The following is a 72,089-nucleotide window of genomic DNA, read 5'->3' as shown; positions in this document are numbered from 1 at the left end:
GGCAACGCCGCACCTTTCCATGGCATCGTGCTAGGGAAACGCACGCGACCCCTCGGGCGCATCGATCTTCCCGTCTGCTTTGGCACCCCCTCCAACTACCGCAAGAAGGTCCTTACCTTCGAGGTGGTCGGGTTCAGGGGAACCTACCACGCCATCCTAGGGCGGCCGTGCTACGCCAACTTCATGGCAGTCCCTAACTATACCTACCTAAAGCTCAAGATGCTAGGCCCCAGCGGTATTATCATGATTGAGTCCACGTACGAACATGCATACGACTGCGATGTCGAGTGCATCGAGTACGCCGAGGCTCTCATGGAGGCTGAGACCCTCATCGCCAACCTTGACCAACTCAGTGGCGAGGCCCCTGACTCCAAGCGTCGTGCAGGGACGTTCGAGCCCACGAAGGCCATCAAGCTCGTCCCAGTCGACCCCGCCTACCCCGACGACCGGGCACTGAGGATCAGCGCCACCCTCAACATCAAATAGGAGGCCGTGCTCGTCGACTTCCTCCGTGCGAATGCCGACATGTTCGCATGGAGTCCCTCGGACATGCCGGGCATATTGAGGGAGGTCGCCGAGCATGCCTTGGACATCTGAGCCGGCTCTAGACCAGTGAAGCAACGCCTACGCCAATTCAATGAGGAAAAGCGTAGGGCCATCGGCGAGGAGGTGCAGAAACTCTTGGCGGCCGGGTTCATCAAGGAAGTGTCCCACCCAGAGTGGTTGGCCAACCCCGTGTTAGTTAGGAAGAAAAATGGGAAATGGAGGATGTGTGTAGACTATACCGGTTTGAATAAAGCCTGTCCAAAAGTCCCCTTTCCATTACCCCGAATCGATCAAATCGTTGACTCCACCGCGGGGTGCGAGACCCTGTCTTTCCTTGATGCGTATTCTAGTTACCATCAAATCAAGATGAAAGAGTCTGACCAGCTTGCAACTTCTTTCATCACCCCATTCGGCATGTACTGCTACGTGACTATGCCTTTCGGCCTTAGAAATGCGGGAGCCACGTACCAGCGGTGCATGACCTAGGTCTTTGGCAACCACATTGGGCGAACTGTCGAGGCCTATGTGGACGACATTGTGGTCAAGTCCAGAAAGGCTGAAAATCTCGTCAACGACTTGAAGATAGCCTTCAAATGCCTTAGAGAGAAGGGCATCAAGCTCAATCCTGAGAAGTGTGTGTTCAGGGTTCCCCGAGGCATGCTCTTGGGATTCATAGTCTCAGAGCGCGGCATCGAAGCCAACCCAGAGAAGGTCTCAGCCGTAACCAGCATACGACCAATCAGAGACCTCAAGGGAGTGCAGAGGGTCATGGGATGCCTTGCGGCCCTGAGCCGCTTCATCTCGCACCTCGGCGAAAAGGGCTTGCCTCTGTATCGCCTCTTGAGAAAATCTGAACGCTTTTTCTGGACCCCCGAAGCCGAAGAAGGCCTCGCCAAGCTTAAAGCATTGCTCACTAATCCTCCTATCCTAGTACCCCCGGCCAGGGACGAGCCCTCTTACTCTACGTCGCTGCAACGACCCAAGTGGTCAGCGCAACCGTAGTAGTAGAAAGGCAGGAAGAGGGGCATGCTTTGCCCACCCAACGACCTGTTTACTTCATCAGCGAAGTGCTCTCCAAGACCAAAACGCGCTACCCCCACATCCAGAAGCTAGTCTACGCCATAGTCCTAGCCCGGCGCAAGCTGCGTCACTACTTCAAGTCCCACCCAGTGACCGTGGTATCATCTTTTCCCTTGGGAGAGATAGTCCATAACCGGGAAGCCTCAGGCAGGATAGCCAAGTGGGCCGTCGAGCTTATGGGGGAAGCCTTGACTTTTGCGCCTCGGAAAGCGATTAAGTCTTAGGTCTTGGCCGATTTTGTGGCTGAGTGGACCGACACCCAATTACCACCTGCTCAAGTCTAGACAGAATGCTGGACCATGTACTTCGATGGGTCTCTGATGAAGACCGGGGCAGGCGCGGGTCTCCTCTTCGTCTTGCCCCTCGGAGTACACATGCGCTACATGGTGTGGCTCCACTTCGCCGCCTCCAACAACATGGCCGAGTACGAGGCCCTCATCAACGGCTTGCAAGTCGCCATCGAACTTGGGGTGCACCGTCTTGACGTCCGCGGTGAATCGTAGCTCATCGTCGATCAAGTCATGAAGGAGTCAAACTGCCTCGACCCCAAAATGGAGGCTTACTGCAAGTTGGTACGTTGCCTAGAAGACAAGTTCGACGGTCTCAAACTAAACCACATCGCGCAGAAGTACAACGAGCCCACTGACGAACTGGCAAAGATGGCCTCGGCACGGGCTCCGGTCCCCCCGAACGTCTTTGCCAGGGACCTCCACAAACCTTCCATTGACTACACCTTGGTAGCAGAGGAGGGCCCACCTATCGAACCCACGACAGGGCTCGACGCCCCCTCTGTTGCCGAGACTCTCTCGACCAAGCCCGAGGTCATGGAAGTCAACACTGAGCCCCCCCAAACCGACCAGGATACGGACTGGCGAATTCCGTTCCTTGACTGGCTCGATCGGGGGGAGCTTCCTAGCGATAGGATCGAAGGCCGGCGGCTTACACGCCGAGCCAAGACTTACGTCCTCTGTAATGACGAGTTGTACAGGCGAAGTCCCTCCGGTGTCCTCCAACGATGCATCACCGCCGAAGCAGGCCGAGCCCTACTTTGGGACTTGCACGCAGGGGCCTACGGGCACCATGTGGCGCCCCGGACGCTCATGGGGAACGCTTTCCGCCAAGGGTTCTACTGGCCGACGGCGGTCGCCGACGCCACCGAGCTAGTACGCTCCTACGAAGGATGCCAATACTATGCTCGGCAGACACATCTCCCGGCCCTGGCCCTCCAAACCATCCCCATCACGTGGCCGTTCGCCGTATGGGGGCTCGACATGGTCGGGCCTCTGCAAAAGGCCCCCAGGGGCTACACCCATCTACTGGTATCAATTGACAAGTTCTCCAAATGGATCGAGGCTCGTCCGATCAACTGAATCAAATCTGAGCAAGCAGTGCTGTTCTTCACTGACATTATTCATAGATTCGGGGTCCCTAACACCATCATCACCGACAACGGGACATAGTTCACCAGCAAAAAATTCTTGACGTTTTGCGATGACCACCACATCCATGTGGCCTGGTCAGCCGTAGGACACCCAAGGACCAACAGCTAAGTAGAACGTGCCAACGACATGATCCTGCAAGGCCTCAAGCTAAGAATTTACAACTGGTTGAAGAAGTTTGGCAAGAAATGGCTTACCGAACTCCCATCGGTCATCTGGAGCTTAAGGAACACCCCAAGCCAAGCCACGGGGTTCACGCCTTTCTTCCTGGTCTATGGGGCCGAGGCCATCCTCCCCACTGACTTGGAATATGGTTCCCCAAGGCTACAGGCCTATAACGAATGAAGCAACCGCACCACCCGAGAGGACGCCCTCGACCAACTGGAGGAAGCCCGAGACGTCGCGCTGCTGCACTCGGCTAAATACTAGCAGACCCTACGGCGCTATCAGGCCCAGCGCATCCGAGGCCGAGACTTGAAGGTAGGTGACCTGGTGTTGAGGCTAGCATAGAGCAACAAGGGCCGCCACAAGCTAACCCCGCCATGGGAAGGACCGTACATCATCGCCCAAGTACCGAAGCCCGAGACCTACAAGCTAGCCAACGAGAAGGGCAAAATCTTCACCAACGCTTGGAACATAGAACAGCTACGTCGCTTTTATCCTTAAAATTGCAAGCATTGTATATATTGTTTCTCGGAATACAATTGAAACCTATTTTTAGTTGTTCTAAATTCTTGAGAAGTTCCCCGAGCCTATCGTTGGTCTCGGCAATACGATGACATTATAAGGGAGACTCGGCTCTGCCTCCGCAGAACCAAATCTCCCTCGGGGGCTAGGGGGGATTCCCCCTAAAGTCCCACGCGCTATTTTTTAGTCGTCTTTCGAAAAAATTCCTACGCCAAACCCTCTAGCACGCTCTGACGAATCGGTTACGGAAAACCCAAGGACTAAAAGCCCGACTTAGGGCCAGAAGGCCGGTTGAGTCGCGAGACAGCCTAAGCCTCCGGGCTACGGTGCTCCCTCACCACCTTTCTCCCAGGGGACGGCTTAGGCTCCACAGAGGTTTTTTTGCAAAGAAATCAGATCAGAGACAACAAGAGGGCAGAGGCTCAGAAATACAAGACAAATGATTAAAGAAACACGAGTACTTTAAAAAGAAAGGCCTCGACAGCCACAAGCGTTACGATGCAAATCTAATCCCTACTCTATTTACATGGCCACTTGGGCCTAGGTCAAGGCTCAGCACCTCCGGCATCAGCAGACGGTGGGGGAGGGACCACCTCCTCTTCAAACAACGTTGCCAGCGCGGTGCCAGGGCCTTCCGCTGCCTCCAACAGCTTTGTCGCCACCTCATCGGCATCATCAGGCAAGACGTAGCCGTCGCTGATGGCTTGAAGGTCAACACCAACGTAGTGCGAGGCGATGACGGCCAGTGCGCGCTTGACGCCCATGTGCAGCGCCCCTCAGAGCCGCTCATGCACCTGACCGCTCAGCGCAATCAGACGGCTCCCAAGGGAGCTGCCTAACTGAACCCCCTCGACCGCCAGGGCGTCACAGGCAGCATGGGTGGCACTCTTCAGCGCCTCGTGCTCCCCGATCTCGGTCTCGAGCACCGTCTGCACCGCGCTGGAAGCCTCTGCCGCCCAGGTAACCTCTGCCTCTGGCTCTGCACCACAAAAAAACGGAATGGGGTTGAGCAAGAGAAAAAACAAGCTAGCTAGGGATGGAAACCTATGGAACTCACCCTTGGCCTTAAGCTCCCAGTGTTGGGCCTCGACCCAAAAGGCCTCGGCTTTCTCCTTCATGCGCTGAGCCTTGACCCGAGAAGCCTCGGCCGCCCTGGAAGCTTCACTCCCCAGCTCTGCGTCACACAAGGAAGTTAGGGAACGAACATAAGGAGAAGAAAATAAAACAAGGGGACTAGGACTCACCCTCGGCCATCCCCCTCCAAACCACAACCTCGGTTCGCGAGGCCTCAGCTGCTGCAAGAGCCTCATCCAAAGCACCTTTCGTCGGCTGGTGCGCATTCTGTTTTGCCCCTAGCTACCCAGCAAGAGCCGTGGCTGAGGCCGTAGCTTCAATGGCTCGAGCCCTGAAGGCATCCCGATCACTGGCCGCGCGAGTGAGCTCCTCCTCCAACTCCTTGACTCGCGCCACCAGAGGGGTGAGCTGCTCCTGGGCCGTGGCCGCCTCGACCTTCGCATCGGCACAACGAAGGCGGAGGTCCTCCACCTCTGCGCTCCGCGCCGACAGGAGCTCGTTGGCACCGGCAAGAAGGCCCTTCTGCCGCTGAAGTTGGTCCTAGACATCCCTCTCTCGGTGGAGGAAGACCGACTTCCTAAGAGATCGGGTCTTGAGCTCCTAGGGGAAATAGAACAGGGGTCAATCCCCGCAAAGAAAACTCAGAAAAAGACCACTGCATGGGAAAAGAAAGCACGAACCTAGGCAACCCCAGGCAAATCGTTGGCCACCATGGACAGCGCCGTCCATAGAGACCGCTCCGCCACCTGGCGGTACTACTCGAACATGTCCCAACGACCGCCCTCGGCCGCGTCCTCGAGAGCAAATAGAGGCTCTGCCTCAGGATCGTCCCGGGTTTGCCACAGGACACGCGGGTGGTTCCACCCACGGGGCTCGGGCCGCACCCGCGCGAGGGCCGAGCTTCCCTCGCCCGAGGTTGGAGCCGGCTGGTCCACGACACCGGCCACCTTGGCGCCGGCCATCTCCTGCGCCCAGGAAGTATCGTCAGAAGAGATCGGAAGAACTTCCACCTCCCGGGCGCTCTCCCGCAACGGCGGCGGGCCTTCAACCAAGGGTGCCGCCAAGGCCTCCGCCGCCTTCATCTCCACTTCCTAGGCCGGCAGCCCCGCCACGATCACGTTAGCGTCGGTGGTCCCAGGGGCTCTAGCCTCTGCTATCGTGGCCTCGGTGGTCCCGGGGAGTCCGGCCTCCGCCATCGTGGCATCGGCGGCCTCGGGGGCTCCGGCCTCCGCCATCGTGGCCTCGGCGGTTGCGAGGGCTCCGGTGCCCACCGCAGCGGCCTCGATGGTCCTGGGCGCCACAGCCTCCATCGCCCCAGCCTGTGAAACCTCGGGGACCTCTGTCCCGGTGGCCTCGGCGGCCAAGGGAACCTTGGCCGCATCTGACCCATGGGCCTCGCCATCGCAGGACGGAGGCGCTACCTCCCCCTCCTGCGTCAGGGCCGCCTCAGCAGCCCCTCCTTGAGTGGCCGGCTCCTTCGGATCGACCCTCGCCGATGCCGCGCCACATTGCAGGGAGGCCTACGCCTCCGCCACCCAGTGGGCGGTGGAGCCGGGGTTAACCTTGAGCGCTTTAAGGGGCGCCAAGATAGGCACCTCCGCAGGTCGCTTCTGGCTAAGGACAAAACGTTCGTAGGGTCAGCACAAGACAAAAGAACGAACGGAAGGCACTACGACCCCACCAAAAATACACCTACCTCGAGCGGGGCGGCAACCGCTTCGCAACGGCGACCCTTGTCCACAAGGGCGGTGGCGGCAGCAGAGGCATGGCCTCCGTGTCCATCGGCGCCGGTTGGTCCTCAATGGACCCCGGCGCCCCCTCGGTCCTCTGTGGGGGGAGTTGTGTCACCTCCGCCGCCACTTGCTGCACCGCCGCCGCCGAGCCCACCGAGTTGATGGCGCGTTTGCCCAATGCCCGTGCCTCGGGCGTGTCGGCCTTGGCCCTAGAGCGGGCAATTGCCGACCCCGGGTCTGCTCCTCCTCCTCCTCCTCCTGGGAGCGCTGGGCTGCTGGCCGATGCCCCGGGCACCGTCTCCCCTACGTCAGGGAGATGGTCTAGGGGACCCTACCCCATCTCGCCCTTATCATCCCCATCTGAGGCCTCCATCGACAGCGACGGCGACAGGGATTCCTCCAATGGGAGGCCATCCTTCCTTTGTTGACGACAGCGCTTGTCTAGTTCCTCGCGCACGAGGATCTTCTTCGTGCACTTCGCTACCTTGGCGTCCTTCCTCTTTTTCTGCGCCTCGGCGTGCGCCCGGTTGATCGCCCGCCGCCTCGCGCCTCGGGAATGGGCGGCGGAGAGGCGCGCACGTCCCTCATCCCCTACAGGAACGGCAAACGCGCATAAGGGAATAAGAAGTAAGCAGAAATGGAGGAGGCTCGGGGGCTACAGCGACGCGCGACTTACCAGTGAGAGGAACCCCCGCGACGGGCGCATCACGATGGGGGTCAGGTTGCCGCCCCTCGGCTTCACCTCCACTGTCTCCCCCACCCGATGAAGAATCTCCTCGTCGGAAGGGGCGGTGGAGGACATCCGGATGCCCTGATTGGGCTCACCCGGCCTCATCTCGAACAGTCGCCGCCGCCGAGCCATCAGCGGTAGCACCCTCCGGCGGTGGAAGGCAGCCATGACCGTGGCCACAGTAAGGCCATGGCCCTGCAACCTCTCTAGCCCCTCCAGAAGCGGCTGCAGCTTGGGCTGGTCGTCCCTCGGGACGCCGTACTTCCACCTCTCCGGGCAGCTCCCCACAATCCGCCCAGTGTAGGGGGGAAGTCCTCCGTCGTCGTTGCGAAGGTAGAACCAGCTCGTGTACCATCGGCAATTGGATGATGCGAGCTGGGCCAGGATGTAGAGGTGCTGGCGGTCCTGGCACACTTGGAGAGTGCAGCCGCCGGCCCTCATCGCTTTCCTTGTGCCCGACATGCCCGTCGGCTTAGTGGTGTGCCCCGCCCGGAAGAGATGGAGCCACAACTCCCAATGGGGAGCAATCCCCAAGTACCCCTCGCAGATGGCAACGAAGATGGCCGCCTGTGCAATCGAGTTGGGGTTGAAGTTGTGGAGCTCCACGCCGTAGTAGTGCGGGAGCGCCCACATGAACCGATCCACCGGGACGCCGAGGCCGTGCTCGTGAAAGGAGACGAAGCTCACGACGTAGCCGTTGCGAGGCCTCGGCTTTGGCTCGCCGTACGGAGTGATCCACTCCGGCCTGTTGGGGTCCGTCACCGGACGAAGGAGTCTGCCATCGATGAGCGACTCGAGCGTCTCCACGGTAACGTCGGAAGGATCCCAAGGGTCCACCTCGATGACAACGATGTCGCTAGCCATGAGTGCGGTGGAGGGATTGGAAGCGGTGGTGAGTTTTTCTCTCTCTCACACTCTCTCGCTCTTTCTCACTTTCTCCCTGGCTCGCTCTTCCCCCTTCTTCTTCCCGGCACCCGCTGCTCTAGCGATGGCTCAATGGAGGCAGAGCTAACGCAGGCAAGGTAAGGTGAGGAGGGGCGAGACTCTTTGAGTATTTATGCAGGAGGAAGGCGAAACGGACGGGCGATGAAATCGGGGAAGTTTCCCCTGGTTCCACCACGGTTAACCCCGATCTAATTTTACCGCCCACACGCCCGCCTTTTTTTCATTAATTGCGGGAACAGTTATGTCCCATCCACCACGTCGCGCCCGACTACTGCGGCAGCAGGCGTCGTTCCGTCTCCCCAGAAAACCACCTCAAAAGGCACACCAGCCGTTGCCGAACCGATGGGGAAGATATCCCCCCACCATATTCCTTTCAGATGAAGGAACCGGGATCTGAGCCTATTATGGTCCAGGGGTTCGAAGGCTGGGCCCCTAGAGGTTTTGACAGCCGCCCCAAGACAATAGAGTCAGGGATGACCGTGGGCGAGCCCATACGGGGCTGAGTGTAACAGAACCAACCAAATCATAAGAACGTAAGTACAAAAACAATCACCGAAGCGATCAAATTCCTATACTTAAGCTCCCATAATCCCGGTAGTCTGGAAATCACGAAGGATTTCAACCAACTCTCGACATACAAACCAAGATCGTAGTGATTCAACACAACACATCATCCGTTACAACATTTCATAATAAGCATTTGGATTACATCCATCAGGGTTTAAATAGAATATTACAAACCAAGTTTGAGTGTGCGGAAGCAACATAGTTTGGTACAAAACATCATAGTTTTCAATTACATTGCCAAGTCTGAGTCATGTCCCACAAAAGAATTATCAGGTATGAGAACTAGTAGAGACCACGCCCAATGGTCTAGTCTTCATCCCCAGCTGGGAGAAGGCAGTACTTATAGCAACCAAAGTAGAACTGGTCATCTGCAACAGGTGGGAGATAAACCCTAAGTACGAGAAGGTACTCAGCTAGACTTACCTGTCAAAACCAGAAATAAAAGACACCAAGGGTCATGCAAGGCTTATGAGGTGGGCTAGCTTGACACAGTTGCATAAAAGAGCTTATGATTATAGTAACCAATTTAAACTTAGCATCAAGCTTAACATCATTTACCTGTCCACTAGATTAGCACCTGTACTAGAGCATTCACTTATTAGGAGCAAACAATATTAACCATAGCAGGTATAATAAGGCTGTCATCATCATATCATCAATTCTGAACCATTATGTTATTTAGTGTATCTACATTGGAGATAAGCCCGTCAAGTTCTCACTAACCGGGAGAGACGGCGACTCAAATCGAATTACAACTCAGCTGAGGGGGTATTCCTAACTCTCACCCTAGCATACTTAGCAAGGGTAGCCGTGGGTCACCTTTGGAACAACTCAGGAACCAAATTCGCGGGTTCGATCAGCGCCAGCACTCTCAGGGATTACCCTTCTGCCAGGACGATCAGGACTTTTAAATCACCTGCCCTTGGACTCACGCCTACGGCTCCCTTCCGAGGTGCACTTTATACTTATCGACTCCCGGCCTGAGGTGAGCCACTCGGCTTCGCGGTCGGTCTTCGGACACGGCTAACTAAAAGAGAGGCATGCGTTCAACATGAACAGGAAAGGCTCCAAGAATCAGTCCTTAAGCGACACAGATGGAGTCACTACAAACCGGCAAGCCTCCGTCCGGTCTTCATTTCAAATTACCACGATAGCAAATATAGCCAACCGTGCCACATGTATATTCCTATATCTCGCAGGTGACAGGAAATCACCCGACTTCTACCGCGTTTAAGCAGGGCTAAGCACTACACGAGCCTGAGCTACATAGGATTCCGGGTAACAATATCTGGACAAGGATTGGATAACCAATGCAGCAAGTGTTTGCATCCAACACCTAAACTTAATGCAACAATATATGTAACAATAATACTGTAACTGCATTTCGAAAATTAGGAGGCTTAATATGCTACGGGGCTTGCCTTTCACAAAGTTGCAAGGACGGTGGTCCGGGCACTCAACGGCGACCTCGTCTGGCACTTCTCCTGAAGGCTGCACCTCCTGAACCTCCGGTGTCGGCTGCTGCTGCTCGCTCAGTTCCTCGAATTCCAGCAGTGTTACTCCCTCCGGTACACCTATTGCATGCCGATGCACGAGATAAATATCATGGATGCATAAGGAATGACATGATGCTCATGATGAATGAATCACAGTAAGTGTTTACGAAAGCATCATTGGACACTCGTTTACCGAGTACAATAGCTCTATTCAAATCACTTTAAGCATGTATCTAACTTAACTTAAAGAACAAGACCAACTTACCTAACTTGCATAACCTAAGATAAAGATGCTCATCTTCGGTTAAAGGCCTAACACCTAGGAACATTACCATAACTTAGAAATAGTAAAGGTATACATAATTTAACATTTAAAGTTTCATATGCATACAAGTAGTCCCTTAATTCAATCACAACAAGAGTTATACAAATCCAAATGACTTGTATGAGGACATTCTGGAAAGCTTATGAAATTTTCTACAAATCAATGGTAAACAGCAAAGCGTGATTCTTATGTTAACCAAATCAATTTCCAGTAAACCTAGAATCTGTCCAGAAATGACAGGGTTACTATCTTAATTATTTAATGATGATGCAAAAGCATAATTTGACCAAGCCAAGTTAACCAACATTTTTTTGCATACTAGAAAAACACTAGAAAGTATAGTGCCAACTTCTAAATAAATTATTTAATATCCTTTTCTAATTTATTTAGTTAATTAGGTAATTAAAGCAATATATAGTAAAACTATTCACAAAAATCTATAAAAATTACAGTAGCTATCTCATGCTTCACATAGACTACCATAAAAATTTCAAAGCCATTGAACAAGCAGAACTTGCTGTATCCCAAAATAACAAGTGGCATGTCCATTTTTAGCATAATTAGGAAACCCTAATGAAAAGTGTCAAGCAACAGATTTCACATTTTTCCTAGCATCATTCTAGCATAAGAACCTTACTCACCAAATTTTACCTATACTGGATCTATATAAAAATTATGAAAATTCACACAAGATCCATCCATTGATAAAAAGAAATTCTATCACTCAAAAACTATACATGCACTGGCTCTGAAATTTTAACCAGAGATTCTACTAAGCAATAATAGATTACCCACAAAATTTCATCATTTTTGGACCACAGAAACTCAAGATAAAATTCAAACAAGTTTGCATGTATCCAAAAACACATTTCAAAGTCTTATTTAATTTATCCAGAATTTCTAAAACATGTGCTCATATAATATTTTTATTAAATACTAGACATGACCAGGAACTTAACAAAATTGGAACCATAACATTTGGATCTACCAAACTTGAGTTACACATTTTTGAATCTATACCCAAAACTATAAAAAACAATTAAACAAAACAAAAATGGAAAAACCTACACAGCTACTGGGCCAGCCCAAGGAAATGGCGGCCCATGAGCAACGCTGGCGCGGCCCAGACAACGGCGCGGCCCATGCTGGGCTCCCGCCTCAGCCGCGGTGACTGACAGGAGGGGCCCGCGCGTCAGCGAGACAGTCAGGGGAAAGGAGCGGACGGCGGCGTAGTTCATCGCCGGTGGCTTCTCCAGCGAAGGCAACGGTGCTACTACGGTCAACTCACTCGTGCGCATCTATTGGTGCCCTCAATCGCTTCTATGGCCGCGGCTATTGGGTTGGCGACAAGCACGGCGGAGCATGGCCGCGGCATGTCCGGCTCCGGCGAAGGCTATGGCGCTACGTCTCGAACGTGAGGCTCTACGAGCTTCAGCAGTGCACCTAGGATCTAGCGCGAGGCAGAGGAGGGGATGGGAGGGTCATGGTGGCGGTTGTCCGCATGGAGCAACAACGCCGGCAAGAATAGCCATGGCGGCGGTGGGACGAAGCTGTGATTTTTCCCTTACCATGGCGCAATCGGACTGACGGTGGGGTGGAGAAGGTAGAGGAGACCACGGCGAGGCTACTGACGGACTGGGCAACCCGTTTTTGCGGTGGCAAGCACGCACGACGATGGCGACGCGTGGTCGATAATGGCGGACGACTGCTGTGGCTTGGCACAGCGCGCGGGGAAGGAGAAAGGAAAAGCAAATGGCGCGGTGAGTGCGTCGGGCAGGCGCGCGGGGTGCTCTTGTCATGACCAGCAGCGCCAGGAGGCACACGGCGCGTGGCAGCATGCTCAGGTGACCGGCGACGCATGGCACACATGTGTCGCGCGTTTTCTAAAATTGGTCAGTCACTGTAGCATCCATTCAGACGAAGAAAACCGACTGACAGCGTTATTTCAACGTGTCAACACGGCTAATCTACTGCACCTTTGCAAAAATGGTGTATATGAAAAATGTAGGTCTACCATCCATCTACAATTTCTCTTCAAGGACCATTCCCTAATTCACCATGGATCAGCAGTTACATGAAGCCAAAGTGAGCTTGATGCAACTGAAAATGTAACTACGACTTAGAATATTTTCTAAGTGTGAAATCAACATGAAATACTGATTTGTAGGCCATGTTTGACCATGTTCCACACATTTTCATGAGTTGGCCATAAAACAACTTTTGTTCCTTGACAAATTAGCTACAACTTTGGTAAAGAGTGCATAGCCATGGAAAGTCTCTAAGTTGGACTTTTGAATCAGTCAAACAGTGACACTCCAAGGGTCAATTCAAGTCAAACCTCCACTTGAGGGCATTTTGGTCATTTTGATCTACATGAACAATGTCCCAACAAGTAACCTAAGTATAGTTAAGGTGTAATAGACCATGATCAACCACTTTACCAATTGTTATACCACTTCTAAAGATCACATGTGATAAAGAAATTAAAACAAGCAATTCATTCATATGTTTCAATTCCATGTTTCACATGTTTCATGACCTTGTGGTTATTTTATATGTGTCACATTTCTACCATGTTGCCATGTTTCATGGTATAAGAAACTCAGGTTGCATTCACATGTTACACCATTACTATTCACAACACTCAAGTATGAAACATACATAATTGGAAAATGTTGCATATGCATGTTTCAGTAACAAAGGCATGATGAGATAGATGATGCACATGTTTATGAAATGAAATGCAATTAGTGGAAGCCAAACACCTAGGGTGTTACAGCCTTTCCCCCTTAGAAAAATCTCGTCCTGAGATTTGGAAAGCGTACCAATCAGTATAGAAAGCTGGATAGTTTTCCTTTAAATAATCTTCCCGCTCCCAGGTTGCATCCTGTTCACTATGATTACTCCAAACTACCTTGTATAACTTAACCGCTCGTGTACGAGTCACTCTTTCTTGAGTATCCAGGACTTGCATGGGCTTCTCCTCATAAGAAAGGTCAGATTTCAAGTTGACTTTTCTTGTCGCTATTCTTTCCTCGGAATACGAAGACACTTCTTCAGCTGAGACACATGGAATACCAGGAATATAGCTCCCATTTCATGGGGTAGATCGAGCTTATATGCTACTCTTCCACTTTTCTCGATAATGCGGTAAGGTCCAACATATCGAGGTCCACTTTTCTTTGGGTTCCACCCAGTTCAAAGGAGTTCTACACTTGTGGCCATAAAGAGCTTCAAAAGGAGCCATTTTGATACTCTCTTGATAACTGTTGTTATAAGAGAATTCAGCGAGAGGTAACCAGTCCTCCCAAGAGCCTTTGCAAGATATAAGACAAGCTCTAAGCATGTCCTCAAGAATTTGATTAACACGCTCTGTCTGTCCTGATGTTTGCGGATGGTAGGCAGAACTGCAGATTAAATGAGTGCCAAGATTCTGATGTAAGCACTCCCAAAAGCGAGCTGTGAATTACGGTCCTCTATCAAAAACAATGGATTTGGGTACACCATGGAGACGTACCACTTGTTGAAAATAAATCTCAGCATAATTGTGAGGGTGATAGGCAGACTTGACCAGAATAAAGTGAGCAGATTTAGTTAGATGATCTACGATAACCCAGATGGAATCACAACCCTTTTTGGTAGTGGGTAATCCAACAATAAAATCCATGCTAATTTCTTCCCACTTCCAGCCAGGAATAGAGAGTGGCTGCAATAATCCGGGGGCCTTATGTGAATAGCCTTGACTCTGCAACAGTTATCACACCTTGCCACGTAAGCTACGATTTCTTTCTTCATCTTGGTCCACCAATAATACAGCTTGAGATCTTGATACATTTTACTGCTACCAGGATGGATGGACAATTTAGAAGAATGGGCTTCAGCCATAATTTGATTTCTAAGTTCTTTGTCTTTGGGTACCACAAGCCTATCATTAAACCAGAGAATTCCTTTGTCATCGACCCTAAAGTGCTTGGTCTCTTTCTCTTTCATCTTCCGCTTGATGTGAAACACACCCACATCAGTCTTCTGGAGTTCGATAATTCGACTTCTAAGAGAGCAATCCACAGTGATATTGTGGAGTACCACGGGATGAAGGAGGTGTGCCAGATGAAAGTCTTCACTAACTAAGGAATTACAATGGGCCTTTCTGCTTAAGGCATCAGCAACCACATTTGCCTTACCAGGATGGTAGTGAACTCAAAGGTTGTAGTCTTTGATTAATTCTAACCATCGTCGTTGACGCATGTTCAACTCGGGTTGAGTAAAGATGTACTTGAGGCTTTTATGGTCAGTATAGATGTTGCACACATTACCCAGCAAGTAATGTCTCCAAATCTTCAGGGCATGAACAACTGCGGCTAGCTCTAAGTCATGGGTAGGATAGTTGACTTCATGCTTTCGAAGCTAGCGCGAAGCATAAGCAATTACTCGGCCCTCCTGCATAAGAACACACCCCAAACCGGTGCCACATGCGTCATAGTAGACATCAAAAGGCTTCTCGATGTCAGGTTGTGCCAATACAGGAGCAGAGGTTAGTAAGGTCCACAAAGTGTGGAAAGCCTCTTCACACTTCGGAGTCCACACAAACTTCTCATCTTTTTGAAGTAGTCGAGTCATGGGCTTGGCGATTTTTGAGAAATCCAGGATAAAGCGACGATAATAGCCAGCCAATCCCAGGAAACTTCGGACTTCTGTGACCGTAGTAGGTGCCTTCCACTCAAGGACTTCTTGCACCTTAGTAGGGTCAACTAAAATTCCATCACCAGATAACACATGACCTAGAAAAGGTATCTTGTTCAACCAGAATTCGCACTTGCTGAACTTAGCATAAAGCTGGTTGTCACGCAACCGAGTTAGAACAATTCTCAGATGTTCAGCATGCTCTTCTTCATTCTGAGAATATACCAGGATATCATCGATGAACACGATGACAAACTTGTCCAATTCCGACATGAATACAGAATTCATCGGGTACATAAAGTGTGCCGGAGCATTGGTCAACCCAAAGGACATGACGAGGTATTCGAACAAGCCATAACGAGTAGAGAAAGTTGTCTTAGGTATATCTTCAGGACGAATTTTGATCTGATGGTAGCCAGACCTCAAATCGATCTTAGAGAATACCTTAGCTTTGGAGAGCTGATCAAATAGAATATCAATGCGAGGAAGAGGGTATTTGTTCTTGATAGTCACAGCATTAAGGGGGTGATAATTCACGCACATGCGCAGAGACTCATCCTTCTTCTTCACGAATATAGCCGGACAACCCCAAGGAGAAGAACTAGGCCGAATCAAACCTTTCTTCAATAGCTCATTCAACTGACTCTTCAGCTCAGCCAACTCATTGAGCAGCATTCTATAGGGCCTTCGAGAAATAGGAGCCGTACCCGGAATGAGTTCTATCTTGAATTCAACATCACGGTCCGGAGGTAATCTAGGCAAGTCATCAGGGAAGACATCTGGAAACTCATAGACAATTGGTAGATCCTCAATGGCTTTGGCTAGGGTAGCATTGGCCATATTGTGGATAGAGATATCACGAGGTAACTACACTAGAAAACCCTTCTAATCCACAGGATCCCTCAACATTACAACACGGGTTGATGTATCGATCAACACTCCATTCCCGCTCATCCACTTCATTCCTAGGATTACATCGATTCCTACCCCCGGTAGAACTACAAGATCTGTAAGGAACTCTCGATCCCTAATCTCAATCTTTACATCTTTAACTACTTGGTTAGTCAGGATATTATTTCTAGCAGCACTAATACAATAACCACCCTTGACAATTGTAATCACATTCATATTATGCTCAGATGCAAAAGTAGAACTCATAAAGGAGTGCGAAGCACCCGAATCAAAGAGCACAACTACAGGGTGATCATTAACAAGGAACTTACCAGCGGTGACCACTTCACCAGCAGGAATTTCCTCCATAGTAGTGTAGTGAACACGCCCCTGACGGACGTTTCCTTGAGCATTCTGCTTGGAAGGATAGGGACACTTATTAGCCCAATGACCAGGCTGGTTACAGTTCCAGCATGGCCTGTTTGCTGGTGGTGCATTGGAGCTGCCCTGCCCAGAGGTATTCTTTGGCAAGGAAATTGTGTACCCCTTACGGAAACCAGTTTTAGCTTGATTCTTTTTCTGAGGTGGGTGGTACCGGACATTAACATTGGGTGGACGATACTGGGTCATGGATACCATCGGAGCCTTAGACTGAGAAGCACTAGCCTCAAAGTTTCTTTTACGGTTCTTGGAAGCAGCATATATCTTGTCATTGTTCTCCTGGGTTAGGGTGTCACTGATAAACTCATTGAAGGTGACACACTTGCAGTTACCCACAGACTTCATCAGTTTAGGGGAAAGTTCCCTCTTGAAGCTAGCTATTCTCTTGGCATTAGTATCGACGAACTCAGGAGCATACCTCGCCAGGTTGTTTTATGCCTAGAGGTATTCATTAAGACTCTTGTTGCCTTGGGTTAGCTTCATAAACTCGGTATGCTTAATGGCCATGAGACCAGGAGGGATAAAGTGTCCCCTGAAGGCTGCCTAGAACTAGTTCCAAATGATCTCAACGTTAGCAGGGAAGGTGGTCCTATGATGGGTCCACCAGATGCCTACAGGGCCTTGGAGCTGGTGTCCTGCATACGAAGCCTTCATTCCTTCAGTCAAACGGAGCAATCCAAACCTTTGCTCTATCGTGCTCAACCATTCATCAGCTTGTAATGGTTCTTCTGCCTCACAAAAGATAGGAGGCTTTGTGTCCATGAAGTCCTTAAAGCTGCTGTACTGGTTCGGCTCGGGTCCCTGGCGGACATGCCGATCCTCATGGTTAGCCATCTGGCTTATAGCCTCAGCTAGCATGCGCTGACTTTCCACGACCGTCTACATTAGCTCAGCAGGTGTGGGCGGTGGAGGAGGTGGTTGTTCCTCATCTCCCATGCTACGACCGCGACGAAGGTTATAAGCCATCTGCAAAATGTATAGCCAATGAGCACTGATGATGTGGAAACTTTTGTAGATGAATTGTATAATTATGCCAAACTGAGTCCGTTGGAGAGAATACATTTATATAATCAACAGAGGCACAATCATTCATCACAATCACACAACTCATCAAGCGTGTCAATTGACACATAAATGCGATGAATTTACCCAACAATCGAGATCCATAGACCGCAAAGACGAATTTCATCAACAGCTCACATACGTGGAGCATAATACGTTCGATAGGTTACCTCCAAGCCATAGAGGTTCCAAACTTACATCAAGGGTAACATAGGGTTCGATATTACATCCCAACGATTAACTTGATGCAAAGCTACTCGTTCATGCATGAGGATCAACAAAAGACTAGCTCTAGCGCATTAGCTAAGTAGTAAGCTAAACTACGCATCGTCCTCGGAGTCAGTGTCGAAGATCTCTCCTCCATCTTCATCACTAGCAGGCTCTAACTCCTCATCTTCCTCCTCATCAGGTGGAACGTCCTCATGTCCATTGACCTCCATGTCATCATCACCTTCAGCCATGATGACACCAGAGCCCATCTCATCCTCATTGTCATTCTCAACATTAGGGGGCAGGAGAGGGTGAAGTTGATTGTGTAATAGGTGAACCTCCTCATGGAGATTGTCATTGTACTCCTCGGCAACTGCCAACTGCTGCTCTAGCTCCATCTGTCGCGCTCTCAACACATTCTCTTCGTGCCAGGCTTCATTCCATTGGTTCATCACGTGAATCAACATGCATTCACAGTTGCGGTGAGCAACTGTCAACCTCTGAACCTCAAGGGTCTCTTGGTCCCTTTCCTGTGTTACTTGCTCCAAACGGTGCTGAGCCACATTCCTCTCAGCAGTCACCCGAGCCAGCTCTGCCCTCAGCCTTTCTGCCTTAGTAGGCTCAGGACGGGGCTCGCAAGGAGCTAAACGGTGATGAGGCACCCTGCCTCCAGTGGACTTGCGAGCAGTGCGTTTCGTGCGCACCATCTGTAGTAAAAAGTTGCAATGTAAGGGGAGAATCATTTAAGGGATATGAAATTTAATTAGTCGGGACAATCAAATTTTAAGGGAGGGAATAATGCAAGAAATGCCATGTATGCTTGAACATGATGCATGCACAATCCGTACGTCCTCACAAACCTAGAACAATTTAAAGGCTAGCGAAATATACGGTGGCATACATACGTTCTCTCATATACGATAGCTAGTCGATCTACAACGAGACGTTGTTAGTGTACCTGCAGAAAATTTCATTTCAGTCCAATAATTTCCCAAAAAGCATAGAAAACAAGCAGTAAACTAAATACTTTCATACATGCATCCCCTAATGCATATACTCTAGTATCACAGCTACCCGTCAGAGATACCCACATTTAAGTACTCTCATAGATACATGATCGAACATGTAAGTATGCGAGCAACCACAACTACTCTCCCCTAGACCGATGGTTGGACGGTCATGCTCTCACAACTCCCACTTACCAGAGCGTAGAGGTATTTTGATCCATACATTACCACCCAAGCGGATGGCATCCATACAATAGCACGCCGTATGGACGACGAAACAGAAACAAGCAGGAACCCCCAAGTTAGTACTTTAATAAGCCACCTAAGAGTCCTTATTTGGGCATAAGGGATATGACCACTGGCAACACTTAGTATTTGATTTAGGATTTTCACAAATACTTTTGTTTTAAATACACAAATGACATGTTTAGTGTCGAATCTTGCTCTGATACTAGCTGTAACAGAACCGACCAAATCATAAGAACGTAAGTACAAAAACAATCACCGAAGCGATCAAATTCCTGTACTTAAGCTCCCATAATCCCGGTAGTCCGAAAATCACGAAGGATTTCAACCAACTCTCGACATACAAACCAAGATCGTAGTGATTCAACACAACACATCATCCGTTACAACATTTCATAATAAGCATTCGGATTACATCCATCAGAGTTTAAATAGAATATTACAAACCAAGTTTGAGTGTGCGAAAGCAACATAGTTTGGTACAAAAACATCATAGTTTTCAATTACATTGCCAAGTCTGAGTCATGTCCCACAAAAGAATTATCAGGTACGAGAACTAGTAGAGACCGCGCCCAACGGTCTAGTCTTCATCCCCAGCTGGGAGAAGGCAGTACTTACAGCAACCAAAGTAGAACTGGTCATCTGCAACAGGTGGGAGATAAACCCTGAGTACGAGAAGGTACTCAGCTAGACTTACCCGTCAAAACCAGAAATAAAAGACACCAAGGGTCATGCAAGGCTTATGAGGTGGGCTAGCTTGACACAGTTGCATAAAAGAGCTTATGATTATAGTAACCAATTTAAACTTAGCATCAAGCTTAACATCATTTACCTATCCACTAGATTAGCACCTGTACTAGAGCACTCACTTATTAGGAGCAAACAATATTAACCATAGCAGGTATAATAAGGCTGTCATCATCATATCATTAATTCTAAACCATTATGTTATTTAGTGTATCTACATTGGAGATAAGCCCATCAAGTTCTCACTAACCGGGAGAGATGGCGACTCGAATCGAATTACAACTCAGCTGAGGGGGTATTCCTAACTCTCACCCTGGCATACTTAGCAAGGGTAGCCGTGGGTCACCTTTGGAACAACTCAGGAACCAAATTCGCGGGTTCGATCAGCGCCAGCACTCTCAGGGATTACCCTTCTGCCAGGACAATTAGGACTTTTAAATCACCTGCCCTTGGACTCACGCCTATGGCTCCCTTCCGAGGCACACTTTATACTTATCGACACCCGGCCTAAGGTGAGCTACTCGGCTTCACGGTCGGTCTTCGGACACGGCCAACTAAGAGAGAGGCATGCATTCAACATGAACAGGAAAGGCTCCAAGAATCAGTCCTTAAGCGACACAGACGGAGTCACTGCAAACCGGCAAGCCTCCGTCCGGTCTTCATTTCAAATTAAGACTGGTTCTTTTCCACGATAGCAAATATAGCCAACAGTGCCACATGTATATTCCTATATCTCGCAGGTGATAGGAAATCACCCGACTTCTACCGCGTTTAAGCAGGGCTAAGCACTACATGAGCCTGAGCTACATAGGATTCCGAGTAACAATATCTGGACAAGGATTGGATAACCAATGTAGCAAGTGTTTGCATCCAACACATAAACTTAATGCAACAATATATGTAACAATAATACTGTAACTGCATTTCGGAAATTAGGAGGCTTAATATGCTCCGGGGCTTGCCTTTCACAAAGTTGCAAGGATGGTGGTCCGGGCACTCAACGGTGACCTCATCTGGCACTTCTCCTGAAGGCTGCACCTCCTGAACCTCCGGTGTCGGCTGCTGCTGCTCGCTCGGTTCCTCGAATTCTAGCAGTGTTACTCCCTCCGATACACCTATTGCATGCCGATGCACGAGATAAATATCATGGATGCATAAGGAATGACATGATGCTCATGATGAATGAATCACAGTAAGTGTTTATGAAAGCATCACTGGACACTCGTTTACCGAGTACAATAGCTCTATTCAAATCACTTTAAGCATGTATCTAACTTAACTTAAAGAACAAGATCAACTTACCTAACTTGCATAACCTAAGATAAAGATGCTCATCTTCGATTAAAGGCCTAACATCTAGGAACATTACCACAACTTAGAAATAGTTAAGGTATACATAATTTAACATTTAAAGTTTCATATGCATACAAGTAGTCCCTTAATTCAATCACAACAAGAGTTATACAAATCCAAATGACTTGTATGAGGACATTCTGGAAAGCTTATGAAATTTTCTACAAATCAATGGTAAACAGCAAAGCGTGATTCTTACGTTAACCAAATCAATTTCTAGTAAACCTAGAATCTATCCAGAAATAACAGGGTTACTATCTTAATTATTTAATGATGATGCAAAAGCATAATTTGACCAAGCCAAGTTAACCAACATTTTTTTGCATACTAGAAAAACACTAGAAAGTATAGTGCCAACTTCTAAATAAATTATTTAATATCCTTTTCTAATTTATTTAGTTAATTAGGTGATTAAAGCAATATATAGTAAAACTATTCATAAAAATCTACAAAAATTACAGTAGCTATCTCATGCTTTACATAGACTACCATAAAAATTTCAAAGCCATTGAACAAGCAGAACTTGCTGTATCCCAAAATAACAAGTGGCATGTCCATTTTTAGCATAATTAGGAAACCCTAATGAAAAGTGTCAAGCAAAAGATTTCACATTTTTCCTAGCATCATTCTAGCATAAGAACCTTACTCACCAAATTTTACCTATACTGGATCTATAGAAAAATTATGAAAATTCACACAAGATCCATCCATTGATAAAAAGAAATTCTATAACTCAAAAACTATACATGCACTAGCTCTGAAATTTTAACCAGAGATTCTACTAAGCAATAATAGATTACCCACAAAATTTCATCATTTTTGGACCACAAAACTCAAGATAAAATTCAAACAAGTTTGCATGTATCCAAAAACACATTTCAAAGTCCTATTTAATTTATCCAGAATTTCTAAAACATGTGCTCATATAATATTTTTATTAAATACTAGACATGACCAGGAACTTAACAAAATTGGAACCATAACATTTGGATCTACCAAACTTGAGTTACACATTTTTGAATCTATACCCAAAACTGTGAAAAACAATTAAACAAAACAAAAATGGAAAAACCTACACAGCTACTGGGCCAGCCCAAGGAAACGGCGGCCCACGAGCAACGCTGGCGCGGCCCAGACAATGGCGTGGCCCACGCTGGGCTCCCGCCTCAGCCGCGGCGACTGACGGGAGGGGCCCACGCGTCAGCGAGACAGTCAGGGGAAAGGAGCGGACGGCGGCGTAGTTCGTCACCGGTGGCTTCTCCGGTGAAGGCAACGGTGCTACTACGGTCAACTCACTCGTGCGCATCTATTGGTGCCCTCAATCGCTTCTATGGCCGCGGCTACAGGGTTGGCGACAAGCACGGTGGAGCACGGCCGTGGCATGTCCGGCTCCGGCGAAGGCTACGACGCTACGTCTCAAACGTGAGGCTCTACGAGCTTTAGCAGTGCACCTAGGATCTAGCGTGAGGTAGAGGAGGGGATGGGAGGGTCACGGTGGCAGTTGTCCATGTGGAGCAACAACACCGGCGAGAACAGCCATGGCGGCGGTGGGACGAAGCTGCGATTTTTCCCTTACCACGGCGCAATCGGACCGACGGTGGGGTGGAGAAGGTAGAGGAGACCACGGCGAGGCTACTGATGGACTGGGCAACCTGTTTTTGTGGTGGCGAGCATGCACGATGACGGCGACACGCGGTCGGTAATGGTGGACGGCTGCTGTGGCTTGGCGCAGCGCGCGGGGAAGGAGAAAGGAAAAGCAAATGGCGCGGCGAGTGCGTCGGGCAGGCGCGCGGGGTGCTCTTGTCACGGCCAGCAGCGCCAGGAGGCACGCAGCGCGTGGCAGCATGCTCAGGCGACCGGCGACACACGGCACACACGCGTCGGGTGTTTTCTGAAATTGGTCAGTCACTGTAGCATCCATTCAGACGAAGAAAACCGACTGACAGCGTTATTTCAACGTGTCAACACGGCTAATCTACTGCACCTTTGCAAAAATGGTGTATATGAAAAATGTAGGTCTACCATCCATCTACAATTTCTCTTCAAGGACCATTCCCTAATTCGCCATGGATCAGTAGTTACATGAAGCCAAAGTGAGCTTGATGCAACTGAAAATGTAACTACGACTTAGAATATTTTCTAAGTGTGAAATCAACATGAAATACTGATTTGTAGGCCATGTTTGACCATGTTCCACACATTTTCATGAGTTGGCCATAAAACAACTTTTGTTCCTTGACAAATTAGCTACAACTTTGGTAAAGAGTGCACAGCCATGCAAAGTCTCTAAGTTGGACTTTTGAATCAGTCAAACAGTGACACTCCAAGGGTCAATTCAAGTCAAACCTCCACTTGAGGGCATTTTGGTCATTTTGATCTACATGAACAATGTCCCAACAAGTAACCTAAGTATAGTTAAGGTGTAATAGACCATGATCAACCACTTTACCAATTGTTATACCACTTCTAAAGATCACATGTGATAAAGAAATTAAAACAAGCAATCCATTCATATGTTTCAATTCCATGTTTCACATGTTTCATGACCTTGTGGTTATTTTATACGTGTCACATTTCTACCATGTTGCCATGTTTCATGGTATAAGAAACTCAGGTTGCATTCACATGTTACACCATTACTATTCACAACACTCAAGTATGAAACATACACAATTGGAAAATGTTGCATATGCATGTTTCAGTAACAAAGGCATGATGAGATAGATGATGCACATGTTTATGAAATGAAATGCAATTAGTGGAAGCCAAACACCTAGGGTGTTATAGCCTTCCCCCCCTTAGAAAAATCTCGTCCCGAGATTTGGAAAGTGTACCAATCAGTATAGAAAGCTGGATAGTTTTCCTTTAAATAATCTTCCCGCTCCCAGGTTGCATCCCGTTCACTATGATTACTCCAAACTACCTTGTATAACTTAACCACTCGTGTACGAGTCACTCTTTCTTGAGTATCCAGGACTTGCATGGGCTTCTCCTCATAAGAAAGATCAGATTTAGAGTTGACTTTTCTTGTCGTTATTCTTTCCTCGGGAATACGAAGACACTTCTTCAGCTAAGACACATGGAATACCGGGAATATAGCTCCCATTTCACGGGGTAGATAGAGCTTATATGCTACTCTTCCACTTTTCTCGATAATGCGGTAAGGTCCAACATATCGAGGCTCAAGCTTCCTTTTAATTCCAAAATGCTTGACTCCTTTCATAGGGGATACCTTCAGATAAACATGATCACCTACTTCAAACTCAATAGGTTTTCTTCTCTTGTCAGCATAGCTCTTTTGTCTAGCCTGTGCGGCAGTCATATTCTTCTGTATAGTTCGGACTTGCTCTTCGGCTTCTTTTACAAAATCAATACCATAAAATCTTCTTTCTCTGGGTTCCACCTAGTTCAAAGGAGTTCTACACTTGCAGCCATAAAGAGCTTCAAAAGGAGCCATTTTGATACTCTCTTGATAACTGTTGTTATAAGAGAATTCAGCGAAAGGTAACCAGTCCTCCCAAGAGCCTTTGCAAGAGATAAGACAAGCTCTAAGCATGTCCTCAAGAATTTGATTAACACGCTCTGTCTGTCCTGATGTTTGCAGATGGTAGGCAGAACTGCGGATTAAATGAGTGCCAAGATTCTGATGTAAGCACTCCCAAAAGCGAGCCGTGAATTGTGGTCCTCTATCAGAAACAATGGATTTGGGTACACCATGGAGACGTACCACTTGTTGAAAATAAATCTCAGCATAATTGTGAGGGTGATAGGCAGACTTGACCAGAATAAAGTGAGCAGATTTAGTTAGACGATCTACGATAACCCAGATGGAATCACAACTCTTTTTGGTAGTGGGTAATCCAACAATAAAATCCATGCTAATTTCTTCCCACTTCTAGCCAGGAATAGAGAGTGGCTGCAATAATCTGGGCCTTATGTGAATAGCCTTGACTTTACAACAGTTATCATACCTTGCCACGTAAGCTGCGATTTCTTTCTTCATCTTGGTCCACCAATAATACAGCTTGAGATCTTGATACATTTTACTGCTACTAGGATGGATGGACAATTTAGAAGAATGGGCTTCAGCCATAATTTGATTTCTAAGTTCTTTGTCTTTGGGTACCACAAGCCTATCATTAAACTAGAGAATTCCTTTGTCATCGACCTTAAAGTGCTTGGTCTCTTTCTCTTTCATCTTCCGCTTGATGTGAAACACACCCACATCAGTCTTCTGGAGTTCGATAATTCGACTTCTAAGAGAGCAATCCACAGTGATATTGTGGAGTACCACAGGATGAAGGAGGTGTGCCAGATGAAAGTCTTCACTAACTAAGGAATTGCAATGGGCCTTTCTGCTTAAGGCATCAGCAACCACATTTGCCTTACCAGGATGGTAGTGAACTTGAAGGTTGTAGTCTTTGATTAATTCTAATCATCATCGTTGATGCATGTTCAACTCGGGTTGAGTAAAGATGTACTTGAGGCTTTTATGGTCAGTATAGATGTTGCACACATTACCCAGCAAGTAATGTCTCCAAATCTTCAGGGCATGAACAACTATGGCTAGCTCTAAGTCATGGGTAGGATAGTTGACTTCATGCTTTCGAAGCTGGCGCGAAGCATAAGCAATTACTCGGCCCTCCTGCATAAGAACACACCCCAAACCGGTGCCACATGTGTCATAGTAGACATCAAAAGGCTTCTCGATGTCAGGTTGTGCCAATACAGGAGCAGAGGTTAGTAAGGTCCGCAAAGTGTGGAAAGCCTCTTCACACTTTGGAGTCCACACAAACTTCTCATCTTTTTGAAGTAGTCGAGTCATGGGCTTGGTGATTTTTGAGAAATCTAGGATAAAGTGACGATAATAGCCAGCCAATCCCAGGAAACTTCGGACTTCTGTGACCGTAGTAGGTGCCTTCCACTCAAGGACTTCTTGCACCTTAGTAGGGTCAACCGAAATTCCATCACCAGATAACACATGACCTAGAAAAGGTATCTTGTTCAACCAGAATTCACACTTGCTGAACTTAGCATAAAGCTGGTTGTCACGCAACCGAGTTAGAACAATTCTCAGATGTTCAGCATGCTCTTCTTCATTCTGAGAATATACCAGGATATCATCAATGAACATGACAACAAACTTGTCCAATTTTGGCATGAATACAGAATTCATCAGGTACATAAAGTGTGCCGGAGCATTGGTCAACCCAAAGGACATGACGAGGTATTCGAACAAGCCATAACGAGTAGAGAAAGCTGTCTTAGGTATATCTTCAGGACGAATTTTGATTTGATGGTAGCCAGACCTCAAATCGATCTTGGAGAATACCTTAACTTTGGAGAGCTGATCAAACAGAATATCGATGCGAGGAAGAGGATATTTATTCTTGATAGTCACAGCATTAAGGGGGCGATAATCCACGCACATGCGTAGAGACTCGTCCTTCTTCTTCACGAATATAGCCGGACAACCCCAAGGAGAAGAACTATCGCAGAACCGACCAATTTATAAGAATACAAGTACAATGGCAATCCGCAAGCGGTCGCACTGTCATACTTGAACCCATATAAACCCGGTAGTCCGTCGAGTACCGCGACGGGTCTCGATAAACGATTTACAACAACCAAGATCGTACAGGATTCAACATACATGCCACATATTACATAAAGTTCACAGATACTTTTCATCATCAGAGTACGAATAAAAAGTTATTACAAACCGAGTTTGATAATTAAAGCGGAAGCAAATAAGTTCGAAGATAAGTTTCCAACGTAGTTTGATACAGTGCCAAACCAGATCACGGTCCACAAAAGCAAAGATAGGAATTACTAAAGAAGCCTGCCCAAGGCTTACTCCTCATCCACAGCAGGATAGAAGCAACTCTTGTAATAACCATGGTACACAGTGCCATCTGCAACAATGGGAAAATAAACCCTGAGTACGAGAAGGTACTCAGCTAGACTTACCCGTCATGAACCAGAAATAAAATGACTCCAAGGATCATGCAAGGCTGTATAAGTGGACGTAACTTGACAACATTTTGCGTAAAAGGCAATTATCAGTTGTACAATTATGATTCCTTTATCAAGTTAATTATAACTATCCATTTCTAGATTTGCAACTATCCTGTGCCAAACATGTGGTATATCATTTAGAAGCATACAATAGTAACCATAGCAGGTATTGTAATTCCATATTCATCTGAACCATCATGTTTCATAATATAGCTGCTACGATGTTGGGACTAGTCAAGTTTCTCACTATCCGGGAGAGACGGCGATTCGAATCGATTTCAACCAGCTGGGAATTTATTCCTAACACAAACCCAGGTCTACCAGCCACGATAGCCTTAGGTCACCTTTGATACAACTCAGGTACACATTTCGCGGGTCCGTACCGTGCCGCACAATCTGGAACACCAGATGCTAGGATGCTCAGGCCAAACCTGCCCTTAGGCTTAGTCTGATCGTTCCCCGGAAGGAGCGCACAACAGAACGGTTCCCGACCTGAGTTGAATTACTCGGCTTTGCGGTCGGAACGAGTTATCCGGCCAGCTAAGTGAGAGGCATGCGTTCAATCTTGTCAGAAGCGCCAACAACGGTACGGTCCTTAATCGACACAGACGGGGATAAGTCCACACCCAAGACCTCCATGCCTTGTTGCTTCCCTATCGACTTCTCGTCCGGTCTCAATTTACTTTTACCTCATGGTTCTGTTCCACGATAGCAGATATAGCCAACCGTGCTGCGGTATCCACCTATATCTCGCAGGTGACAGGACATCACCCGACTTCTACCGGTCTAAGCATGGCTAAGCATATATATTCGATCCTGGACCTATACCGGTTAAAGGGATAATATCTGGACAAGGAATGTACATGCATCAAGTGGTTTCATTCAACTCTTATAACCTAATGCATCAATCATAAATACGTAAGTAAACATTTGTAAATTACTGGGAGACTTATAATGCTCCGAGGCTTGCCTCGCAGAAAGGAAGTAGGGCGATGGTCAGGACACTCCGGAAGCTCTTCAGGGTTCTGCTCCACGCCTTCGGGAGCTGCGGCTTGCGGATCCTCCTGCGGGTTCCCTTCCTCTGCTTCTTCGAATTCCAGCAACGTGATCTCTTCCTCTGATCCTAGATGCATGAGTATGGTATAAGTATTACGAATGCATATATGTTAACAAGTGCATCACGTTGTTTGAGTAGGTGCATATCTCTTCTCGATCATTACTTAACTATTTCCACAATGCATCGACTATGCCACCAACAGTAGCTACTTGTTTCACTCATAACTGGAGTTCTACAAATCCAAAAGCAGTGATCCTGGACTTTCTGGAAAGCTTATCAAATTCTCTACGACTTTGTTATTAACCATTTTTATAGTACACATCAGTTTCAACATGCAACTCCTCACACTCTAGAATCAGTCCGGAAACTATTTAACATGCAATATAAAGTAATAACACCTCTACTTCATGTAATCATTCCAAATTTGACAACTTAAAATCTACCAACAGTATAGGCATACCAAATACATTTTAGATAATATAATGGTGAAGCCCAAACTATTTATTAAATTGCCTTTATTATTTTATTTAGATATCTAGGTTAAATAATAAATATATATCAGATGTGCTTAATAAATTCTCAAAAATTTACAGAGTCTTACTAATGCTATCAAAGGACTACTATAAAAATTTCATGTCATTTTACTAAGTAGAACATTCTATACAAAAATGATAAGGAAGCAAGGCTTGAAATAGCATAAATGGAAAATCCTATTGAAAAGTGTCAAGCAACAGATTTCTTATTTTTCTTAACATCTTTAGGGTACTAGTATACCCTCCAACAAATTTCATGAATTTTAGATCCATAATTAATTTATTAAAATTTATACAAGGATTGACTAGCCATAAAAGAAAAATCTATAACTATAGATCTACACATGCACTGATCCTCAAATTTTTACTAGAGTTCATATATGACAAGAATAGCCTACCACAAAAATTTCATAATTTTTGGAGCACAGGAACCCTAGATATAAAATAAACAAATTTAAATGCATTCAAAAGCACATTTCAAATCCTAATTTAAATCTCCAGAAATTTCTACTGTTGAACCCAAGAACGTATTTTTCTTAAATACTACACTTCCTAAGCAACACAATCATATTTATTTCACAATTTTAGGAGCTACCAAACTGAAGATACAAAATTCACAAAACAAATCAAAAACTAGAATCAAATGAGTTAGCCTTCAATACTGCTGTCGCTGACCGGTGGGACCCGTCGGTCAGAGGACCCCACATGTCATCGACACCGAAGCAGAGTGGCGGCGCTGTACGCTGCGGGCGCGGCCAGAGCTCGCCGGCGGTGACATCATCACACGATGATCTACTCGACTGCGTGCATCGATTGAGCTACGTGGGTGGCCTTCTCGTCGGAGCTAGCGCCTACGGCAGCTACAATGGTGGCACGGCGGGGCGGAACGACGGCGACACATCGAAGGAGGCCACGGCGAAGTAAGCTCAAGCTCAGACGAGCATATACTACCTAAGACGCACTCGACGCACTAGCTAACGCATGGAGAGGTGGACTGTGGCGCTCCGGCCACGGTGACGGGCTCGTAGCGGAGCTCCGGTGAGGGCGTACGCGATGCGGTGGCTTACCAAGCACGGCCAGCGAGCACGGGAGGAAGCAGTGGATCGCTGGGGCACTAGTGGAGGCGTTGTCGGGGTGGAGAAGCAGTGAGGGCGAGCTGGCATTGGCTACGGCAACGGCGGGGCTCCGAGAGCTCGGCGGCTGCTGCTGCGAGGAAGAAAGGCCGAGGCAACGCGAAAACGGGGTGCGGCTGAGTGCGGGCAGGCTCTGGCGTGATGAAGGCGCGCTCGGGCGTGGCGTGGCCTGCGCGGACAGAGCGCTGGCGACGCGCGGCCGTCGCCGGGGACACGCGGCGCGCGGGTTCTGCCGGTGTCGGCCACTGAACGTTAGCGATTCAGTCGATTCAGACAAGCAGTGCGATGCCTGACAGCGCGTTTTGATGTTCATTTAACTGCTAATCCAAAGCTCTATTGCGTAAACCATAAAAATGGAACTTGTAGACCGATATACCATCTACAACTCTCTTTCAGTGAACTTGTGCTAAATCGCAACCGAAACAAAGTAATATCATGATAAATGTTGGCTTGTCAGGCTGTCAGTCAATCAACCACTTAGAAAATTTGTTAAGTGTTGAAAGCTGGATTTTGCTGGTTTTTGTGGGACCCATTCAAGCATGTTAGAAGCTAAATCAGTCCATGACCCAAAAATAAAAGTTGTTCCTTATGTCAAACACTACAACTTTGCTTTAGTGAACTCCTCCATGCAAGGTCCCTAACACCTAGTTCAACTTTAGTCAAACATGTCACTTTGAAATCATGATACATACACCAACCATGGCTAAATGACCAAACTAGCCTTAGCACTAAATACCAAAGTTGTTCCTAATGATATCCTAAGCATGTTTAAACAATTTGCAAGGTCATTTAAGCATTTCATGTAGTAGTCACTCATATAGCTATCCAGGTCAACACATGTGATATTACTTAAGTGCTTGATCATGAAAGGTGACCTTCATGAACAAGGTTTCTTTTGTTAACCTAAGTGTAGCTAAAGTGTTTTAGTGACCAACATTACCCACTTGCCTTCATTTTCACATGATCATATGCATATGTTCCAAGAAACACGAAATAACAAGCAATGTTTCATATGTTTCGGTCAAATGTTTCAATTGTAAATGATGGTTTATGAATGCTTGATGCTCATGCTCATGTTATGCAAGTCAAGTTATGCAAGGCTAACACCCGAGGTGTTACAGCCCCTCCCCCTTATAAAAATCTCGTCCCGAGATTTGCAAGACCTACCATTCTTGGAAAAAGGCGGGATAAACTTCTCGTATATAATCTTCTCTTTCCCATGTAGCATCTTGTTCACTATGATTGTTCCACACCACCTTATAAAACTTAATAATCTTACTCCTTGTTACTCTCTCCATCTCTTCTAATACTCGAATTGGCTTTTCTTCATAGGTCAAATCCGATTGAAGTTGCACGTTGGTGGGTGCAATAGCTTCTTCCGGTACTCGAAGACATTTCTTTAGCTGAGAAACATGGAACACATCAAAGATTGCACTCATCTCTGGTGGTAGTTGTAGCTTATACGCAACATTTCCTTTTCGTTCCAAAATTTTGTATGGCCCTACATATCTTGGTGAAAGCTTCTTTTTCATCCCAAATCTCTTCACACCTTTCATGGGTGATACTCTCAAGTATACATAGTCACCCACTTCAAAGTCAGTGGTCTTCTTCTCCTGTCGGCATAACTCTTCTGTCTTGATTGAGCTGCCTTCATGTGTTGTTGGATGATACGTACTTGTTCTTTGGCTTCATTGACAAAATCAATACCAAAGTATCTCCTTTCACCGGGCTCAATCCAATTCAATGGAGTTCTGCACTTTCTGCCATACAAGGCTTCAAATGGAGCCATTTTGATACTCGCTTGATAACTGTTGTTATAGGAGAATTCAGCTAAAGGTAACCATTTCTCCCATGAACCTTTTGAAGATATAACACAAGCCCTAAGTAAATCTTCTAGGATTTGGTTCACTCGCTCTGTCTGTCCTGAAGTTTGAGGATGATAAGCTGAACTTCTGATTAGCTTGGTTCCCAAAGCTTGGTGTAAGTGCTCCCAGAAACGAGCTATGAACTGTGGTCCTCTATCTGAGATTATGATCCTGGGTACTCCATGAAATCTCACGATCTGGGCAACATATATCTCAGCGTATTTCCCAACTATATACCGCGTGTTCACGGGTATAAAGTGTGCTGACTTGGTAAGACGATCAACAATGACCCAGATTGAATCGTGACCTTGTGGTGTTGTTGGAAGGCCTGTAATAAAGTCCATACTGATCTCTTCCCATTTCCATCCTGGAATAGGCAGTGGTTGAAGTAATCCAGCGGTTTTCATATGGACGGCTTTCACTCTACTGCAGTTATCACACCTTGCAACATAGGCTGCGATCTCTTTCTTCATCTTAGTCCACCAAAAACGGGTTTTCAAATCTTGATACATCTTACTACTACCCGGGTGGATAGACAATTTGGACGAGTGAGCTTCTTCTAAAATTTGATTCCTTAGCTCACGGTCTTTCGGCACCACTAGTCGGCCCTCAAACCATAATACACCTCTTTCGTCCAATCTAAAATGTTTGGTCTCTTGCTCTTGCATTTTTCTCTTGATGTGACTTATTCCTACATTAGTCTGCTGTAGCTCTATGATTCTGCCCTCAAGCGAACAACTGATTGTGATATTGTGTAGTACAGCAGGATGTAGCAAGTTGAATCCATCTTCCAATAGTGCTTCCACAGGGTTGCAATGGGACTTTTGACTAAGTGCATCGGCTACTACATTAGCTTTGCCCGGATGGTAATGCACTTCCAAATTATAGTCCTTAATCAATTCCAACTATCTACGTTGTCTCATGTTCAGTTCTGGCTGGGTAAAGATATACTTGAGGCTTTTGTGGTCAGTATAGATATGACATACATTGCCCAACAAGTAATGTCTCCATATCTTCAATGCATGGACAACGGCTGCAAGTTCCAAATCATGTGTAGGGTAGTTGACTTCATGTTTTCTCAATTGCCGTGAGGCATATGCAATTACTCTCCCTTCTTGCATAAGCACACATCCCAAACCTATTCCTGATGCATCACAAAATACATCAAAAGGCTTTTCAATGTCTGGTTGTGCTAGCACAGGTGCTGTAGTCAACAAAGTTCTGAGGGTGTGAAAAGCTGTTTCACATTCTAGTGTCCATTTGTATTTCTCATCTTTCTGAAGTAGTCTGGTCATAGGCTTAGCTATCTTTGAGAAATCTGGAATAAATCGACGATAGTATCCTGCTAACCCGAGAAAACTCCGAACTTCATGCACCGAAGTTGGGGCTTTCCAATCCATGACCTCTTGTACTTTGGATGGGTCTACTGAGATTCCATCTCTCGATAAAATGTGACCTAAAAATGGTACTTTGCTCATCCAAAATTCACATTTGCTAAACTTGGCATATAGCTTATGCTCCCTTAGTCTAGATAGGACAATCCTCAGATGCTCTTCATGATCCGACTCATTTTTTGAATAAATCAGTATGTCATCGATAAACATGACCACGAACTTATCAAGTTCGGGCATGAATACCGAGTTCATCAGGTACATGAAATAGGCTGGAGCATTCGTTAGTCCAAAAGACATAACCAAATACTCGTATAAGCCATACCTAGTAGAGAAAGCAGTTTTGGGTATATCCTCCGGTCTGATCTTTATCTGATGGTAACCTGATCTCAAGTCAATTTTGGAGAATACCTTTGCCTTTGCTAGCTGATCGAACAAGATGTCGATGCGGGGTAATGGATATTTGTTCTTGATGGTCACAGCATTGAGTGGTCTGTAATCTACACACATCCTCAGTGACTTATCCTTCTTTTTCACAAACAGTGCTGGACATCCCCACGGAGATGAGCTAGGTTGGATAAGACCTTTGTCCAATAGATCTTGCAATTGAACCTTGAGTTCTGCTAACTCATTGGGTGGCATTCTATAGGGCAAGTCATCAGGGAAGACATCTGGAAACTCATAGACAACCGGTAGATCCTCAATGGCTTTGGCTAGGGTAGCATTGGCCGTATTATGGATAGAGATATCACGAGGTAACTGCACTAGAAAACCCTTCTTATCCACAGGATCCCTCAACATTACAACACGGGTTGATGTATCGATCAACACTCCATTCCCGCTCATCCACTTCATTCCTAGGATTACATCGATTCCTACCCCCGGTAGAACTACAAGATCCGTAAGGAACTCTCGATCCCCAATCTCAATCTTTACATCTTTAACTACTTGGTTAGTCAGGATATTATTTCCAACAGCACTAATACAATAACCACCCTTGACAATTGTAATCACATTCATATTATGCTCAGATGCAAAAGTAGAACTCATAAAGGAATGCGAAGCACCCGAATCAAAGAGCACAACTGCAGGGTGATCATTAACAAGGAACTTACCAGCGGTGACCACTTCACCAGCAGGAATTTCCTCCACAGTAGTGTAGTGAACACGCCCCTAACGGACGTTTCCTTGAGCATTCTGCTTGGAAGGATAGGGACACTTATTTGCCCAATGACCAGGCTAGTTATAGTTCTAGCACGGCCTGTTTGCTGGTGGTGCATTGGAGCTGCCCTGCCTAGAGGTATTCTTTGGCAAGGAAATTGTGTACCCCTTGCGGAAACCAGTTTTAGCTTGATTCTTTTTCTGAGGTGGGCGGTACCGGACATTAACATTAGGTGGACGGTACTGGGTCTTGGATACCATTGGAGCCTTAGACTAAGAAGCACCAGCCTCAAAGTTTCTTTTACAGTTCTTGGAAGCAGCATATATCTTGTCATTGTTCTCCTGGGTTAGGGTGTCACTGATAAACTCATTGAAGGTGACACACTTGCAGTTACCCATAGACTTCATCAGTTTAGGGGAAAGTCCCCTCTTGAAGCTAGCTATTCTCTTGGTGTTAGTATCGACGAACTCGGGAGCATACCTCGCCAGGTTGTTGAATGCCTGGATGTATTCATTAAGACTCTTGTTGCCTTGGGTTAGCTTCATAAACTCGGTATGCTTAATGGCCATGAGATCAGGAGGGATAAAGTGTCCCCTGAAGGCTGCCTGGAACTGGTTCCAAACAATCTCAACGTTAGTAGGGAAGGTGGTCCTATGATGGGTCCACCAGATGCCTGTAGGGCCTTAGAGCTGGTGTCCTACATACGAAGCCTTCATTCCTTCAGTCAAACGGAGCAATCCAAACCTTTGCTCTATCGTGCTCAACCATTCATCAGCTTGTAATGGTTCTTCTGCCTCATGAAAGATAGGAGGCTTTGTGTCCATGAAGTCCTTAAAGCTGTTGTACTGGTTCGGCTCGGGTCCCTAGCAGACATGCCGATCCTCACGGTTAGCCATCTGGCGCATAGCCTCAGCTAGCATGCACTGACTTTCCACGACCGTCTACATTAGCTCAGCTGGTGTGGACGGTGGAGGAGGTGGTTGTTCCTCATCTCCCATGCTACGACCGCGACGAAGGTTATAAGCCATCTGCAAAATGTATAGCCAATGAGCACTGACGATGTGGAAACTTTTGTAGATGAATTGTATAATTATGCCAAACTGAGTCCGTTGGAGGGAATACATTTATATAATCAACAGAGGCACAATCATTCATCACAATCACACAACTCATCAAGCGTGTCAATTGACACATAAATGCGATGAATTTACCCAACAATCGAGATCCATAGACCGCAAAGACGAATTTCATCAACAGCTCACATACGTGGAGCATAATACGTTCGATAGGTTACCTCCAAGCCATAGAGGTTCCAAACTTACATCAAGGGTAACATAGGGTTCGATATTACATCCCAACGATTAACTTGATGCAAAGCTACTCGTTCATGCATGAGGATCAACAAAAGACTAGCTCTAGCGCATTAGCTAAGTAGTAAGCTAAACTACGCATCGTCCTCGGAGTCAGTGTCGAAGATCTCTCCTCCATCTTCATCACTAGCAGGCTCTAACTCCTCATCTTCCTCCTCATCAGGTGGAACGTCCTCATGTCCATTGACCTCCATGTCATCATCACCTTCAGCCATGATGACACCAGAGCCCATCTCATCCTCATTGTCATTCTCAACATCAGGGGGCAGGAGAGGGTGAAGCTGATTGTGTAATAGGTGAACCTCCTCATGGAGATTGTCATTGTACTCCTCGGCAACTGCCAACTGCTGCTCTAGCTCCATCTGTCGTGCTCTCAACACATTCTCTTCGTGCTAGGCTTCATTCTGTTGGTTCATCACGTGAATCAACATGCGTTCACAGTTGCGGTGAGCAACTATCAACCTCTGAACCTCAAGGGTCTCTTGGTCCCTTTCCTGTGTTACTTGCTCCAAAAGGTGCTGAGCCGCATTCCTCTCAGCAGTCACCCAAGCCAGCTCTGCCCTCAGCCTTTCCGCCTCAGTAGGCTTAGGACGGGGCTCGCGAGGAGCTAAACGGTGACGAGGCGCCCTGCCTCCAGCAGACTTGCGAGCAGTGCGTTTCATGCGCGCCATCTATAGCAAAAAGTTGCAACATAAGGGGAGAATCATTTAAGGGATACGGAATTTAATTAGTCAGGACAATCAAATTTTAAGGGAGGGAATAATGCAAGAAATGCCATGTATGCTTGAACATGATGCATGCACGATCCGTATGTCCTTACAAACCTAGAACAATTTAAAGGCTAGCGAAATATATGGTGGCATACATACGTTCTCTCATATACGATAGCTAGTCGATCTACAACGAGACGTTGTTAGTGTACCTATAGAAAATTTCATTTCAGCCCAATAATTTCCCAAAAAGCATAGAAAACAAGCAGTAAACTAAATACTTTCATACATGCATCCCCTAATGCATATACTCTAGTATCACAGCTACCCGTCAGAGATACCCACATTTAAGTACTCTCATAGATACATGATCGAACATGTAAGTATGCGAGCAACCACAACTACTCTCCCCTAGACCGACGGTTGGATGGTCATGCTCTCACAACTCCCACTTACCAGAGCGTAGAGGTATTTTGATCCATACATTACCACCCAAGCGGATGGCATCCATACAATAGCACGCCGTATGGACGACGAAACAGAAACAAGCAGGAACCCCCAAGTTAGTACTTTAATAAGCCACCTAAGAGTCCTTATTTGGGCATAAGGGATATGACCACTGGCAACACTTAGTATTTGATTTAGGATTTTCACAAATACTTTTGTTTTAAATACACAAATGACATGTTTAGTGTCGAATCTTGCTCTGATACTAGCTGTAACAGAACCGACCAAATCATAAGAACGTAAGTACAAAAACAATCACCGAAGCGATCAAATTCCTGTACTTAAGCTCCCATAATCCCGGTAGTCCGAAAATCACGAAGGATTTCAACCAACTCTCGACATACAAACCAAGATCGTAGTGATTCAACACAACACATCATCCGTTACAACATTTCATAATAAGCATTCGGATTACATCCATCAGAGTTTAAATAGAATATTACAAACCAAGTTTGAGTGTGCGAAAGCAACATAGTTTGGTACAAAACATCATAGTTTTCAATTACATTGCCAAGTCTGAGTCATGTCCCACAAAAGAATTATCAGGTACGAGAACTAGTAGAGACCGCGCCCAACGGTCTAGTCTTCATCCCCAGCTGGGAGAAGGCAGTACTTACAGCAACCAAAGTAGAACTGGTCATCTGCAACAGGTGGGAGATAAACCCTGAGTACAAGAAGGTACTCAGCTAGACTTACCCGTCAAAACCAGAAATAAAAGACACCAAGGGTCATGCAAGGCTTATGAGGTGGGCTAGCTTGACACAGTTGCATAAAAGAGCGTATGATTATAGTAACCAATTTAAACTTAGCATCAAGCTTAACATCATTTACCTGTCCACTAGATTAGCACCTGTACTAGAGCACTCACTTATTAGGAGCAAACAATATTAACCATAGCAGGTATAATAAGGCTGTCATCATCATATCATTAATTCTAAACCATTATGTTATTTAGTGTATCTACATTGGAGATAAGCCCATCAAGTTCTCACTAACCGGGAGAGATGGCGACTCGAATCGAATTACAACTCAGCTGAGGGGGTATTCCTAACTCTCACCCTGGCATACTTAGCAAGGGTAGCCGTGGGTCACCTTTGGAACAACTCAGGAACCAAATTCGCGGGTTCGATCAGCGCCAGCACTCTCAGGGATTACCCTTCTGCCAGGACAATTAGGACTTTTAAATCACCTGCCCTTGGACTCACGCCTACGGCTCCCTTCCGAGGCACACTTTATACTTATCGACACCCGGCCTAAGGTGAGCTACTCGGCTTCACGGTCGGTCTTCGGACACGGCCAACTAAGAGAGAGGCATGCATTCAACATGAACAGGAAAGGCTCCAAGAATCAGTCCTTAAGCGACACAGACGGAGTCACTGCAAACCGGCAAGCCTCCGTCCGGTCTTCATTTCAAATTAAGACTGGTTCTTTTCCACGATAGCAAATATAGCCAACAGTGCCACATGTATATTCCTATATCTCGCAGGTGACAGGAAATCACCCGACTTCTACCGCGTTTAAGCAGGGCTAAGCACTACATGAGCCTGAGCTACATAGGATTCCGAGTAACAATATCTGGACAAGGATTGGATAACCAATGTAGCAAGTGTTTGCATCCAACACATAAACTTAATGCAACAATATATGTAACAATAATACTGTAACTGCATTTCGGAAATTAGGAGGCTTAATATGCTCCGGGGCTTGCCTTTCACAAAGTTGCAAGGATGGTGGTCCGGGCACTCAACGGTGACCTCATCTGGCACTTCTCCTGAAGGCTGCACCTCCTGAACCTCCGGTGTCGGCTGCTGCTGCTCGCTCGGTTCCTCGAATTCTAGCAGTGTTACTCCCTCCGATACACCTATTGCATGCCGATGCACGAGATAAATATCATGGATGCATAAGGAATGACATGATGCTCATGATGAATGAATCACAGTAAGTGTTTATGAAAGCATCACTGGACACTCGTTTACCGAGTACAATAGCTCTATTCAAATCACTTTAAGCATGTATCTAACTTAACTTAAAGAACAAGATCAACTTACCTAACTTGCATAACCTAAGATAAAGATGCTCATCTTCGATTAAAGGCCTAACATCTAGGAACATTACCACAACTTAGAAATAGTTAAGGTATACATAATTTAACATTTAAAGTTTCATATGCATACAAGTAGTCCCTTAATTCAATCACAACAAGAGTTATACAAATCCAAATGACTTGTATGAGGACATTCTGGAAAGCTTATGAAATTTTCTACAAATCAATGGTAAACAGCAAAGCGTGATTCTTACGTTAACCAAATCAATTTCTAGTAAACCTAGAATCTATCCAGAAATAACAGGGTTACTATCTTAATTATTTAATGATGATGCAAAAGCATAATTTGACCAAGCCAAGTTAACCAACATTTTTTTGCATACTAGAAAAACACTAGAAAGTATAGTGCCAACTTCTAAATAAATTATTTAATATCCTTTTCTAATTTATTTAGTTAATTAGGTGATTAAAGCAATATATAGTAAAACTATTCATAAAAATCTACAAAAATTACAGTAGCTATCTCATGCTTTACATAGACTACCATAAAAATTTCAAAGCCATTGAACAAGCAGAACTTGCTGTATCCCAAAATAACAAGTGGCATGTCCATTTTTAGCATAATTAGGAAACCCTAATGAAAAGTGTCAAGCAAAAGATTTCACATTTTTCCTAGCATCATTCTAGCATAAGAACCTTACTCACCAAATTTTACCTATACTGGATCTATAGAAAAATTATGAAAATTCACACAAGATCCATCCATTGATAAAAAGAAATTCTATAACTCAAAAACTATACATGCACTAGCTCTGAAATTTTAACCAGAGATTCTACTAAGCAATAATAGATTACCCACAAAATTTCATCATTTTTGGACCACAAAACTCAAGATAAAATTCAAACAAGTTTGCATGTATCCAAAAACACATTTCAAAGTCCTATTTAATTTATCCAGAATTTCTAAAACATGTGCTCATATAATATTTTTATTAAATACTAGACATGACCAGGAACTTAACAAAATTGGAACCATAACATTTGGATCTACCAAACTTGAGTTACACATTTTTGAATCTATACCCAAAACTGTGAAAAACAATTAAACAAAACAAAAATGGAAAAACCTACACAGCTACTGGGCCAGCCCAAGGAAACGGCGGCCCACGAGCAACGCTGGCGCGGCCCAGACAACGGCGTGGCCCACGCTGGGCTCCCGCCTCAGCCGCGGCGACTGACGGGAGGGGCCCACGCGTCAGCGAGACAGTCAGGGGAAAGGAGCGGACGGCGGCGTAGTTCGTCACCGGTGGCTTCTCCGGTGAAGGCAACGGTGCTACTACGGTCAACTCACTCGTGCACATCTATTGGTGCCCTCAATCGCTTCTATGGCCGCGGCTACAGGGTTGGCGACAAGCACGGTGGAGCACGGCCGTGGCATGTCCGGCTCCGGCGAAGGCTACGACGCTACGTCTCAAACGTGAGGCTCTACGAGCTTTAGCAGTGCACCTAGGATCTAGCGTGAGGTAGAGGAGGGGATGGGAGGGTCACGGTGGCAGTTGTCCATGTGGAGCAACAACACCGGCGAGAACAGCCATGGCGGCGGTGGGACGAAGCTGCGATTTTTCCCTTACCATGGCGCAATCGGACCGACGGTGGGGTGGAGAAGGTAGAGGAGACCACGGCGAGGCTACTGATGGACTGGGCAACCTGTTTTTGTGGTGGCGAGCATGCACGATGACGGCGACACGCGGTCGGTAATGGTGGACGGCTGCTGTGGCTTGGCGCAGCGCGCGGGGAAGGAGAAAGGAAAAGCAAATGGCGCGGCGAGTGCGTCGGGCAGGCGCGCGGGGTGCTCTTGTCACGGCCAGCAGCGCCAGGAGGCACGCAGCGCGTGGCAGCATGCTCAGGCGACCGGCGACACACGGCACACATGCGTCGGGTGTTTTCTGAAATTGGTCAGTCACTGTAGCATCCATTCAGACGAAGAAAACCGACTGACAACGTTATTTCAACGTGTCAACACGGCTAATCTACTGCACCTTTGCAAAAATGGTGTATATGAAAAATGTAGGTCTACCATCCATCTACAATTTCTCTTCAAGGACCATTCCCTAATTCGCCATGGATCAGTAGTTACATGAAGCCAAAGTGAGCTTGATGCAACTGAAAATGTAACTACGACTTAGAATATTTTCTAAGTGTGAAATCAACATGAAATACTGATTTGTAGGCCATGTTTGACCATGTTCCACACATTTTCATGAGTTGGCCATAAAACAACTTTTGTTCCTTGACAAATTAGCTACAACTTTGGTAAAGAGTGCACAGCCATGCAAAGTCTCTAAGTTGGACTTTTGAATCAGTCAAACAGTGACACTCCAAGGGTCAATTCAAGTCAAACCTCCACTTGAGGGCATTTTGGTCATTTTGATCTACATGAACAATGTCCCAACAAGTAACCTAAGTATAGTTAAGGTGTAATAGACCATGATCAACCACTTTACCAATTGTTATACCACTTCTAAAGATCACATGTGATAAAGAAATTAAAACAAGCAATCCATTCATATGTTTCAATTCCATGTTTCACATGTTTCATGACCTTGTGGTTATTTTATACGTGTCACATTTCTACCATGTTGCCATGTTTCATGGTATAAGAAACTTAGGTTGCATTCACATGTTACACCATTACTATTCACAACACTCAAGTATGAAACATACACAATTGGAAAATGTTGCATATGCATGTTTCAGTAACAAAGGCATGATGAGATAGATGATGCACATGTTTATGAAATGAAATGCAATTAGTGGAAGCCAAACACCTAGGGTGTTACACCGAGGCCCAAGCAAGCGAAACGCTTGGGACGCCCTAAGTCGTGTCCGAGACCGGTAGGGAGGTCTCCGAATGGATCACACCGTAGGGAGGCACCGAGCCACTGAGGCCTAGCGAACGGCCTCGGCACCCACTAGAGAAACCCTCCGGTACTCTTGGAGCGCATCTCTAGACCGCTAGCCGTCCCCTAGCAAATGGGGCACGGGCCTCCACTCGGACTTACCCGATAACAGCTCACCGGAAGTGCCAATGCTCGTGCCCACCGAGGGTAGCCTGGCACATTCCACCCCTCCTTCCGAGCGAAAAGGAAGCGTGAGGGTCGTACAAAAAGCTAGGGGAACCCCTGACGGACCTCTTGCTCCGTGCAGAGGCTAGGGGGCTCTTCCTGCAACCTTACCGAGACCTCGCGGCCCTGGCTCGCACTCGAGGAGGCTCGGCAAAACAACCCCTCCTTCCGAGCAAAAAGGAAGCGCGAGGGTCATACAAAAAGACAGGGGAGCTCCCGACGGCCCTCTCGCTCCGGGCAGAGGCTAGGAAGCCCTTCCTGCAACCTTACCGAGACCCCACGACCCAGTCTCACGCCCAAAGGGCCTTGGCAAACAAACCCTCACGCGCGAGGGGTGTCCAAAAAGCCAGGGGAACTCCCGACGGCCCTCTCGCTCCATGCAGAGGCTAGGGAGTTCTTCCTGCAACCTTGCCGAGACCCAGCGGCTCCGGCTCGCACCCGAATGGGCTCGGCAAATAACCCCTCTGTCCGAACGAAAAGGATATGTGAGGGTCGAACAAAAAAGCCAGGGGACCCCTGACCGCCCTCTCGCTCTGGGCGAAGGCTCGGGGGCTCCTCCTGCACCCAAGACAAAGACAAACGACCTAAGCCCGCGCTAGAAGTTTCATTATAAACATGATAAAGGGCACCGAGCCTGTTACGGTCCAGGGGTTCGAAGGCTAGGCCCCCTGAGGTTTCGACAGCCGCCCCAGGGCAACAGAGTCAGGGATGACTATGGGCGAGCCCACTAATAGCCGAGGCCCGAGCAAACAAATCGCTTGGGGTGTCCTAAGTCGTGTCCGAGACCGGCAGGGAAGTCTCCGAATGGGATCCCACCGTAGGGAGGCACCGAGCCACCGGGGCCTTGCGAACGGCCTCGGCACCCACTAGAGAAACCCTCCGGTACCTTAGGGTTCGTCTCCGGACCACTAGCCGTCCCCTAGCGAATAGGGCATGGGCCTCCACTCGGACTTACCCGATAACAGCTCATCGGAAGTGCCACCGCTCGTGCCCACCGAGGGTAGCCTGGCACATTCCACCCCTCCTTCCGAGCGAAAAGGAAGCGTGAGGGCCGCACAAAAAATCAGGGGCACCCCTGACCGCCCTCTTGCTTCGTGTGGAGGCTCGGGGGCTCTCCCCACGACCCAAACTCGCACTTGTGGGCTTGGGAAATACGATAAAAACTCCTCACTCAAAACATGAAAAAAGCCCCTGGAGGAGTGACTCCACTCCTCCAGGGCCTCGGGGGCTACACCTGGTGGGTGCGCTCGCGCGCACCCACCGAAACCTCAAGAAGCAAAACACAATCCCTACAGGAGCCGCTGCAAGCTAGATCTCAACAAACCCTTAGGGAGAGTGCACGCACTCCCCCTAAAGCTCAGGGGCTACTGTCGGGTACCATAAAATGGGGTACCCCAAGCGTACACCAAAAGGGTCACTTAAATCCCATCAACAACAAAACTAGAGGGTAAGCCATGGTCTCATCACCAGCCCCATCCGGGCCCACCATGCTCTCCGCCTCGCCTCAAGCCTCGCACAGGAGGTCTTAGCGCCCTGACGCAATCTCCGCCTCGCGCGAGGCCTCTCACGGGAGGCCTCGGCAAGGAGCCCAATCTCCGACTCGCCCGAGGCCCCGTGCGTACAGCCTCGGATGAGACTGCTATCCTCCATATCGCTTAAGGCTGGCTTGATGACAACCCGTCGCTCCCGCCTCGACTGGTCTTCCCGATAGCATGTCGCGTCCCATTAATGCATCAACCACTCCCGCAATCTCAGCCGGACGGCGGCTCGAAACCACAGATAGGCCGATGGGACAAGAAGTCGCATCAGCGCCATACCGGCTGAGACAGGGTGTGGCGTGGATTACCGGCCACTGTGTTCCGGCGCTGTGCCCACGATCAGCGCCCGCACTACACTGTGCCCCGTAACTCCCGCCCCAAAGACAACGCAGCATGGGAGAACTGACCCGGATCGTCATCACCCCTAAACCAGTGTACCAGGTCGACCGCTCCCCCCAGGCCTCGGCACTCTATGCCAGGGTCTCGGCTATCTCGGGATTCACATCTACCGAGACCCCCACCGTGGTTCAGCCTCGGCACCAACCGAGCCTCGGCCGCGCGCGTAGTCAGTCCACAGCGATCCGCACGCTGACTATCGCACCCGCTCCGAGGCAGCCCTAGAGCTCCCATGACGCACAGGATCAGACGTGACCAGCATGTCGCCCCAACGCTCCAAGGACGGACCACTCCAATGACCACGCCACCACCGGAACAGGCTACAGGGCTCGGACACGTCGCCTCTGTTCACACGACGCTGTATAGTAAGCACATGTACTGCCCTTGTCCTCCCTTCAACTATAAAAGGGAATGACTTGGGCCATTTAGAGAGGGAGAACAACACCCAGTAACACGCACACTTCCCGGCCGCCTAAGAGCAACGTCTCAAGCAGCCCACATCACCCCCCGTCGAGACCTAGGATTAACTCCCTCTCTCACCTAGCTTGTAACCCCCTACTACAAGCACTCCGGTGCAAGGAATACAAGATCGATCTCTCAGACTAGACGTAGGGCACCGATTGCCTGAACCAGTATAAGCCTTGTGTCTCTTTGCATCACCATCCGGGATTGGGAACACGCAGCACAAATTCACTAGTTGGTTGAGGATCCCCCGGTCCGAAACACCGATAGGTATAAACCAATGGGCAAACAGAAGAAGACTCCAAGAAATAATTAAGATGGAGATTCTACTTTGGCCTAGAATGCAACTTGAATATGCCACATTTATGAATGTGTATTCGATGGCATTGTCATGGTTGTCTTCAGTTTTTAGGGCGCTTTTGTCTACCGCCAAAACCAATTGGTTGACAATATATATAAAAAAGGTGACAAGGGTGGATAATCGATAAAAAGGCATTTGTTTAATTAAGCTGTGATGACAAGATGAAAAACAATGTATGGATCTCTTGCAAGCTAAATCTACACATTGGCAGAGCCAAATTTGAACATAGAGGGGCCATTCGGACCGATAACAATCACACGTGATGAAATGCATATACAGTCAAAGTATACATAACAACCAAATAATTTTTTTGTGTTATAAACTTATTATAATACAAAAGAAATCTAAAAAACTTTAAAAAGAACTCAAAATATTTTAGAGAAAAAGGAATAAAATTAATTAGCCCAAGGTCTCTAACGCTCGTATGACGATTAATCTAATTCTTGGGCTAGAAAAAAATCACGATAATAACAGAAAGACCAATCCCAAATAATATAGGTGTTAATGGAGATCAATATAGAAGGAGAGTAAACAAGAAAACACTAATTATATTTAACTAGCTAATTAGAGGATTATTGTGGTGAAAGCATCTAGGCCCCTAGTTGGATTTTGGTGATTAATGACAATACATAATTACTATGACTAACATGTATTTTGCAGAGGCAATTAAGTTAGGTCATGGTAATGGAGATTGATTGGGCAATCATGGTTGTCATGCCCCTACGATGGAAATCGTTTTGGTTTTCAAAGGATGGATGACAAGATTAAGAATGGACTAGTTCTAAGTGTCGTTTAGTGCTGAGTTTAGGACTTTGTTTTTCCTTTGGCCGTACTATTAAGGGGGTATGGACGGGTAGCTTGACCTAGGTGAGTCTAGTGGGATAGGTATGGTGCACACTTGCTTAATCTAGCACTAGGTAGCTCCTAAATAGCCCTTAGATCAATTAGAGCAAACTTCATTCATATATGATTGAGAGTTAGAAGTGAATGGAGGGTCAAATGCTGACCGTACGCTGGTTCCATTGTGACCGAACGCTGGCGCAGAGTCTGGTCAGTTCATTTGATCAAGGTGAAATCGTCTGGTGTGACCGGACGCTGAGAGGTGAGCCACGGGACACTGGGTGCCAGCGTCCGATCGACTCTAGTAAGGTTCCAGAGAGGGAAAATCATGACCAAACGTGTCCGGTCAGTGCTGATCGGACGCTGTCCAGCATCCAGTTACAACTTAAACACTAGGTTTTGGGGAGAACTAACCGGAGCATCCGGTCAACATGACCGGAGCATTCGGTCACCCCATAGAGGCACATAACGGTTCGTTCTAAACACGGGTGTATAAATGCTTCCTCCATTCGTATGAGGGGGTACTTTTGCTCATTCCAACAGCTGAGAAACACCCATGAGAGTGCCAAGAAGAGCAAGGTCCTAGTGAGGTGATTGAGATTTGAGAATCCAAGAGTGAGACCTCATTAGTGAAAGCAAGAGTAGTAAAGTGTGCATCCACCCTTCTCATTAGGCTTGTCGTGGTCAAGTGAGAGTTCATGCTTGTTACTCTTGGGGATCACCATCATGTAGATGGCTTGGTGGTGATTGGGAGCTTGGTGATCATCTGACGGAGCTTGTGGATGGCCCAACTCAAGTTGTGAGCGGTTGTGGGTGATTCACCATGATGGAGTGTCAAAGAATCAACCCGTAGAGAGCACTTGATCCTTGCGTAGACCAAGGGGGAGCTACACCCTTGCGCGGGTGCTCCAACGAGGACTAGTGGGGAGTGGCGACTCTTCGATACCTCGGCAAAACATCGTCATGATCCTCCTCTCTTTATTTTGAGCAATTACTTTGAGCAATTCAATTCTTGTCTTTATATTCATAGAATTATCATGCTAGAGTATGATTGGAATTTAGGTTGCAAGACTTTTTGTATGGTAGAACATTTGAAACACTTTCTAGGCACAAGGGGTGAAGTTGGGCTAACCGTAGGGTTTAATTGTTGCAAAGAAATTTAGAATTAGCCCAATTCACAGCCCCCCTCTTAGGCATCTTGATCCTTTCAATTGTTATCAGAGCCTCGTGCTCACGTATTTAGGCTTAACCGCCTAGTGAAAGATGTCTCACGAGGATGGACCTCCTCCTATCTTTGAGGGGGGGGGTGATTTTCCTTATTGAAAAATCCACATGGAGGCATATTTAGAAGCTCTAGATGTTGGAATACTTAGAGCCACCTCATAAGGCTTCCCAAAACCTCGGGATGCTACACACCTACAAGGCGATGAGGTGAATTATGAGAAATGGAATGCAAAGGCTCGAAACACCATCTTTAGAGGCCTTTGCAAAGATGTGTTTAACCAGGTGAGGAACCACAAAGACGCCCATGCACTATGGTCAGATATTTGTGCGTTCCATGCGGGAACAAAGAGCAAGCGAGAGGAACGCTATCATCTTGTCATGAAAAAGTTAAATTCATTTGAAATGCTTCCTAAAGAGAGTGCTAATGAAATGTACTCATGCTTGAATGTTCTTGTAGAGGAAGTCAATGGTCTTGGACTTACTCAGATGCAACCATTCAATGTTGTAAGAAAGATTTTGAGTGTCCTCCTCATTGATAAATATGGGCATATTGTGACCGTGCTTCATCAAGGTGATCTTTCCACCGCTACACCGACACAAATCTTGGGAAAGATCAATGCTCATGATATGTACATGCACATCACACCACAAGATGGCTCATCCTCTACTAAGAAGAAAGACAAGGACTTAGCATTCAAAGCTAGCCAAAAGAAGGGCAAAGCAAGACTTGAGTATGAGAGCTCAAGTGATGATGAAGTTGATGATGCAAGTCTTGCTCTCATGGTGAGAAGAACTACCAAGATGCTAAAGAAGCTCAACAAGAGTGGCATCAAGTTTGATGGCAAGAAAAAGAAGTTCTTCACTAGCTCTAGAAGGAAGCCAATATCCGAGATGGATTGCTATAATTGTGGAGAACTTGGTCATCTAGCACATCAATGCACCAAGACTAAGAAAGACAAGAACAAGAACAAGTATAAGGGCAAGAAAGATGACTCAAGCAATGAAGAAGAAGATGAGAAGAAGAAAAACAAGCCATACAAGAAGAAGGATGGCAAGAATAATGAATTCCACAAGAAGAAGAAAATTGGGAAGGCATACATCGTCGGTGATTGGCTCACGGACATTGATTCATCAAGTTGCTCATCCAATGATGATAGTGATAATGAGAAGGTGGCCGCCACTGTGATTGACTCTTCATCATCTTCACCAACACCATCGCTATCATCCTCTACACACCTATGCCTTATGGCCAAGGGTGAATGAAAGGTATCAAATGATGATGATAGTAGTAGTGATGATCATGCTAATAATGATGATTGTGATAGTGATAGTGATGATGATAAATTTGAATCACCTTCATATGATGAACTTGTCAAATTGCTAAACAAATATACTAGGATCATTAGAAAGACTAGAGCTAAGAATGACAAGCTAGAAGCTAAGAATAATTCTCTTTTTAGCTAAATGTGATATAGCTGAAAAGGCTAGTGTTGAGCTTAGAGAAATAAATGATGCTATATCATCCAAACTCAATGAGCTCAAATCTTCTAAGAAAGAGCTTAAAGAAAAACATGATAAACTTGAGAGGATACATAATGAGCTCATCACTAGCCATAATATGCTAAAAGATGAATATACAACTCTCAAGATTAATCATGATAATCTTGTCATTGCTCAAGAATATTTATCTAATGAGCCATATGATGCTACTAATGATGTTGTTAAGATTGATATATCTACATCGTGTGATGATTTGATCATTGAGAGCATTGAGCAAAGTTCTAGTAGCAAGGGCAAGCAAGTGGTTGAGACTGATAATTATGATAAGTATGTCAAGCTCAAGAATGATAATGAAAAGCTCAAGAAAGATCTTGAAGAGCTCAAAACCACCAACACTATAGTGCTAGAAACTCTTGATCATGATGGTGATTTGATCCTTAAGAATGAGAAGCTCAAAGAAGAGAACAAGAAACTCAAGGAAGAGAAAAACAATAATGCACTCAAGGAAGAGAACAAGAAGCTCAAGTTGGAGAAAGAGCATCTTAAGATTGGATTGAGCAAATTCACAAGAGGCAAGCATCTTCAAAGTGAGCTACTAATGAACACCGTCATGAAGATAGATACAAGTGGCATTGGGTACTTGGCAAACTAAGAGAAGAAGGCTCAAGCTCAACAACAACACAAGTCAAAGCCAAAGCCAAAGAGATGTTTTGAGTGTGGACAAGAAGGCCACTTTGCCCATGAGTGTCAAACTCCACCACCACAACCCTTACCCAAGCATGCTAGACCCTTTGTTTTCAATGCTCATTACATGCTTAGAAAGGACTCTAGTGGAAAGATAAAAGTCATGTTCTTAGGACCTCCTAACAAGAATAGGCCTAAGAAAATTTGGGTTGCAAAGTCACTTGTTGAGAAGGTGAATGGCCCTCAACAAGTTTGGGTTCCTAAAGCTTGATCTCTTATGTGTAGGTAAACTACAAGACCGATGGAAGTCATTGGGTAATTGATAGTGGTTGCACACAACATATGACCGGTGATCCTCGTATGTTCACCTCACTAGATAAAGAAGTAGATGGACAAGAAAGAATCACATTTGGAGATAATTCAAAGGGCAAGGTTAAAGGATTAGGCAAAGTAGTAATATCAAATGATCATTCAATCTCAAATGTGCTATATTTTGCTTCATTGAGTTTCAACTTGTTATCCGTTGGACAATTGTGTGATCTAGGCTTCCAATGCTTGTTTACCAAGAAGAAAGTTATTGTATCTAAGAAGGATAATGATCAAGTGATATTCAAAGGATTTAGATACAACAACCTATATTTAGTGGATTTCACCTCCGAAGATGCTAACTTAAAGACATACCTATTCACCAAAACAACACTTGGTGGCTATGGCATAGAAGACTTGCTCATGTTGGGATGAGCTCACTCAAGAAGCTAATGAAGAATGATTTGGTGAGAGGGTTGAAGGATATGAAGTTTAAGAAGGACAAGCTTTGTAGTGCATGTCAAGCCGGCAAGCAAGTTGCAAATACTCATCCAACAAAAGCTTTCATGTCAACCACAAGAGTGCTAGAACTCCTTCACATAGACTTATTTGGACCAACAACATACAAGAGTTTGGGAGGAAATCTTTATTGTCTTGTGATTGTTGATGACTATTCAAGATATACATGGGTATTCTTCCTTCATGACAAATCCAAAGTTGCATCATGCCTCAAAAAATTTGCCAAGAGAGCATAAAATGAGTTTGAAGTGAAGATCAAGAAGATTAGAAGTGACAATGGCAAAGAATTTGACAACACAAACATAGAAGCCTATTGTGATGAAGTTGGGATCAAGCATGAGGTCTCCGCAACATATACTCCTCAACAAAATGGTGTAGTTGAGAGAAAGAACCAGACATTGATCACTCTTACAAGAACAATGCTTGATGAGTACAACACTCCTGAAGCTCTATGGGCGGAAGCTATCAACACCACTTGCTATGCATCCAACCGCCTATTCCTTGGCAAGACACCTTATGAGTTGCTCAATGGAAAGAAGCTGGACGTCTCCTTCTTTAGGGTGTTTGGTTGCAAATGCTACATCTACAAGAAGTGGCAACACCTAGGGAAGTTTCAAAGATGTTGTGATATTAGTTTTCTTGTTGGTTACTCATCAAAGTCCAAAGCATATAGAGTATTTAATCATGACACCGGCTTGGTTGAAGAAACATATGATGTGAAATTTGATGAATCTAACGGCTCCCAAGGAGCACATGAGAATCTTGATGATGTAGGTGATGAACCATTGAGGAAGGCTATGAAGAATATTCTAGTTAGAGACATCAAGCCTAATGATGACGAAGATGATGTGCAAGTGATCAATCCACCTTCTTCATCAAATGTGCCACAAGATGGTGATAAAGATAGAAGAGTAGAAAATAAAGACACTCATATCTCTCATGAGCAAATGGTGACACAAGCACATGATGTTGATGCTCCACAACCTCCCCTCAAATGGTTGATAGAAGAAATTCACCTCTACTACAAGCCCATCCATAATATCTCATCATAGGAAGTTCATCAAAGGGAGTAATGACTCACTCTCAAAAGCTTGCTTCGTTTATTGAACATCACTCTTTTGTCTCTTGCTTTGAGCCTACTAAGGTAGAAGAAGCTCTTCAAGATCCGGATTGGATAAATATCATGCATGAAGAGTTGAAAAACTTCACCCACAATGAAGTTTAGACTCTTGAAGAGCGAACACAAGGTGCAAGAGTCATTGGAACAAAGTGAGTGATCCACAACAAACAAGATGATCAAGGCGTTGTTGTGAGGAACAAGGCAAGACTAGTTGTAAAGGGGGTCTCTCAAGTTGAAGGTTTGGATTTTGGAGAGACCTTTGCACCGGTTGCAAGACTAGAAGCCATCTGTATCCTCCTTGCATATGCATCACATCATAAAATGAAACTATATCAAATGGATGTGAAAACTGCATTTTTAAATGGCTTTATTAATGAACTAGTCTATGTTGATCAACCTCCCGAGTTTAAAGACCCTAGATATCCTAATCATGTTTATAGGTTGTCTAAGGCGTTATATGGGCTTAAGCAAGCCCCAAGAGCTTGGTATGAGCGCCTTCGGGACTTCCTCATTGAGAAGGGCTTCACCATTGTGAATGTTGACACCACACTATTCACCAATAAGCTTGATGGACATATATTCATTTATCAAGTGTATGTTGATGATATCATCTTTGGATCATCAAATGAAGATTCTTGCAAGGAGCTTGGTGAATTGATGTCAAAAGAGTTTGAGATGTCAATGATTGGAGAGCTTACATTCTTTCTTGGTTTTCAAATCAAGCAAATGAGAGAAGGGATTTTTATCTCTCAAGAGAAATATACAAATGATCTTCTTAAGAGATTCAAGATGAATGAATGTAAACCAATCAAGACACCAATGCCAACTAATGGACATCTCGACCTAGATGAGGGAGGTAACATGGTTGATCAAACTCTCTACCGCTCTATGATTGGTAGCTTGTTATATTTAACCGCATCTAGGCCCGACATCATGTTTAGTGTGTGTATGTGTGCTAGATTTCAAGCTAATCCTAAGGAAACTCATTTGATTGCTGTTAAAAGAATCCTTAGGTATCTTAAGCACACACCAAACATTGGGCTTTGGTATCCCAAAGGAGCTATATTTGAATTGGTTGGCTATTCCAATTCGATTATGCCGGTTACAAAGTTTATAGAAAAAGTACATCTAGAGGATGCCATTTGCTTGGTAGATCACTTGTGTCTTGGTCCTCCAAGAAAAAAAATAGTGTGGCTTTATCCACCGCCGAAACAGAATACATTGCCGCGGGTGCTTGTTGTGCACAAATACTTTATATGAAACAAACTTTGCTAGACTATGGTGTAGTTCTAGAAAAGGTACCTCTTTTGTGCGATAATGAAAGTGCGGTAAAATTTGCAAATAATCTGGTTCAACACTCTCGCACCAAGCACATAGATATCCGCCATTACTTTCTTAGAGATCATGTTGCTAAGAATGATATATTATTAGAAGGTGTAAGGACCGAGGATCAATTAGCGGATATCTTCACTAAACCGCTAGATGAGGCGACTTTTTGTCGATTGCGGAATGAGCTCAATGTTCTTGATTTTAGCAACTTCGCTAGAAAATGAGCTTGTGTTGTCCCTTGCATTGCATTGTAATATACAACATGTTTAATCTTTGGTAATACATATAGGGCTTGTCTAACATGGTTAAGATAACCACCGAAAAGCGAGTGAAGAAGCTTAACCTTAGATCAAACTTGACAAGCAACTAGAATTACTTTCAAGTATTGCATTGCATATGCATCTATGTTGTTTTGTCGTTTCTCTTCAACCACCCTTTTATTGCCTATTTTCTTAAAAAAATTATAGCCTAAGGCAAAATACCTTGAAAATTTTGAGGGTTTGAGAGAGGTCACTCACATCAGTCCCAATTGGTCTTTATTTGGATCTTATTGATGTTGGGACTTGATTGGGTACAGGCAGCGCAAAGGAACTTTGAAGATTTGCTGGAAAAGAGTGACCGGACGTTGCATCAGACTCTGAAGTCTAGCATCTAGTCAGTTCACAGGAGGTGAACCTTGCTGCGATGGAGTGACCAGACTCTACTGTTTAGCGTCCAGTCAGATGGCGTTCATGTGTCCGGTTGAGCGAAGACGATGAAGGCAAGAGTGGATCGAACTCTGGCTGCATCCGGTCAGTGGTGATCAGACGCATCTGATCACGATTCTAGGGGTTTTGGACCTCTCTGGAATCGACCGGACTTTGGATGGTAGCGTCCGGTTGTTGCCACCGGAGCGTCCGGTCTGTAGAAAACGTTTGGATCGTGGACTCTTTTCTTCTTTCCCTATCTAACTCGGTCGGGGGTCACATATAACCGTAGTGCCACGCGTGTTTTGACCTATCCCACCGACATCGCCACCGCACTCCTGCCCGCGCCCTAATCCCGAGCCACTGCGCCATCCTCCCTGAGCCGTACTGCTTTGCAGTCGGTGAGCCCGTGCCTCCAGCGTCGTTTCCCGCGCCGCCGTACTGCCTCCTACGCCGCCGCACCACCGCACCCACGTCATGCCTTGCGCCACGCCACCGTGACCTACCTACACCGCCGTGCCTGTGCTCTGCTCCAGCACCACCGTTGTGCCTTCACCGGAGCCGTGCCACCGCACCAGCCGCCCGCAGCTCAACAGCGCCATCACTGTGCTAACAATCCACTGCACATTGCGAACCCTAGCTTCACAGTGCCTCCCGATGGTTCCTCGATTGTCGTTCCTCTTCTTTTCGGATCACCGGTTTATTAGGTAGCAAGCCCTTGTTTCCTATTTTGTATCTATTGCTTGATTCTTAGGGTTTCATATCTCTAGATATATTGTAATTATTCATATATCTGATCTATTCTAACGTGCAGCGAGTCGGTGTTTCTAAGGTCTCATTGGTAGTTGTCAGTCAACTTAGAGCCAAGCTCGCGAGTACGGATCGAGGCCAAGCCTCGGAAGTGACAGTTGGCAGTTGATCCTTGTCAGAGGCAGCAGTTCATTTTAGATGGCCCATGTCAAGAATGCTGGAGGTGGTCCAGGTGATGAGGATCCGAGGCATCCGCCTTGCTTGCCTACTGACACAAAAGGCAAGGCGACGAAGAAGCTTGCAATGAAGAAGCGCAAGTATCCAGATGCAGATACAGCGAGAGCAGTCATAGTTGTAGCCGCCACAGAGCGTGCAGAGGCAGGAGGTGCTAGGAGTGGAGTACAGGTTGCAGATCAGCTTTCTCCAGCTCAGAGGGCCGCTGTCCAGGAGGTTGAGCATCATCATGGTGGTCCAGCTAGGACAGTCATGGTTGGAGGACGGCGTGTCGCTATTGATGAGAGTCAGCCTCAGGGGGAGTCATAGTAGGAGTCACAGCCAGCAGAGCAGACTTAGGAGGGAGAGCAGGTAGAGGAGACAGAGCTAGCACCATAGCTCCGCCGCTCTAGTCGTACCTGTATCCAGTTGACACCGAAGGCAGAGACACAATGGAGGGGTTCTCGTCCACCTCCTAGACCATAGGGTCCGCTTCTAGTGACTCATTTGGATTTGAGGGCCACCACAGCCAAGCAGGTGCAGTAGCTCAGGTTCATTCAGTTTGAGGAGTGGTTTCCGTTGAGGCGGGATGAGCATACATCAGAGGGCTTCTACACGCCACTGTAGGAGGATTTTTATCATGCATATCTTAACAGTGGAGCTGTATTCAGATCATAGAGGGTGTGCAACATTGAGTCCATTGTAGCAGTAGCTGGAGAGCATATTCGCCCTTACCTATCCTACTTGCCAGGGCTGACAGACTTACTCGAATGAATAGGCTTATATGTTTCATCTTGGGTCCGTGAGTTCTATGCTACACTTTGGATTGACCCACAACACAGATTTATAAATTTTGCTTTTAGAGGCAGAGACTATAGGCTGATGAGCTTTAGGGTCAGAGAGATACTCAGGCTTTAGGAGTAGCCCATCCGGCTACATGAGGTGTGCTATGGATAGACAGAGCCTCTCAGACACCCTCACGATGGTCTTGTGCCCCCTACAGATCTAGTGCGCCATTGCTTCATAGAGCCTTTTGGCGAGAGGTCGAGCAGGACACCCAGAGACCTTACTCCGATAGCTAGAGTGCTTGATGCTATTATGAGGAGGACCTTACTTCCAAGGATGGATATTGTGAGGGCCTGACTCACATATAGTTATGGCTACTAAACTCTCTGATGCAGCAGACTGTATTTGATATTTGGGATCTCCTTCTATTAGAGATGAAGGATACTATTGCAGAGGGGTTCAGAGGTCACCGGTAGCTGCCATATGCTCAATGGATTACATTCTTGATTCAAAGAGCAGTTACAGTGAGGCCACTTGAGATGCTCATAGAGTACAGTGGTTCTACTACAGAGTTCCCTGCATACAACATGACTCAGATACTCCACCACAGTACAGGGAGGACACCTAGCCAATCACACCATCGTTCAGAGGTGCCAAAGACTGTAGCCGAGTAGGATGAGACCATCAGGGGCATAGCAGCTATATAGGAGGAGCAGTTAGATGCTCAATAGGAGGGGATAGTCGAGAGCAACCCTAGTGACAGCTCAGATGATGACTACCAGGCTATCCCTCAGATGCCTCCATGACAACATGACCATGAGGCCTGTAGCTCCAGTTTAGCTCCACCTGTACCACAGACAGACCCCGCTCTACTTGCTATTCTTAAGCAGATGAGGCAGGATCAGGCTCGCTAGGCCTAGGAGACCGCTGCTACATTTGCACAGTTTTAGACTAGGCAGGATGAGTTCTAGTGACAATAATAGGCTATACAGCAGCAGCAGCAGGCCATGCATCAGCAGCAGCTCCTCATGCAGTAGCAGCTCCTTTGATTTATGCAGCATGTTGTGACAGCTATTGGGGCTCCACCACCATAGGCTTCACCCTAGATCGGCCAGCCTGCCACCACTTCTATGACTCCAGCATTACAGCCTAGTGGGCTTCAGAGTTAGGGACAGCCACCAGCATAGTTTCCTTCTCCTACAGAGCAGGTGTCCTAGTGGTTTGCCTCTCCAGTGCTAGCCCTGTAGTTCACACCATTTCAGACAGGCTTCACACTAGCTCAGACTTCCTCGCTGCTTGTGCCAGATACTACAGTCTCTAGGAGGCTTGGTGCTACCTTCAGTGAGTTAACAGGGTAGCCTACTCTGCCATATCTACATATCCTAGGTCCTTCCATAGTTGCACCTATTACCAGGACTACAGAGACGCTCCCTTCTTCAGTTGCATCATCAGAGCCGCCTACTACAGTCATACCTATAGAGTCTCAGGCCACACCAGTCCCTAATCCGACCCAGACCGCTTCAGCATTGCTTCTAGCTACAGAGGGTCTAAAAGGTCCAAATATGGCTAGAGGGGGGTGAATAGCCTATTTAAAAATCTACAAACCAACTAGAGCAATTTGATTAGTATAATAAATAGCGAAATGCAAACTTACTCAAGCACTACAAGGGTTGCAAACCACCAATCCAACAATTCTATTTGCTATGATCACTAAACACACAATTTTCTATTTCACTACTCACTAAGAGCTCTCACACTTGCTACACTAAAGAGCTCCACTAGATGAACTTAAACAACAAAGCAAGCTCTCAATTCTAGTTACACTAAAGAGCTTGCTATAACTAGTTTGCAAGAATATAGATGAGTGAGTAGGGTGATTATACCATCGTGTAGGGGAGTGAACCAATCACAAGATGAATACTAAATCAATTACCGGGAGAAAACCAAAGGGCAAGAGACAACAAATTTTTCTCTCGAGGTTCACGTGCTTGCCGGCATGCTAGTCTCTGTTGTGTCGACCAACACTTGGTGGTTCGGCTAAGAGGTGTTGTATGAACCTCGTCTACATAATTGGACACCACAAGAACCTACCCACAAGTGAGGTAACTCAATGACATGAGCAATCCACTAGAGTTACCTTTCGGCGCTCTGCCGGAGAAGGCACAAGACCCCTCACAATCACCATGATCGGAGCCGGAGACAATCACGAACCTCCGCTCTCAACGATCCTAGCTGCTCCAGGCCATCTAGGTGGCGGCAACCACCAAGAGTAACAAGTGAATCCCGCAGAGAAACACGAATACCAAGTGCCACTAAATGCAATCACTCAAGCAATGCACTTGGATTCTCTCTCAATCTCACAAAGAGGATGAATCAATGATGAAGGTGAGTGGGAGGACTTTGGCTAAGCTCACAAGGTTGCTATATCAATGCAAATGGCCAAGAGAGTGAGCTTGAGCCAACCATGGAGCTTAAATAGAAGCTCCCATGAAATAGAGCCATTGGGCTACTCACTGCACTGAACACGGGGCGACCGGACACTCTGGTCATATCGACCGGATGCAGGACCCCAGCGTCTGATCCTACGATGCACGCCACATGTCCCTTCTCTTTAAAAACTGAGCGCTTGATCCCAATGGTTAAGTGATGACCAGACACGCTGCTACGAAGTGACCGGACGCTGGACCTCAGCGTCCGGTCGTTTCTAGTAAGCATCCATTCATGAAAATCCATGACCGGAGCGTCCGGTCATTTCTAGTAAGCATCCATTTGTGAAAATCCATGACCGGACCGGTCATGCTCGACCGAACACACCCAGCATCCGGTCACTCAATGTTTCCCCTGTGCGCTGCATATGTCATCATACGTCATACTGACCGGACTCAGGCCCTGAGCGTCCGGTCAATTCTCGCGCCAGCGTCCGGTCAAGAGACCGAGGACGGACTTCACTGCGCCACTGACCGGACGCAGGACCCCAGCATTCGGTCCCTGTGCCACCAGCGTCTGGTCACTCTGTGAACCCCTATCTTTTCTGTGTAGAGCATCGGTGGCACCGCCGATGTCTTTTATATGTGACACTCCACCGGTGAAGTTTCTAACCCTTGCTCAAATGTGCCAACCACCAAGTGTATCACCTTGTGCACATGTGTGTTAGCATATTTTCACAAACATTTTCAAGGGTGTTAGCACTCCACTAGATCCTAAATGCATATGCAATGAGTTAGAGTATCTAGTGGCACTTTGATAACCACATTTCGATACGAGTTTCACCCCTCTTAATAGTACGGCTATCGATCCTAAATGTGATCACACTCACTAAGTGTCTCGATCACTAAAACAAAATGGCTCCTACAATTTATACCTTTGCCTTGAGCCGTTTGTTTTTCTCTTTCTTCTTTTCAAATCCAAGCACTTGATCATCACCATAGAATCACCATCGTCATGTTACGATCTTCATTTTCTTCACTGCTTGGAGTAGTGCTACCTATCTCATAATCACTTTGATAAACTAGGTTAGCACTTAGGGTTTCATTAATTCACCAAAACCAAACTAGAGCTTTCAGGGTCAGACAGCTCAGAGCTTAGGATCAGATGATGATGTCACATAGTTCTAGCTCGCTCCTTATACCTCAGCGTTCGACTCGTTCGCTGTAGCCCCACCGACTGACCCTTAGGTTTTGGTGTTTGACGCCAAAGGAGGAGAGGGATCGAGTATGTTAGACTTAGGGGGAGCGACTTATCTAGGGGGAGTTTAGCTTAACTATTATATTTGGTTTTTATGTGTGATACACTATTATGCATTTATGTGTTTACTTTCATGCATCGAACTATATTTATGTGATAGTGATATCTACGTGATCATGATAGTTATGTGATATGTGACATGTGTGCTCTCTACTTTGAATTATTTATATGTCATATCACTTGTGTTATGCTCATTTGCTTTGCTTCCGTGTTTTACTCCAATGCAAATGAGCTTTATTACTTGTACTCATGCTTACTTCATATCTTTTGAGTACATTATGTTGGCTTGGGTCATATAAGCTTGCCTAACACTTTTGTTCTTATTATCAAAAGTTTATATGAACCAAGCATGTTAAAAACATCATCTCTTTCACATACTCGAGGTGGTATTGTCATTAATCACCAAAAGGGGGGAGATTGAAAGTATCTAGGCCCTTAGTTGGGTTTCAGCGATGAATGACAATACATAATTACTATGACTAATGTGTGTTTTGCAGATGCAATTAAGTTAGGTCATGGTAATGGAGATTGATTGGACAATCATGGTTGTCATGCCCCTACGATGGAAATTGTTTCGGTTTTCAAATGATGGACGACAAGGTTAAGGATGGACTAGTTCTAAGTGTCGTTTGGTGTTGAGAAGACATTTAAAGTGGTTTAGGACTTTGTTTTTGTTTTGGCTGTACTATTAAGGGGGGTTTGGACGGGTAGCTTGATCTAGGTGAGTCTAGTAGGTTAGGTGTGGAGCACACTTGCTTAATCTAGCACTAGGTAGCTCCTAAATAGCCCTTAGATCAATTGGAGCAAACTTCATTCACATATGATTGAGAGTTGGAAGTGAATGGAGGGTCAAATGCTGACCGGAAGCTAGTTCCGGTGTGACCGGACGCTGGCGCAGAGTCCAGTCAGTTCATTTGATCAAGGTGAAATCGTTTGGCGTGACCGGACGCTGAGAGGTGAGCGATTGGATGCTGGGTGCCAGCGTTCGGTTGACTCCAATAAGGTTCCAGAGAGGGAAAATCGTGACCGGACGCGTCCGATCACAACTTAAACTCTGGGTTTCGGGGAGAACTGACCGGAGCATCTAGTCAACATGACCGGAGCATCCGATCATCCCGTAGGGGCACATAATGGTTCGTTTTGAACACGGGTGTATAAATACTTCCTCCATTCGTGTGAGGGGGTACTTTTGCTTATTCCAACAGCTAAGAAACACCCTTGAGAGTGCCAAGAAGAGCAAGGTCCTAGTGAGGTGATTAAGATTTGAGAATCCAAGAGTGAGACCTCATTAGTGAAAGCAAGAGTAGCAAAGTGTACATCCACCCTTCTCATTAGGCTTGTCGTGGTCAAGTGAGAGTTCGTGCTTGTTACTCTTGGTGATCGCCATCACCTAGACGGCTTGGTGATGATTGGAAGCTTGGTGATCATCCGGCGGAGCTTGTGGATGACCCAACTCAAGTTATGAGCGGTTGTGGGCGATTCACCGCAACGGAGTGTCAAAGAATCAACCCGTAGAGAGCACTTGATCCTTGCGCGGATCAAGGTGGAGCTACACCATTGCGCATGTGCTCCAACGAGGACTAGTGGAGAGTGGCGACTCTCCGATACCTTGACAAAACATCGCCGCGTTCCTCCTTCTCTCTTTATTTTGAGCATTTACTTTGAGCAATTCAATTCTTGTCTTTACATTCATAGAATTGCCATACTAGAGTATGATTGAAATTTAGGTTGCAAGACTTTTTGTGCGGTAGAACATTCAAAACACTTTCTAGGCACAAGGGGTGAAGTTGGGCTAACCGTAGTGTTTAATTGTTGCAAAGAAATTTATAATTAGCCCAATTCACCCCCCTCTTGGACATCTTCATCCTTTCATGTGGGAACAAAAGAGGTGGACAATAATAATAGAAAGGCTATTTATTAACTATATAAGATGCTATAAGGTAACAATATGGGAGAGGACAAGAAATCATAGTACACCTAACATCATTAAGTAGTTAATTAAAATATCATATAGCCAACAACTATATATGGTAAGAATTTTAATTATATATTTCTTAATATAATATTGAGTAAAAAATATGTTGTGATGTTAGGGGGGGGGGGCTATGGCCCCTGCCAGGCCCCCCTCCTTGGCTCCTGAGCCCTGTTAGCAACCCCTAATGGATTGACACTCAGATGACCGAATTAAGAGGAAGCAGGATACCGGACCTCGAGGGGAGGGAGGTCGGATCAGAGAAGATTTGAGGTAGGAACCGGGCACATGGAGATATTGGGGAAGAAGAACAGTAGCCTAGTGTCAGGGACCTAATACCGGGGTACCCCAGAAGGTGGAACCAATAACCACCGAACGTGAAAAACTTCTGGACGCATAAGGGCGCCGTTTCATCCCTTGTTCGAATAACAGGAGTTTGGTTCCGCCTCGCCCGACGCCTTTTTGAGATAACTTTGCTTCGCCCGAGGGCTTAGGGTTAGTCTCCGTCTTGCCCGACGCCTTTGGGGTAGGCTCGGTCTCGCTCGAGGGCCGAGGGATAAACTCCGTCTCGCCCGATGCCTTTAGGGCGGGCTCGGTCTCGCCCGAGGGCTGAGGGATAGATTCCGCCTCGCCCGACCCTAGAGGGCGAGGTTGGTCTCGCCCGAGAGATAGGAATTGGTCTCTGTTTCGTCCGATGGCAAGGAACGAGTCTCACCCTGCTCCATATCTAAAGAGTGGATTCATCTTACCTGACAACTTCTCCCCATTCCCTCGAGATGATAAGTACAGGGCAAGACAAGACGTTCGGGTCAACCATGGCTCCAAGGACCATACCCTGTGCCCTGGCAGGAAAAGTACTGCCAGGGGATGACAGGACCCTTCTGGGTGCCGTAGAGCCTGAAAGGTTGTGCAGGTGCATACTCCTCGCCCTATAGAGTTGTAGGCGCCGCCTTCAGCCCTGGGACACGGAACCCGACGAAGATATACGACAACTGCTACGCTCCAGAAAAGGATTTTCTATCTCCATGAACGATGGATTTTTCGTCACCACGCTATGGACCCAAGGGAGCGGCGCCTGCTTCCCGACCCCTCAGGCCCGCCAAGTCAGAAGGCCTTGACCACGGCATTACGCCGGATCCTAACCCCTCATCCCTCCGACGAGGACTCACCAGAACCAGAAGGCGTGCGGAGCAAGGCTAGGAGAGGCTAATAAGTCAAAACCACTGTACTATAGCCCATACCCTGCGCAGGGCAACGTTCTATGATCAACCTGACATTCTACAGAGACATCGACAGTATTGTAGGCACTTATCGTCCTTTGCACTCATCAGAATGAAGAGAGAGGATTGGGTAGACGTGAGCCACAAGAATTAGGTAGAGCCCACATCCTTGTAAAGCCAGCCCTTTCATCTATAAAAGGGGATGCGCTTCGTCCATCAAGAGACGGACTTTTGAGCCAAAAAAGAAGACACACATACACACAGTCAAGATTGCTACGAAGCTCTTGACCTCCTTTCATCCCTTACATCAGAGACGTGGGACCAGTCCCTCTCTCGATTGTTTGTACCCCTTACTACAGACCGTTCACGGTGCTAATAACACGAGCAGCAACAAACTGGACGTAGGGACATTCAGCCCGAACCAGTATAAATCTTATGTCCTTTAGCGCACCATCCGAGCCTAACACGCATTACTATAAATTTACTTGCCGGTGCTCGTACGAAACACCGACAGTTGGCGCGCCAGGTAGGGGTTTTTGCGTGTTCCAAATCAGGCCTCGGATGGCCACCCACGCAATCATCTGGGCCCCGGGCGCACACGTGCGTTTTGGCGACCTAGATTTCATCATCACACTAGGAGGAGAGCTGGCGCTAACTCACACAGCCGCCCCGTCTCTCCCTTCCATCGACCTCAGCCATCTTAGGCTTGAGGGCTCGCCGGGCAACTCCCTTGGACCCCAGTCATCAAGTGAGGTCTCGCACAACGTCACCCTATGTCCAGAAGGTCCCATACAGAGCGCCCCAACAGCGTTTCCGTTCGGTCTCCGCAATGCTGCGGCGACCGCTGGCCACCTTCTGGCGCTACGAATGGTTTAGTCACCCATGGACATCGAGTTCATGGGGGCGATTGAGCATGATACGGAGACTCTCTATGGGCTCCTCAACGAGGAGCCAGGATCGTTCTCCAGCTCGGATTCTAGTAGGGGGAGCCACCACCCTTCCCGGGAATGCTTCATGACGCAGACCCCCGAGGGTCAGGTCGAAAGCGCCTCCAGGGAAGAGGTCACCCCTACAAACAACCCTGACAGTAGATCCGGGGAAGAGACGATAGCCCCATCTCGCCTAAGGATGGAGCAGCTGAGGGCCCGTCAGCAAGAGATCGATGAGGCCGGACAAGGGCTCGTCCGGGAGTACACGAACATCAATCGCGAGATTGAACGCCGCAAAGACGGGTGGCGCGCGAGCCACGATCCGCACCATACACCAAAGGATCCTCACCGATGATGGGACCCTTCCTCACTTTGCCCGAGCTAGCTAGAACATCGCCGCAGCAACCGCCTTGCTGCATGGCCTTCCGGAGGTCGCGACGGCCGAAGATTGCCAGGCCCACAGGGAGATTTGCACGTTGCTTGAGCGTGCGGCGGCGCAGCAGGCGGAAAGTTCATTGTCTCGACGACGTGAACCCAACACCAGCCAGTGCTCGCTCTCAGTACGTCCCACCAGGGACGCGACCGTTCACCAAACCCCGCTAGCTGGCAGGCAACCCTCCGCCGTCCCAATACATCAACGCCTCGGCCATGACCACGACGTACGCAACATCATCGACGCTCGGAAACACGCCCATGGCGACGATGGAGAAGCAGCACGCCGCGGCTACCATCCTCGACGTGGCGGACGCTACGACAGCAACAAAGACCGAAGCCCGAGCCCCGGCCTGCCAGGTCCTCAGGCCTTCGGACGGCACATCCTCAACGCCGCGTTCCCCCTAAGGTATCGACCGCTTACCAACATCCCTAAATATTCTGGCGAAACAAATCCCAGGCTTTGGCTCGAAGACTATCGGCTTGCATGTCAGGCCGATGGGGCGAGTGATGACAATTTCATTATTTGCAATCTCCCGCTGTTCTTGGCCGATTCAGCACGAGCATGGTTGGAGTACCTACCGTCCAATGCTATTCAGAGTTGAGCGGATCTGACAGAGATCTTCGTGGGCAACTTCTAGGGCAGGTACAAACGCCCTGGAAACCCATGGGACCTCAAGAACTACCGCCAGAGGGCTGATGAAACCCTTCACGGGTACATTCGGCGCTTCTCTCGGCAGTGCAACGAGCTCCCTAACGTCACCAACACCGACGTGATAGGAGCCTTTTTGTCTGGAACAACCTACGAGTCCCTGGTCCACAAGCTAGGACGTAGGGGCCCATGGACTACCAAGGAACTCCTAGACATCGCTACCAGTCACGCCTCTGGAGAGGAGGCGGTCGGAGCCATCTTTGATCGCTCTGACGGAAAGATGAGGCGGGATGAGGACGCCGGCGAAGGCGCTTCCAACCTTTCCACCAAAAAGAAAAATAAGAAGCAACAGCGCGACAACTCGCTCATGGCCGCTGCTGACCGCAAAGGTGGCCAGAAGCCCACGGAGGGCACTCCGAACCACTTCGAGAAAATGCTCGAGGGGCCATGTCCGAACCACGCCTTCCCGGCCAAGCATCTATACAAGGAGTGCGGCCTCATGCGCAAATACTTGGCCGGGGGACTTAACAAAGGGGAGCAGGGGAAGGAACTTGTTCCCGCCATAGACGACGCAGAGGAGAAGGACGACGCCTTCCCAATGCCGACCGGCGCCCTCATGATCTTCGGAGGATCAATGGCCTATGACTCCAGGCGCCGCCAGAAGGTCACGCATCGTGAGGTCTATACCGCCGGACCGGCCATGCCAGCCTTCCTCTAGTGGTCGGAATCCACCATCACCTTCGACTGGACCGACCATCCGGATGCCGTCCCACACCCGAGGAGGTACCCGCTTGTCGTCGATCCGATTGTCGGTCCAAAGCGGCTTACCAAAGTACTGATGGATGGAGGCAGTGGCCTCAACATCATGTATGCCAAGACACTCGACGAGATGGGCGTCGATCGAACGAACCTCCACCCCATCCGAGCGCCTTTCCATGGCGTCGTGCCTGGTAGGCAAGCTATGCCACTGGGGCAGATCGATCTGCCTGTCACTTTCGGGGATCGGTCTAATTACCGGACCGAGACCCTCACCTTCGACGTAGTGGGGTTCCCGGGGACTTTCCACGCCATCCTGGGACGACCATGCTACGCGAAGTTCATGGCCGTCCCCAATTATACATACCTTAAGCTAAAGATGTCGGGCCCCCATGGGGTCATCACCATCGGCACCTCCTTCTAGCGCGCTTACGAGTGCGAGGTCGAAAGCTACGGACACGCATCCACAGTCATCACCTCCGAAGAACTCACCACTCTCAAGGAAGAGGTCATTGAAGAGGCACCCGACACGAAGAAATCAACCGGGTCATTCGAATCGGCAAAAGGCTCCAGGGAGGTCCTTTTGGATCCCAGCAGCTCCGAGGGTAAAAAGGTCCGTATCGGGACCGCGCTCTCCTCCGAATAGGAAAGCGCGCTCATCGACTTCCTCCGCGACAACAAAGACATCTTTGCATGGAAACCCTCGGATATGCGGGCATCCCGAGGGAGGTTGCCAAGCATACTCTCTAGATCCTCCTGGGCTCCAAGCCGATAAAACAACGCCTGCGCCGCTTCGACGAAGAAAAACATAGGGCCATTGGCGAGGAGATAGCCAAACTGCTGGCCGTAGGATTCATTAAGGAAGTATACCACCCAGAGTGGTTAGCAAATCCCGTTCTTGTGCGAAAAAAGAGCGAGAAATGGAGAATGTGTGTCGATTATACCGGTCTCAACAAAGCATGTCCAAAGGATCCGTTTCCTTTGCCATGAATAGACCAAATAGTCGATTCCACCTCAGGGTGCGAAACCCTCTGCTTCCTTGACGCATACTCCGGTTACCACCAAATCACGATGAAAGAGTCCGACCAGCTCGCGACATCTTTTATCACCCCCTTCAGATCATTTTGTTACATTTTGATGCCTTTCGGTCTAAAGAATGCTGGGGCAACGTACCAGCGTTGTATGCTCAGTTGCTTCAGAGACCTCATCAGGTGAACCGTTGAGGCCTATGTTGACGACATCGTAGTCAAATCCAAACAAGCTGACCACCTTGTCGCCGACCTTGAGCAAACCTTTGTGAAACTCCGGGCAAACGGCATCAAACTCAATCCCAAAAAATGTGTTTTCGGGGTCCCGAGGGGCATGCTGCTCGGCTTTATCATCTCCGAGCGTGGCATCGAAGCCAACTCAGAGAAAATATCAGCCATCACAAGGATGGGCCCAATTCAAAACATAAAGGGGGTTCAGCAGATCACAGGGTGCCTTGCCGCTCTCAGCCGATTCATTTCACATCTCAGTGAACGAGGACTCCCCCTTTATTGACTCCTAAAGAAATCTGACCGCTTTGAGTGGACAGCCGAGGCTCAGGAAGCACTTGACATGGTTAAATGATTTTTGACTAAACCTCCGGTCCTAGTTCCTCCATACAATGGAGAATCTCTCCTATTGTATATATCGGCCACCACCCAAGTGGTCAGCTCTGCCTTAGTGGTAGAACGAGAGGAAGAGGGGCACTCCTTCAAGGTGCAGCGCCCTGTATATTTCATTAGTGAAGTGTTATCCGACTCCAAAACCCGCTACTCCCAAATCCAGAAGCTTCTCTACACCGTCCTCATCACCAAAAGGAAGCTACGCCACTACTTCGAGTCACACGCCGTGATAGTAGTGACATCGTTCCCCCTCGGTGAGGTCGTCCGTAGCCATGACGCTATGAGAAGAACCGCAAAGTGGGCACTCGAGCTGATGGATCAGGGCATTTCTTACGCCCCCCGAACAGCGATCAAATCTCAGGTACTGGCTGACTTCATCGCGGAGTGGACTGAGGTCCAGATGCCACTAGCACCCATCGATCAAGAGTACTGGACAATGTACTTTGACGGATCGCTGATGAAGAAGGGCGCCGGAGCAGGACTAGTCTTTATATCTCCCCTCGGGGTCCACATGAGGTACATGGTTCGGTTCCATTTCCCCTCATCAAACAATACTATAGAACATGAAGCGCTCGTCAACGGCCTACGAATCGCCATCGAGCTGGGCATCCGACGCCTTGACGTCAGAGGCGACTCCCAGCTGGTCGTCAACCAAGTCATGAAGGAGTCAAGCTACCACGACGCCAAGATGGAGGCATACTGTCAAGAGGTCTGACGGCTGGAGGACAAGTTCGACGGCCTCGAACTCAATCACATCCCAAGGCGCCTCAACGAAGCAGACGACACGCTTGTGAAAGCAGCATCTAGCCAAGAGCCAGTCCCGGTAGGCGTCTTTGCCAGTGACCAACACAAACCCTTAGTACACTACACGGGGTCAGAACAAGCCAACGATGGCCCATCTAGTCCGACCCCAGGGGCCGATCCTCCAACCGCTCCGCCCGACCCCGAGGTCATGGAGCTCGAAGAGGACCTAGAAGCGGAGTCCGACCCCTCCGATGACTGGAGAACACTTTACCTCGACTACCTCCTCCACAACATACTACCGGCAGACAAGATGGAAGCCCGACGGCTCGCATGACACGCCAAATCCTTCGTTCTCATAGAGGGCGAACTCTACAAGCGAAGTCACATCGAGATTCTACAACTCTGTATCCCTGGCGAACAGGGAAAACTCCTGCTGGGTGACATCCATGGCGGAGTATGCGGTCATCATGCCGCACCAAGAACCTTGGTTGGAAATGCATTCCGACAAGGTTTCTATTGGCCCACCGCCGTAGCCGATGCCGAGCAAATTGTACGCACCTGCGAAGGATGCCAGTACTACGCTCGGCAAACACACCTCCTAGCCCAGGCTCTCCAGATGATCCCCATCACGTGGCCCTTTGCGGTCTGGGGGCTCGACCTAGTTGGGCCACTCAAAAAGGCACCTGGGGGCTTCACCCACCTGCTTGTCACCATAGACAAGTTTACAAAATGGATTGAAGCTCAACCAATATCCACGATCAAATCTGAGCAAGCGGTGCTGTTCTTCCTCGACATCACCCATCGCTTTGGAGTACCGAACTCCATCATCACAGACAACGGCACACAGTTCACCGGTAGGAAATTCGTTCGATTCTGTGATGAACAACACATCCGAATCGATTAGGCAGCCGTCGCACACCCCTGGACGAACGGGCAGGTCGAGCACGCAAACGGCATGCTCCTTCAAGGCCTCAAACCTAGAATTTTCAATCGGTTGAACAAGTTCGGCGCGCGCTAGCTCGCTGAGCTCCTGGCCGTACTCTGGAGCCTAAGGACAACTCCTAGCCGGGCCATTCTTCCAACGGATCTTGACTATGGAGCGCCAAGAATCAGAGCATACGATGAACAAGGAGCCGAGGCATCCCACCAAGACACCATGGACCAGCTAGATGAAGCCTGTGACATCGCCCTCCTCCGTTCGGCTAAGTACTAGCAGGCGTTGCGATGGTACCACAGCCGACGAGTGCAGGGTCGAGCCTTCAACGTCGGAGACCTCATCCTCCGCCTTGTGCAGAGCAACAAGGACCGCCACAAACTCTCCCCGCCTTGGGAAGGGCCCTACGTCGTCGCGAAAGTACTTCGTCCAGGCGCCTACCGGTTGAAAACCATCGACGGCGAGGTCTTCACCAACGCCTAGAACATTGAGCAGCTACGTCGTTTCTATCCTTAAAATAAGCTTACACTCTTCCTTATCAGTTTTTGTCATAACAGAACCCCGATCCTTAGTGACTTCCGACCCCAGCAAGTGGCGAGGGGTCAGACCTCACTCGGGGGCTAGCATATGATCTTAACATGTGACATATGTAAATACAAGTATTGCGCTTGCAAAAACCTCCTGTGTTATATTTATAGACATTCTCTAAGTTTTCCATTCCTCTCATAAACAAGTCCTAAGGGCTAAGATTTTGGGAAACAATTCTGAATACGACTGGTAGGACTGCGGGACACCCATGCCCCAGCGGCTACAACCTCTTTGCTCACCAGTTCAATCAGAATTAGTTCACCCACGTTCCTAGTTTCTTATGACTTAGACCATGAGAGGGGTCAGTAAGCACTAAAATCTTTTCTACAAAAGATGAAAGATAAAAAATTGCTTGCCATAAGCAAAAGATGTAAATTTGTTCATTTTTTGCACAAATTCGTCACTTACAAAGCGATTTCATTACAAAAAGGAACAATATACTTGTAAATTCAGAGGACTGTTTACTTGGGGGCTTCCCCACAACATTATTCAATTACAGTCTCTGCTTAACTCTACTACAAGTACTACTGCGGTCGCCGCGCCACGCTCTCCATCAACGACGCCCGGGGCATGTACACGGGCCAGCTCGTCTACTGCGGTCGCCGCGCCACGCTCTCCATCGGCGACGCCCGGGGTGTGTACACGGGCTAGCTCATCTACTGTGGTCGCCACGCCACGCTCTCCATCGGCGACATCCCGATATCCCGCCGCTTCGCCGGATCCTCGAAGGCGCCGCCATCGGCGACGTCTCCGCCGGGGCATCCGGGGACTACGCCAGCATCCCTAGCCATAACCCTGACAACAGCATATGGGCAGGAAATGCCTCCCGCCAAAGGAGGAGCACAGCGGACGATGGCGCAGTCAATGACATACGACGCCCACCGGTGCCTCTTCTCCTTCGGTAGCAGCGACTCCTCAGCAAGGGCGGTGCGCACCATCTCATCTACGCTGGATAACCTCTGGCCTGACATCACGCTCCAGATTCATGAGCGAATCTGTAAGTTTTCTCTCTCTCTGGCATTACTCTTCCTCACTCAGGAACCGCCACGACGCACGGACGCGTTCGGTGGAAAGGAAGAAGAAGGACAGATAGCGGCTCGGAGGCAGAAGAGGAGGTGGGATGAGAACTCCCCTCCCCCTCCCTATTTAAAGAGGAGGCGCTGTAGCTAAGGAAAGGCGAAAGGTTGGACAAAAAACCCTCTCTCTTACCCTCTTTAAATACGGAATCAATATTGATTGATACCTGAGGGGACGCGCCGGAACTGACGGGACGTGCCCCGGTCGACGAGGCATCCCCCCTTGGTCAAACTGAACACTGCCTGGGTATGGCCCGCCACTGACCCGCTCCGAACGCGGTGATTAAGGCGCCCACATAGGCAGACAACTTTTCACCTCCCCATGCAGGACCATGGGATGATCCGATGACAGGACCCTTCGGATCTCCTGGGCCGGCCATTCGGCCCGGAAGAGACGACGAATGAATGACCAAAGAAAGATAAGCACCTCAGCCTTCTTAGTTTACGCGTTAAAATTCATCTCTCGAGCTTCCGACCCCGTCAAACGGCGGGGACACGAACATCACTCGGGGGCTGCCGAGGATATCTACCAATCTAGACATCCTCCTCACCCAACCCCCTCCATATGCTTGAAACTAACGATGCGAAATATGGGCATAAAACTTTGAGTAAAACTGGACAAACTAGCAGACCCTACGCCTCGGTAGCTATGGTGTTTCTGTTCACTAGAAAAATCATGCTCAACGCCCCTCGCGTCTCCAGCTTCGACGTCTGCCTTCTCAAGAAGGGTTCAGAGGGGTCCGCCTATAGAGTCTCTCCCGAAGGAGAAGCTGTCAAGTTGCCCAAGTTAATTAAACGGCTCGGATCGCCACCGAGATACGAAAAAAGAATAGCGATTCTTATGCAGGTTACTCCAACCTCATCGCAAACATCAGGGTCTGAACCCCGCATGGACACATCTGGTAGGAGCTTTTCATCACTCATACCGCCAAGGTAACGTTACCGACCCCACCTTTATTTCGATTATATTATACATATGCAAAACATCCCAACGCTTCGTGTTGCATCATGAAACGACCGTCGCCTCATTCGATATAGGCGACCACAGGCCGAGGTTTGAAGGTTGGTCCGCGAAGGGCTTGAGGCCGCCTCATGCCAAACAGAGCCAGGGAGAAATAACCAAGACAAGCCCCAGCGGACCTGCCCGACCCCGCTCAGAAGCGGACAGGGACGTCTCAACCTTTTCTCGTTCGATTCTAACCCCGAGCCAAACCCACAGAATCTCCATCGAGGAGAGGCCATCGGGCCCCCTGAGCCTATCGAACGGCTCAGGCATCTGCCGAGAGGCGGGTTAAGAAATTGTGAAGTGCCACCAGAGGGCTCTGCCAACCCCATCAGCAAATGATGGACCCGGATTCCACACGAACGTACCTGTTAGTGAGCTCGTTGAGCGCGATACTCGAGCCGTCGAGGCAAGTGTCGTTTACTCAGCCCCTCCGATTACAAAAATCGAGGACAGGGTAACACACAAATTACGGCCGACCCCTGTCAGACTCTAATAAGGCCCGAGGGCTCGAGCCAATCAATATAGGGACACAGGTTCGAAGGCCCCACCTTGCCGAGCCCATAGAGTCCTCAGTTGGGGATTTCTGTTGGAAGACAGGGCGGGGAATATTGCAATGCCATCCAAGAACTTCGTCGACCCTGTCACCAAAACCACAGTTCCGATCTCCAGTAACCTCCGACCCAGCAAATGCAGAGGGTCGGACCTTACTCGGGGGGCTAGTTAAGGTACGTCTACCTCCTTTCTTTCTTTCAAAACAATCTCCTCGCATCAAGACCATCGGCAAGATTCGAGGGAACAGATCGGTAAGATCGCAAAAAATCAAACAAAATGAAATTACAACGCAAAATCATGAGACCACGTCTAGACTCGAAAAATACTGACACTTGTCCACATATTACATATAAATTGTTCTCAAAATTATTCGACTAATTACTCCCGTGAAGGGAGAACCATCTCTTTCAGACTATCCGCCAGGTTTTTCACAAGGGGAGCAACCATCTTCTCCATTTCCTCTAGCTCTTCATCCTCGTAGGTGGACGGGAAACCTTCGCTCATCACCTTCAGGTTGATTTCCTTCTCGTAATGAGCATGGGCAATGGTGAAGGCCTAGGTGATCCCGGCGTGAAAAGCAGTCTCCTCAAGCTGGCCCACCCAAGCCGTGATACCTGCGGCATGAGCCGCGAGCGGGCTGGTCTCCACCAGCTCCGTCACATTCAGGGCGTTAAGGACCACCCCGACCGCAGCTTGCAGAAGATCATGCTCATCGCTCTCAACCTGAAGGGCCCTTCGTGCATGGGCAGCCTCTTTTTCCAGCTTGACGGAGCCGTTTTCAGCGCTCAACCTCCGGCTCACCGCGTCACCGAGCTCCGCCCAGAGAGAGCAGACCACCTCGACGTCCTCATCCACCTTCTGCTGGAGGGCCGTGGCCCTACTCTCGGCCTCCCGCCAGAGGTCCCGCTCGATCTCCAGCTCCTTTAGGACTTCGCCGGCCTTCTCAT

This window comes from Miscanthus floridulus, chromosome 1 (assembly GCF_019320115.1).
Source record: "Miscanthus floridulus cultivar M001 chromosome 1, ASM1932011v1, whole genome shotgun sequence".
Classification (NCBI taxonomy): Eukaryota; Viridiplantae; Streptophyta; class Magnoliopsida; order Poales; family Poaceae; genus Miscanthus; species Miscanthus floridulus.
This window is presented reverse-complemented; position numbering follows the sequence as displayed.